The sequence below is a fragment of the Eubalaena glacialis genome, chromosome 9, assembly GCF_028564815.1.
Source record: "Eubalaena glacialis isolate mEubGla1 chromosome 9, mEubGla1.1.hap2.+ XY, whole genome shotgun sequence".
Lineage (NCBI taxonomy): Eukaryota > Metazoa > Chordata > Mammalia > Artiodactyla > Balaenidae > Eubalaena > Eubalaena glacialis.
Genome location: NC_083724.1, coordinates 81,743,592 through 81,808,783, shown reverse-complemented (window position 1 = coordinate 81,808,783; position 65,192 = coordinate 81,743,592). Strand labels below are relative to the sequence as shown.

General features: G+C 41.3%; 3 protein-coding genes across 3 annotated transcripts; 2 read left to right on the top strand and 1 right to left on the bottom strand.

The window, feature by feature from the left end:
* The first annotated feature begins 10,683 nt into the window (after positions 1–10,683).
* LOC133097350 (chymotrypsin-like elastase family member 1) lies at positions 10,684–11,484 on the top strand. The gene has a single exon (XM_061199215.1). It carries the CDS (start codon positions 10,684–10,686, stop codon positions 11,482–11,484), a length of 801 nt encoding a protein of 266 aa, XP_061055198.1.
* Positions 11,485–18,390: 6,906 nt separating this feature from the next.
* SMU1 (SMU1 DNA replication regulator and spliceosomal factor) lies at positions 18,391–39,201 on the top strand. Its single transcript, XM_061200485.1, has 12 exons — positions 18,391–18,525; positions 22,010–22,220; positions 23,572–23,724; positions 24,760–24,870; positions 27,942–28,070; positions 29,553–29,672; positions 31,034–31,150; positions 31,782–31,909; positions 32,482–32,608; positions 34,920–35,087; positions 36,769–36,921; positions 38,223–39,201. The coding sequence occupies exons 1-12, from the start codon at positions 18,500–18,502 to the stop codon at positions 38,319–38,321; spliced, it is 1,542 nt and encodes a 513-aa protein (XP_061056468.1). The 5' UTR covers positions 18,391–18,499; the 3' UTR covers positions 38,322–39,201.
* Positions 39,202–44,346: 5,145 nt separating this feature from the next.
* On the bottom strand, positions 44,347–55,340 carry DNAJA1 (DnaJ heat shock protein family (Hsp40) member A1). The gene is made up of 9 exons (XM_061199159.1): positions 55,194–55,340; positions 53,915–54,087; positions 53,622–53,828; positions 51,395–51,499; positions 50,445–50,672; positions 47,312–47,426; positions 45,881–45,996; positions 45,480–45,580; positions 44,347–44,729 (listed from the first exon to the last, which is right to left on the bottom strand). Exons 2-9 carry the CDS (start codon positions 54,075–54,077, stop codon positions 44,511–44,513), a joined length of 1,254 nt encoding a protein of 417 aa, XP_061055142.1. The 5' UTR covers positions 54,078–54,087; positions 55,194–55,340; the 3' UTR covers positions 44,347–44,510.
* Between the last annotated feature and the right edge of the window lie 9,852 nt (positions 55,341–65,192).

The following is a 65,192-nucleotide window of genomic DNA, read 5'->3' as shown; positions in this document are numbered from 1 at the left end:
GCTGAGGGAGGCCCTGACATCTGGATTTTGCCACAGACCCAAGCCTGCAGCTATTGTAGATTCATTTCCGGGCCAGATGTGAGTGCCAGACAATTGGCGTGTCCTCCTGGACCTCGTCCCTGCCTGGGAGGCATGTGCCACAGGAGGGAGGGTACCAGGTTGTGACCAGTAAGAGTGCCCGCCACTATCTTTGACGCTCTGTCTGGTGGGGTGCCGAGAGCTGGGTGCCGAGCCCTGCACCCCACCTCCTCGCTCAGCTCCACGGGGACCCAGCCAGCTGGAGCTTCCTGCACTGAGAGCCTTGGTCAGGGTGGGCCACCAGCGGTTATCCAGCCGGGGACTTGGGCCATTGGTGGGGCCTTCAGAGTACTCCCTTTCTGTGAAATGTCCTGTTGCTGTGTGTTCAGCGACTTTGCTTTCCCCAGCAGCGAAGGAGACAGGCCAGCTCCCAGGCCCCAGCTCTCTGGTTCCCCACTTCACCAAAGGCACATCTGTAATGAGGGAGGGAACAGGAGGACTTGGCGAACTGCTGCACCACTGTGATCCCTCACATGGCTTCTCCCCTTATGAGCACACCTGGCCCTTTCCCACCTGCGCTGCGTTGCTCATTACAGTAATCCCCATCATGAGAATCATAGGTTCAGGGAGGTCATGTGACTTGCACAAGGTCACATGGAGTTAGTGTCTGATCCAGGAGTCCCGGCCCGGGGCTCTGGCCACAGAACCATGATCCAGCAACTCATCCAGCCTCAGCTGCTCTCCCTGCACAAAACAGCGTGAGAGCTGGAGGCCTGAGGCTGAGTGGTGCCCAGCCTCAGCCAGAAGACACGGCCCTCGCTTCGAGCCTGACCTCAGCAGCATCGCCAAGAGAAGTGCAGTGTAGACAGGGAGCTAGAACCAAGACCTGGTTTCTGTTTTGTGCTGTTTGGGTTTTGTTTTGTTTTCCTTTTACAGTTTCAGAGAACTTGGGAATCTGGCATACTTTGTGGCAGCAGCTCCCTATACCAGGGACGTTAGTGCGGCCTCCATCTGGGAGACACATGGGAGGGGCTAACACTGAAATCATCCACCAGGATGCAGGGGGCCTGGGTCATGGGTACAGGGAGGAAGGGAGACGCCTGAGAGCTGAGGACCCACGTGGACCTGAAGAAGAAGCTGGGCTCCTTTTTGCCTGTGGAAGCGTCGCTCTGTGAGGCAAGAAGCAGCCCCTGATTCACAGACAGTACAGCTCCTCCATCCCAGTGCTCAGCCCTGTCCCTTCCCTGGGCTGACACTTGGTGTCCAGGGGGGCTGGGCACAGTATTGTCCCAAGGCTGCTGGGGACATGGGGAGGGCAGAGAGAAAGGCAGCTCTGCTGAGGCCTGGACTCCTGCTCAGCTCTCCCTTTTCCTTCTAGGCACCTCTTCTCCCTCCGTGCACCCTCTCCCCAAAGGAGGGCAGCCACCACACCATTCCCAATCCTCCCAAACCTTCTTAGCCAATGGCATTTTCGTAAATGAAATCAGGGGCTGTGTCTGATGATTCATGGTTTTTAGACAGGCTGAATCAAGAGTTCTAAAAAGCTCTGCTGGGTTTAACTTCATCAGACTCCAGACCTCAGTGATTTATGTTTCATGCGGTTCGCTCTGGATGGAAGCTGACCCAGCCACAGTGAGACGTGGAATGAGGAGAACTGACCTGATGCTGAGGATGGAAGAAATCTCCACCATGACCAGTTTGTTGGGCAATGTCTCTCAGATGCCAGCCTGGGCCCTGCCTGCCAGCTCAGAACACTCTGTCTCTGACTCAGGTGCTGGGGCTCAACTTCGTCTCTCGCAGGCCCTGGGCTTGGTGCCTGGTGGGCTTGGCTAATGACCTTGGCCCTGCTGGCTCCGTGGGGCCTGTGGGTACTCTCGCCACCTTGGGCCTGCCCTGCCTTGCAGGTTCACTGCCCACACCCTCCAGAAGACCTTTCCAGAGCTTTTCTTCATAGGAAACAAGGCCTGCTAGGTCTTTCCCTGGCCCTCCACCAACCCTGAGGTGAGCACACATCCTAGCACACTGCTGGGGGTGCCTGGCTTTGTGAGGGTGAAGGCAGGAGAGAAACCTGAGGAAGCCCTGGAATGGAAGACCAGTGTTGACTGGCTAGGTGACCAAGACCAGATTATCTCTGATCCCCATCCAGAAACTGGGTGGGGAGGCTGTGAGAGCCTGCTGGGGCTGCCAGCTTGTGGTTACAGGAAAACTCTTTGGGGTGCTTTATTCCGCCTGGCCCCTCTGCCTGTTTGAGGTTGCTGCTGGGGCACTTAAGCTAGGACTCAAGACCAGAAACAAAAGTCCTCTTTGTCAATCCAGGAAACCAGGGAGGGGGAGGGTGGAAGGAAGGGAAGCTCCTGGCAGTCCCGAGGCACCCCCAGGGGCATGGTCCAGAGTCCAAAGGGAACTAGCCTTTGCTGCAAGCCTTCCTGGAGAGCTCTATTGCTTTTCCTTCTTTTTTAACATCTTTATTGGAGTATAATTTCTTTACAATGGTATGTTAGCTTCTGCTTTATAACCAAGTGAATCAGCTATACACATACATATATCCCCATATCCCCTTCCTCTTGCGTCTCCCTCCCACCGTCCCTATCCCACCCCTCTAGGTGGTCACAAAGCTCGGAGCTGATCTCCCTGTCCTATGCTTCCCTGGTGGCGCAGTGGTTAAGAATCCACCTCCCAACACAGGGGACATGGGTTTGAGCCCTGGTCCGGGAAGATCCCACATGCCGCGGAGCAAATAAGCCCACGCGCCACAACTACTGAGCCCGCGTGCCTAGAGCCCGTGCTCCGCAACAAGAGAAGCCACCGCAATGCGCACCGCAATGAAGAGTAGCCCCGGCTCGCTGTAAAAGCGCTCGTGCAGCAACAAAGACCCAACGCAGCCGAAAATTAAAAAAAAGATAGCTAGCTTTTTCTTTTTTTAGCTATTTTTTCTTCCCACTAGCTATCTATTTTACATTTGGTAGTGTATATATGTCAATGCCACTCTCTCACTTCGTCCCAGCTTACCCTTCCCCCTCCCCGTGTCCTCAAGTCCATTCTCTATGTCTATGTCTTTATACCTGTCCTGCCCCTAGGTTCTTCAGAACCTTTTTTTTTTTTTTTAGATTCCATATATATGTGTTAGCATACGGTATTTGTTTTTCTCTTTCTGACTTACTTCACTCTGTATGACAGTCTCTTGCTTTTCCTTCTTCTGTCTGCCTTATCACCTGGACTGAAGCTGCAAGAACACAAAGTTCAGCTCACAAGGTGAAACACAAAACTTGTCCCCAGGGTCTCTGGTGGCCTAACTCCTGCTTTTCCCCAAAAGTTCCACCAGAAAACAACCACCACCATCACCCCACTTGTTGAGATTCTGATTGAAATGATAATGAGTCTATGGACCACTGTAAGGAGACTTGACATCTTTTGAACACTGAGCCTTCAATCTATAAACATGCTATAATCCTCTTTTGGTTTAGGTCTTCTTTTTTTCTTTTTCTTTTTGGCCATGCCACACAGCTTGAGTGATCTTAGTTCCCCGACCAGGGATTGAACCCAGGGCCAAGGCAGTGAAAGCACCATGTCCTAATCACTGGATCACCAGGTAAGTCTGGTTTAAGTCTTCTTTATCCTTAGGGGTCTTACACATTTTTTCCCCTAGGTATTTGATATGTTTATATTGTAATAAATAATAGTCTTTTAAAATTTATTTTTCTGTTGTTGCTGGTATATGGAAACACAATTGATTTTTGTGTATTGACCTTGTATTCTGTAACCTTGCTAATTAATTATAATAATTTTTCTACCTTCTTTTGTTATTTATTTATTTATTTGGCTATGCCAGGTCTTAGTTGCAGCACGAGGGATCTTCGTTGCTGCATGCGGGATCTTTTAGTTGCGACATTCAGGCTCTTAGTTGCGGCATGCAGGATCCAGTTCCCTGACCAGGGATCGAACCCAGGCCCCCTGCACTGGGAGCACAGAGTCTTAACCGCTGGACCACCAGGGAAGTCCCTCTACATTCTCTTGGATTTTGTATGTATACTATCCTATCATCTGCAGATGATGTTTCTTCCTTTCCAATCCTTTTAGCTTTTATTTCTTGCCTTACACTGCTGTCCAGGCCTTTTTATTTATTCTAAATCTAGATATGTAAAGGAAAACCTTTACTATTTCACCATTAAGAATGATATTTGATGTAATTTTATGTAGCTATTCTATGTCATATTAAGAAAATCCCCTCTGTCCTTTATTTGCTAAGAGGTGATTTTTTGTTTGTTTTGTTTAATCATAAATGGATGTTAATTTTATTAAATGCTTTTTTGGCATCTATTAAAATGATCATATGATTTTTTTTCCTTATTCTTTTAATGAGGTGAATTGCTTGGATTGGTTTTCAAATATTAAACCGACCTTGTATTCCTAGAATAGAACAAATTTAGTCATTAACTTTTTTATGTACTGCAAGATTTGGTTAGCTAATCTGTTGTTTAGGATTTTTGCACTTATGTTCATGAATGAAATTGGCAGGTAATATCCTCATCAGGTTTTCATATCTTTGAAGGAGTTATTTTTCCTTTTTATTGCAATCTTAAAAGTCTGTTCAAAGAAAAACATCTTGGTTTTGACCCTTTCTATTGTATTTTATTTCCATTTCATTAATTTATGATCAAATTTTTAAAAAATATTTATCTATTTGGCTGCGCCAGGTCTTAGTTGTGGTACGCAGGACCTTCGTTGCGACACGTGGGATCTTTAGTTGCAGCATGTGGGACCCCTGCTGCACCACCAGGGAAGTCCTGATCAAATTTTTAAGATTTACTTCCGTCTACTTTATTTGGGCTTAGTTTGCTTTTTTCCTAATGCTTTGAGACTAAAGATGAACTCTTGATACATATTTAAATATATTCATTTAAAGCTATAAATTTCCCTCTAAGCACATATTTAACTGCATTCTAGAATTTTATGTGTTATGTTTATTACTATCTAGTTTCCAGTTTGACATTTTTTCTGATTTCAGTTGATTTTTTTCTTTCATCCAAAGATAACATAGAAATATATTTTTTAAGTGTCCTATCATATGTGGGTTTTCAAATTGTTGTTTTTGGTCATTGTTATTGGCTTTCTAGCTCAATTGCATTGTAAGCAGAAAGGATCCTCAGTATGGTTATCAACTCTTTGAAATTTGTTGAGACTTGCTTTGTGGCCCACCATATGTTCAACTTTTGCAAGTGTCCTTATATGCATGAAAAGACAATGTAGTCAGAATTTTGGGGACAGTGTTCTGTGTATGACCACTAGTTCAAATTTGCTAACTGTATTATTCAAATCTTTTATAACCTTAATGAATTCTTAAATAAAATCTTCTAAACCCTTTACTTGTTAAAAACCTTCCATTATGATTGTGCATTTTTCTGGTTATTCTTGTAGTTCTTTTGATTCTGACCTTTTTTTGTTTTGAGGATATGTTATTAGGGGCTTACAAATTTAGAATTGTTAATCCTCCTTGGCTTAAAGCTTTTACTACATCAGCTTTCTTTTGGTTAGAGTCTTCCCATTCTATATTTTTTCATCCTTTTACTTTTAATTTTTCTGTATCCTTATGTTTTACCTGTGTCTCTTGTAAACAACATATAGTACTTTATTTTTTAAGTCCATTCTAACAATCTTTGTATTTTTTAAAAAATAAATTTATTTATTTACTTACGGCTGTTTTGGGTCTTCGTTGCCACCCGTGGGCTTTCTCTAGTTGCAGCGAGCAGGGGCTACTCTTCGTTGCGGTGCACGGGCTTCTCATTGTGGTGGCTTCTCTTGTTGTGGAGCACAGGCTCTAGGTGCGCAGGCTTCCGTAGTTGTGGCACATGGGCTCAGTAGTTGTCGCTCGCAGGCTCTAGAGCGCAGGCTCAGTAGTTGTGGCTCACGGGCTTAGTTGCTCCCCAGCGTGTGGGATATTCCCGGACCAGGGCTCGAACCTGTGTCCCCTGCATTGGCAGGTGGATTCCCAACTACTGCGCCACCATGGAAGCCCCCAATCTTTTTATTTTTTTAATTTTTAAACAATCAGGGCCTTATTTCTTTTTTTAAAAATTTATTTATTTTATTTATTTATTTTTGGCTGTGTTGGGTCTTCGTTGCTGCGTGTGGGCTTTTCTCTAGTTGCAGCGAGCGGGGGCTACTCTTCGTTGCGGTGCATAGGTTTCTCATTGCGGTGGCTTCTCTTGTTGCAGAGCATGGGCTCTAGGCATGTGGGCTTCAGTAGTTGTGTCACGTGGGCTCTCGCGTGCAGGCTCAGTACTTGTGGCACACAGGCTTAGTTGCTCCACGGCATGTGGGATCTTCCCGGACCAGGGATTGAACCCGTGTCCCCTGCATTGGCAGGCAGATTCTTAACCACTGCACCACCAGGGGAGTCCCTTCCAGGACTTCTTGAATCTCTGGCTTGATGTCTTTTTTCCGCTTTGAAAAGTTTTCAGCCATTAACCCTTCAAGATTTGCTTTTATCCTGTTCTCTGTCTCTTCTGTCTTTCTGGATTTTGAATTACTCATGTGTTAGATCTTTTCTTCACACCCTTTATGAATTGTTCCTCTCTTCTGTATTTTCCATACTTTTGTCTCTCTTCACTTATTTCTGGTTATTTTTTAATGACATTTTCTAATTCATGAATTCTTTCTTTAGCTTGTCAAATGGTCTGGTAAACCCTATCCATGATTTGTTATTATTGATTATTATATTTTTAGTGGTTGAATTTCCATTTAGTTTTTTTGTTGTTCCCAGTCCTCTGTTGAAATTCTCAATCTTGTCTTTCAACATGGTAAACATAGTTACTTTAAAGTCTGTGTCTTATAATTCCAATATTTTGAGCCCCCGTGGAGTTGTTTCTATTGTCTGTTGTTTTTGCTGGTTTTCATTTATGCTCTATGCTCTATTTAGAGTAAATGGGCCACTGTATTTGCAAAACACAAGACAAAAATTTGTTTATAGCAGCAATTTGAGGCCCAAGATATCTTTCTTCAGAAAGGATTTAAGTTTGCTTCTGCCAGGCTCTTGGGAGTCATTGGCATTCCAGAATTACTTTATTCCAGTTTCTAGGATTGAGGTGATTTAAAGCTGATCCCTATGAGGGCCCATGTACTTATAATTCATCCTTTCTTCTAAGGTTCAACCTTTTCGTATCTTAACCCAAGGGAGGTTCATCAGGGCTTCTCATTTTGGCCATCCCTAAACTCCAATCCCTGTTCTCCTGTTCAAAAAAACCATCTGCCTCTTGGTCATCTATTGTGGTACTAACAAATATTACCCCACCCTGGGAAAAAGTGGTCCCAAACCTCAATTTATTATCTCTTCTATGCCTTGTAGCAGATTTGTTTTATATTTTCCAATTGTCCTCACTAGGAGGGCTGGGCCTAATTGCAAGAAGTGAAACTCTATTTAAACTTCTGCACCTCAGTTTTCTCAAGATGATGACCTAGATGTGCCCACTGGATTTGGCAACATGAAGTCATTGATGGTCTTGACATGAGAAGGCTTTGTGGAATGAAAGTCAGATTGAAATAGGTTAGGAGTGAATGGGGTGAGGGATAGAAATAGCATTTGGGGGGCAACTCATTCTAGAAATCTGGCTATGAAGGAAAATAGAGAAGTGATATGGGAGATGAAGAGGGATAATGTTGGTCAAAGAAGAATTTTAAGAGTGAGAGATACCAGAGCATGTTTGTATGCTGATGGGAATGCTTATGCTGATGTAGCTATTTGCCACCCTCATGACAGGTATATTTCATACCCATGTGACAGGTAAATCAACAAGTTGGCTTTCCATGTCTGCCTCATGTGTTTTAATCAGCATGAGTCAAAGTCCATGGGTCTTGGCACTCCTGGGGTCCCGCTCTGGCCAGCCTTTCTTATCACATCCACAGTCACTTCTATTTCTTCCTCTATTCACTCCTACATCATCCTTGGCCCTAGACTAAGTCCCCATCCCCTTTAACTGATCTGATGCTCCTAATTAGGGTTCCTACCATTAGAGTCACCAGTTTCCAGACCCTTTTACAGGAAGCCACCAGAGCCCTTCATATTTATTATGTGCCATAATAAATTCTTTGTATTGGGAGCTCTGAAGTGCAAATTTAAACATGTCACCTCTCAGTTAGTAATACTCCTTGGCTCCCCCATTTTCCTCTAGCTGAAGCCTACCTGTCTCTCCAGCCTCCCCCCTCTCACTCTTGCTCCTTTCCCTGGCGGGCTGCTGTGTGGGCTAAGGCTGACCTGTCTGGGAAAGAGATGCTTGGGTTGGGGAAGGTGGGGGCTCTGGGTGTCAGAGCTTGTCTGGCCAGCCTGGGCCAGCTGTCCCAGGGCTACCCTGTGCCCAGGGAGGCTCTGTTTCCCTTGGCTGGGAGCCCCTGGGGCAGCTTTTGAACCAGAACTGCACTTCCAGGTAGGAGCAGACATCCTGGACTGGTGAGCCAGGGCTTGGCCGTGCCAGGCCCTTTGTTTCTAACTTGGGAGAGGCTTCAGGTTTCTGTCTTTTTTTCTAAGAACTGGGGATGTGCCACGTGGGCACCACAGTGGCCAGAATCAATGAGAAAAACAATACTCCAGGGAAAAACCTACTCCCTTAAGTCACCGGATTGTGGGATGTATGTGTGTCAAAGTTTCCGTGTTTGTCACATGAATATATGTCTCTACATATGTGTCCCTGTTTGTGTTGTATGCTGGGAGGGAGATGGGGGGGTGGGGTCTGCATCGTGTCCTGTGTCTGTGCATTTGTGATGGCTGCCAGTGCTGTGTGCCTGTGTATATCTGCATGTATGTCTGTATCCTGTGTCTGGGTGTCTCTGATATATGTTTGCATGAGTTTCTAAGCCTATATGTTTATATGTATTTAGCCCCCAAATCCCAGACTTCTTCCACGCCAGCATTTCTCCTTCCCTCTATTTCAGCCACTCCCTCTTGTGGTCATGTCCTGACTCTTGTCATCAGTGAGAAGGGCTCCACCTCAGAAGTCTCAAAAATCCAGTATTTCAGGCTCTGACCTGCCCCTCTCTCTCCAGTTCTCTCACACTCTGACTCTTGTCACACTTGTCTCCCACCTCAGTGGGGCCTCCACCTTTTCAGGGCTCCCCATCTCCTTCGGCCTTGACCTCCAGGTGTATCATTCGACAGCTCTCTCCTCAGCACCCTCACTGTCCTAACCTCCCACTTTTACCCCACCCGGCTAATCCCCAACAGTGTAGTGGAGCCTCATTGGAAAAAAATTGTACAGGTGGGTGGATGAGTCTACGTACAACTCATTACCTGTAACCGCTGCTGGGGATTCCTCTACCTGATACATGCCTTCCCTCTCCCATTTACAGCGATTGTTCATGCCGCGTGGTGTGGCCAAACCGCCCCCCCCCCGCCAAAACAACAAACAAACAAACAAACAAGGGGACTTCCATGGTGGTCCAGTGGTTAAGACTCCGTGCTTCCCATGCAGGGGGTGAAGGTTTGATCCCTGAACTGAGATCCCACATGCTGCATGGCACGGCCCAAAACACAAACAAAACAACATACAGCTATTGCTTTTTCCAGCTGCACCCTTTTCCCCCACCGCAAGGGCTTCAGCTGGGCTCAACACAAATGCCTTGCCTCCTAGCACCTCACAGAACACACCTCCCCGCCCCACACGAGGCCAGTGGGTGTGAACATGCTCCATTTCCTGCCCCCTCACACCTCCAAACTTGTCTGCAGCTGCACCCATTCTCATCTCCTTTTCCTGGGTCTTGGTGTCCTTCCTCACATTCAAGCCTAGATCCATCCCAAAGAACCCATTTCAGTTCTCTTTTGTCAGTACTCTTTTAATCAGAAGTGACAGAATTCCAACCCAAACCTGCTTAAGGAGACAAAAAGAGACCCTTTACCAGCTCACACAGTAGGATGCGCGAAGTTGTATCCTGTGTAGGAACAGCTAGATGCAGGAGCTCATGTGATATCACCTGGATAATGTCATGGTTCTGTGCCTCAGTTTCCTCATCTGTAAAATGGGATATTAATAGTCCCTACCACAGTTTTTGTGAGGAATAAAAGCCATCAGAAACTCAGATAGCACCCTTGGTGCTCTTATCTCTCTTTTTCTCTATGCAGCTGGTTTCCTTTTCTCTGCAACCTGATTTTCTTTGTTCTCCAGTCAGGTAGGGAAAGTGACCACCCCACAACTCCTCAGCATTATCAGACCAGTTAGAACTAGAATATTTTAATTCCAATTGTTAGTACTTGGAAGAGAGAATCCTATCAGCTTAGTTTGGGTCAGTGTCCACCACTGGGCCATTCAGGTATAGTGGGAAGAGAAATACCTGGTAAAATGTAGCTGTAGGCCTTTCTCGCCTTCTGAGATGGCCCACGCTCTGTCTGTGAGTGTGTTTCTCTCTAAATAAATCCACTTCTTACCTATCACGTTGTCTCTCACTGAATTCTTTCTGCGATGAGACATCAAGAACCTGAGCTTCATTAAAGTCCTGAAACCAGGTAAATTCTTTTACGTGAAAAGAAACCTTTTCATTTGTGTTTCCATATCACCTGTGATTTTTCCTGCCTTCCACTGGCAGCCCTGCCAGTTGACAGGAAGGTCAGCAAAGCTGCTGATAAGAGGAGCATAAAGAGGGCTTGGTTCGTGGCAAGGGGGCAGTGGTCTACTTGCTGGCAACATGCTGCGCCTACTGGTGTTCACCACGCTGGTCCTTTATGGACATAGTGCCCAGGACTTTCCAGAAACCAACGCCCGGGTAGTTGGAGGGACTCAGGCCCGGAGGAATTCTTGGCCCTCTCAGATTTCCCTCCAGTACCAGTCTGGAGGTTCCTGGTTTCACATCTGTGGAGGGACCCTCATCAGACGGAACTGGGTGATGACAGCTGCTCACTGTGTGGACAACCAAATGAGCTTCCATGTGGTGGCTGGAGACCACAGCCTGAGCCAGAACGATGGCACCGAGCAGTACATGAGAGTGCAGAGGATCGTGGTGCATCCCTACTGGAACAGCAATAATGTGGCTGCAGGCTATGACATCGCCCTGCTGCGCCTGGCCCGGAACGTTACCCTCAACAGCTATGTCCAGCTGGGTGTTCTGCCAACGGAGGGAACCATCCTGGCTAACAACAGCCCCTGCTACATCACAGGTTGGGGCAGGACCAGGACCAACGGGCAGCTGGCCCAGACCCTGCAGCAGGCTTACCTGCCCACCGTGGACTACGCCACCTGCTCCAGCTCCTCTTACTGGGGCTCCACCGTGAAGAATACCATGGTGTGCGCTGGAGGAGACGGAGTTCGCTCTGGATGCCAGGGTGATTCTGGGGGCCCCCTTCATTGCTTGGTGAATGGCCAGTATACTGTCCACGGTGTGACCAGCTTTGTATCCAGCCTGGGCTGTAATGTCTCCAGGAAGCCCACAGTCTTCACTCGGGTCTCTGCTTACATCTCTTGGATAAAAAACGTCACTGCCAACAAATGAACATTTTCTTGTGTCCAACGACCTTCCCAAGATGATTCTTAGATCCACAGCAGGACTTGAGGCCATCAAGGAAAAACCATTCTAACAGACTATTGAGCCAGATACAGAAAGGCAAATAAAATTGAATATATATATTAAAAAAAAAAAAATGTAGCTGTAGCAGGCCCACCCTTGAGTGAGGATAGTTAGAAGGGGAAAGGAGAAAGAACTGTGAGTTGGCCAGACATCTCAAAAGGTGTCAATTGCAACTGGAGAGAGGGGAATCCCAGTCTGCTGTAAGAGTAGGAGTAATACGGGGAATGAACCTGGACCCTTTCCCTCAATGTAGATAAAGGCCAAGCATTCCAGGTGTCTAGAGTTAATCCTTATTCTATACCCTAGAGTCCCTGGAGGTTGATGGAAGTTAGTCTGATAAGGAGATCAGAGATGCTACTTAAGAAAAGGACAAGAGTGGGAACTCCCTGCGGGGGAAGTACAGGAAGCTGCAGGGGCTTGTCCTGGCCTGGATCTGTGGATTCCATCTGCATAGATTCCAGATCAAAGACGTGTAAAGGGAAGCCTCCGGAAACTACAAGTGCTAACAAGTCATGGTGTGGGAAGATAGGCTCTCCAGCCCTGGCCTCCCATCTGAGCCCCAGGCTTGTGGGAAGAACACCTTCTGTGTAAATAAAGGCGGTGCTGGCAACACACCCCATTGTGGCTTTGGGTCACAGGGGCAGAATTGGCAAGCGGGGACACAGACAGGAATTCCAGGGGTCCAGACAAAGTGGAGGATTACAGGAGACCAGCCATCCACCCGCTGGTGGCACATAAGCAGGATACAAACCCATCTGGGAAAGCAGCAGCACACAAAAGAGGGGAGGAGTCCCTCCCTTCAAAACGGTTTAACCAGTTTTAGACTTCAGTTTGACTTTTAGTATTAATTCTCTTATGGTGTTAAGAAACATAAATGAGTAGGACTTTTACAATTCTTAATGTATGATGATGATGATAATAATAATAATAATAATAATAAACAACTCTTATCAGTGCTTACTATATGCCAGGCAGTGCTCTAAGTATTTTATATGTATTAACTCATTTAATCCTCATAACTTTTGAAGTAGTACTATTATTATCCTTATTTTACAGATGAGGAGACAAGACAAAAAGAAGTTAAGCAACTTGCCTAAAGTTGCATAGCGGGTAAGTGGCAGAGCTAGGATTTCAACCCAGGCACTCTGTGCTCTTAACCACTCTCAGAACCCCAATGGTGTATACTTCTTAGGCTCTTTTAGAAGTAAGAAGCAGCTTCCCACAAGCTTTTTCAAGGAAAGGAGGGGTTATTCAAAGGAAGAAGTGGGCTGAAAGAAAGAGGTGGAAGCTCGGAAATCTAAAAATAGGCACCACGGTGCAGGCCTTTAGGAGTCTGAATGTTCTCTAGGGCTCAAAGGTCGCTCCAGCATCCTCAGCAGCAAGATGGATTCAAGGCTCCCCACTCCAGAGTCCCCTTGTTAGCACTACTTAGCATAATTTAAATGTCTGCTCCATGCTTGCCTTGGGCACTCACTCTCTTTCCTTCTCTCAGCTCAATATCTTTTTTCTCTCTCAGCTAAATCTACCTCACACTCTATCTTACACATCTCATGGCTTCTTCCACCTTAAAAACTTTCAGCTGCTCCTATTCCTAAGTGCCTGATCTCGCCACATTTTCCAGGTCATAAAACTGACCAGTTCAACTTATCTTTTTGAGCCAGTTCAGGTCATAGGATGCTGGTCAGCCTATGGTTCGTCTGATCTTGGGTGTGGTATGGGAAGGGGATTGGAGTTACATGGTATAAAACATGATTGCCTGTGGTTGCCCTTTTTACGTGGCACTGTGGGCGATGCTGTTTTCTTAGGTGTCTCCATGATAGGCACGTGTAGCTCTGGTCCTGGCTAAGCCTCATGTCGTCAGGATAGAGCTATTCTCTGTGCCCCAAATCAGTCCCATTTCATTGCTCTCCTTGGAAGGCGTCTTTCCTTTCTCCTTCCCTTCAGCCCTATAAGCCTGGTCTTGGCTAGTCCCCTGAGGACAGCATCCGCAGTCATTGATTTGGACATTGGTCAAAGAAAGAAGGGAAGGGACAGGAGTCAGCATAGGTGAATTTTTTTAAAAATTTATTTTATTTATGGCTGTGTTGGGTCTTCGTTTCTGTGTGAGGGCTTTCTCTAGTTGTGGCAAGCGGGGGCCACTCTTCATCCCGGTGCACGGGCCTCTCACTATCGCGGCCTCTCTTGTTGCGGAGCACAGGCTCCAGACGCGCAGGCTCAGTAATTGTGGCTCACGGGCCCAGTTGCTCCGCGGCATGTGGGATCTTCCCAGACCAGGGCTCGAACCCGTGTCCCCTGCATTGGCAGGCAGATTCTCAACCACTGCGCCACCAGGCAAGCCCCAGCATAGGTGAATTTTTACAAGCTTGTGACTTACTCCTTTTGAGATCCGGGTGGGGCCCTTCAGTTCCTCTTTTCCACTTTCTTGTCTGTGTGATGGGACCGTTCAGTGCTTCCTACCTGCCTCACAGACCAGACCATACAGACAGGGTTGGCTGTCCACCCACCAGTCATTACACTGGCTCCAACTACTTTTTCTTGCTGGATGATCTGCGATTGTGTTTGGATGCTCAGGAAAGTGGTACCTTCACAGCCCCAGAGGGCACATGTGCATGTTTAGGCCACATGTGACAATTCCACTCCCCTTGCCAGTGATGGCGTCAACTTGACAATGGACACATGATGCCGCCTTGGCCAATGTATCAGCTGAAGAGGAATAGTTTCTGGGAAAGGCTTTTAAAAAAATATTTGTTTGTTTTGGCTGCGCCTGGGACTTAGTTACGGCACGCGGGATCTTCGTTGCAGCATGCGGATTCTTAGTTGTGGCATGCGGATTCTTAGTTGCAGCATACATGGAGGATCTAGTTCTCCGACCAGGGATCGAACCCGGGCCCCCTGCGTTGGAGGCGCAGAGTCTTACCCATTGGACCACCAGGGAAGTCCCTGGGAAAGGCTTTTGTCCTTGATAAAAATTATCCATGTGGGGAGTTCCCTGGTGGTTCAGTGGTTAGGACTCGGCGCTTTCACTGCAGTGGTCCAGGTTCAATCCCTGGTCGGGGAACTAAAATCCACAAGCCAGGCAGCACAGTCAAAAAAAATAAAAATAAAAATAATTATCCATGTGGAGAAACTCTCCTTTTGACTCTAGGGCCAGAGCCACACTGCAATCACTGAAGAGAACAGCCTAGCTCTTTGGGATTTACAGGAAAGCATATTTTGTTCTAAGTTGGAACAGGTGGCCTTTATTCAAGGAAGTATACAAAAAAGATGAAGGCCCTTCATCAGGGATGATACAGGGATTCCTGCCCTGGGGTCAGAGGTGGGAATTTAAAAAGAGAAGGTTGAGTTAAAAGATCTCTAAGTCATGTTCTGCCATGAACAGGTAGAATTGTGTGATAATTTTTCTCTAGACTTTGCCTTGTTATCATGTTGGATGAAACTGGTCTTGTTTAATAGGAAGGGCCAAACTGTTGCTCCATTTTAGCACTCAAATATTGACCCTGCCTTCTACTTCCTTTGCCCATTGGACCGAGGATGTCTTTCCCATACACCTCTCCTCCTCAATACCAGTTAGACACCTGTTGGCCTGGTTTACAATGGCAGCTTTTCTGTGGTTGGCCTGCCCTCTGCTGGATTAAGGAGATGGATTGCAGAGACGTGGACTTCTGGGAAGGGCCAGCTTTCCGGAAAGGGGATGTGATCAGGAGACCGGATTTCCCTTGGGGTCACTCTATGCCGTTTGTTCACCAGAAATTAGGTCTAGGAGGTGGTGATCCAGCTCTGAGTGTGGGGTGGGAAGCTTCCTGATGAACACAACTGCTTGGTTTAGAGGTTAGAAGTTGTCTGTGTTGTGTGCCCGTGTGAGTTTCTTCATCCATGTACAGACGGAGAGAGGAATATTTTTTTTGTCCAGTGTTAAAAACAAAATTTCTTAGACAAATTGATGTTTAGCAATTGTCAAAGTTTATCAGCTTGCTAATAAGGGATCAGCCAGATAATGAAGCTTATGCTTTGGGTATAGAAAAGATATGGAAACTGATGGGTTATATAGTTGGGATACAGAAGACTTAACATAAGCAGCTAGTTTGGGGGTGGGGGAACTCCCTAGCTAGGTAAAGAGTGCAGTTTGATTACATATAGTAACAAATGTCACAGTCAAGTCCGTTGCTAGAGAGGAAACATGGAGGAGGAGGTTTGGGATGCCAGGGGCATTGGCTGTCAATCAGAGATTAAAAATCCAATACATTTAAGAAGCAAAGAATGAGGATACATCTGTGGCTGCTAACTGTAATCATAAAGTTTCATTTCTCAGGAATGGTGTCTGATGATCTGATTGCCATGGATGCATAAACCACGGACACAGCAGCAAATAGCAAGCTCTGACTTGGTGCCAAGAGAAACAGGTCTCTTGGCATCAGGAATTTTTCTCAAGCAGTAAGCAGTGCAGCTAGAATATAGTTTACACCCTCCCAAACACCAAACAGCTGTCCACACCCCTTTTTTTCTTTAGAGGCAATTTTTTTCTCTGAAATCAGAATTATCAGAGATTGAATTTTTCCACATAAGTAAATTTTTCTGATAACTGACATTTGTGCCTTTAAGTACTATAACTGTTCTTCTTGAAAATTAAAAAAAAAGATTTTATTTTTACATGCTTGTGAAAAAGAATTTTAATGATGCAGAAAAATGAAGACAATATAATATTAATACAAATCCTGTCACCCAGATGATGTTAGGTGAATATCATCCAAAGAACCTTTATGTATTATGTACAATAGCAGACCAGGTAGATAGATAGACAGAACAGGCTCATGAAACTCTTTTTGAAAATCTTGAGACTAGCCATGTTTTGGAGTTTGGAGTTTTTTATATTTTAGTAAGATAATATGGTATATACACGGTATATCTTACAATATCTCCCAGCAAGATCTAGGTGGTACATAATTAAATATATTAACACTTCTGCATATGAATATTCACACTATAAGATGTTTAAAAGACTGCAAATAGCCTCACTTAAATTCAGGACAGATTTTGCTGCTAAACAACTTATAAAATATATTTAATTTTCACAGCTTTTTAAATTTCAGAATTACAGGTAAGGAATCGTGGATGTGTGCTTTCATAAAATAGGATAATATAATACATGTTATTTTTTAGAGAAAAAGTAATCAATTTAATTGTATCCATAATTGACTGAATAAATAGAAGCTGAAGTGAAACCAAAGGAATTGCCATACTTCACATAAACATTTCTTTATCACAAGAGATATTATTTTCTAAAATATCTTTCTAAGGTTAAAAGATGAGAGTAAGAAAAATAATAAGAGATTGGAGTCATTATGTTGGAATAATTTCTGATGGGGATCTTCCCAACATGTTCTCAGTACTATTAGGCTTAAGGCCCTCCAAGTATTCTGTAACTTTCTCTTTGGTATCCTGAAATTCATAAATAACATAATCTACTCATATAGATAATGAAAAAATTAATATAATGCCTAATATGTAGAAAATAAAAAGAAATTAACTTGTTATAAAATATAGTAATATGTATTTCAATATTTAAATCCTTGGGCATTACTACTAAAGACATAAAGAAGCAATGAGACGCTTGCTGTATGTATAATGAACAAGTCTGGATTTAATAGAAGTTATAAGAAGAGAAGCCATTCCATTCAAAATGATAGCAGAGGTGTGATGGACACTAGAATAAAACCTGGTATTAAGTAATTATAGAGGAGACTTATTTGTATAAGCGAAATAGGGAAATAATCTTCATGGAAGTAAGAATAACCTGATAAGTGCTAGGTAGAGAAAATGAAGGCATACACTATTGTTGAAAATGAGCAAAGTCTTGTTTCAAGGAAGATGTTATAATAATTTTCTATGCTGCTCCATGAGATGGGATAGTGAAAGAATATGTCAGAAATCATACACCCATCTAGATATCTCACCACATGTTGGAGCAAACATTTAGACTTTTAAGGCCTTTGAGATCTTGGAGACCATGTCCTTCAAAGAGTCAATGGGAAATTGAGAAAGATTTGAAAAAAGCAGTAGTATTTAAGAGTCTACAGAGAAGTTGTGTGGCAGACCTTTGGAAAAAATATCAGCTAAGACTGAAAGCCAATAGGAACTCTCCAAATAAATCATTTCAATATGTAATTTTCACAACAGAGATTTCTTATCATTGTGCTGCAAATATTTTTAAAAATTTATATAGGATGGCAATAAAATATTTTTTAAAAATAATCTTTATGAAATTCATTGATATCTTTACATTTGTCTCTACTAATTTAATAATGTATGGTTTAAAGTCTATTAAAAGACGTCTCAAATCGCCCTTTACACATTTGCATTTGGTTTCATTGTTTTTCCAGTAATTGTACCACTGCTGTGAAACCATTTTTAACTAAATACTTAGTTGCAAACGTTACAAGTAATTTAGCTCGTTCCAAGAAGTAAGTATGCAAGTCCTGAGTCCCCAACTTTTCATAATTAGATTAATTAAACTGTGTTTTGGTTTCAAAATCTTTCATTTATTTATTTACACTCAAGGAATTTTCCTGCCAATGTTGCCTAGTGGCCCACTGGTTTCCAATGTATTAATCAACCCTACCTTTAAATCTAGTCAACTAATTAAACATTTAAAAAGCAAAATTTAAAAACCAGTCCTTTAAAGACAACTCTTCTTCTAGGGAGGAGAACGGAGAATTCTCTGGAGCAGGCGCCCAGGTTCCGACTTTTGACAGCCCCTCGAAGCTCCGCCTCTCGAAACCCCGCCCCTCACGCACTCCACGCCCCTCTTCCGTACAGACTGCCTCCAGAGCGGGCGTCGGACGTCGAGCGGAAGTGACGTACGGGGGCTGCCAGCGGTGTCGCTGGTGCGTTGCGCTACTGGGCCTGAGAGTGGAGTGGCCCTTGCGCCAGGGAAGATAGCGCTATGTCGATCGAAATCGAGTCCTCGGAGTGAGTCCCGTGGTGGTGGATGTTCGCGAGGTTGCGGGGGCCGGGAGGCGAAGGGTGGGGGCGTAGAAGCTGCTCGGGGAAGGCGTTCGAGAGGCTGGGGAGCGGAGGGGCATTTCCTTTCCCACGAAGAAGCTTCTTGTATCTGGCTACCTCGGAGGCGGGCCCACAAGAAAGTAGCGGACGGGAAGCCCAAAGCCCGGTGGGAGGCGGCGCGGGGTTGGCGGTAAGACATGCCTGGAAGACCTGAGTTCTAGCCCTCGCCGACTCCTGGTGCGCTTTGTGACTGAGCAAATTAGCCATCCAATCTGGACTCCGGTCTTATCTGCACAAGGGGGCCGGACTCGCAGCCTTCTTTCTCTTCCCGCCCCCAGTGAGCAGTGTGGTTTGTTTCCTCCCCTGTGCTTACAGGGCCCTCTGCTTTTTTCTGCCCAGCACTTAATCCAGTATTGTCACCGTTTGGCCACCCTACTAGCCTGTGTAGGCTTCTAGGGGCTCCTTTTCATTACAGTCCCATTTCCTAGCACATCGTCGAGGCTCAGTGATTGTCTTTGGAATGAATGAGTGGATTGTCTTTGGAATGAATGAGCGACTGGCTATTTTATGAAGTTCCACGTGGCGCTGAATTTTGGTTAGTCTGTGAGCTCTGTGTAGCCCAAAGGAGGGACAGAATGTGGAAATTGGGCCAGGAGAATGATAGACTTGGGGGAGAGGGGCGCTAGTGAGTGACTGAAGAAGGTCTTTAGTGAACTTTTCCAGGATTCCATCCTCTACCTTGCTCTTGCCAACACTTAATAATTAAATCAGCAGACGTATCATTTGTGTCCTGAGTGTAAGGGAGAGAGGACTTGTCCTCAAGATCTGCCATAGGAAGAAGGGAGGTTTATTCATTCAACAAATATTGAAGTCTACTGTGTACTTGTTTTAGACCCTGGGAATACAGTAGTGAACGAAGCAAACAAAAATCCGTGCCCTTATAGAAAGTACATTGTTATTGAGGAAGGCAAACAGCAGGCAAAAGCAGTTAAGTAAAATAGGCTTAGCAAATGGTGGTAAGTGTTTTGGAGAAAAAGTAAAGCAAAGAAGGGTGATGGAGAGTGCTGGCGATGAAGACAGCTAAGTCAGGGCAGGAGTTGGAAAGGATTCCATGCTTTGAGCCTGAATCAAAGTGGGAACTGACCATTCTCCCAGCTGCATGTTTTCATTATCAATAATTGCTGCTTTTTACTAAGTATTTTCCATGCTAGTCACACTATAAGCAGTGTAGTCAACCCTTTGACCAACCCCTACAGAGTAGGTTTTTTTTTTTTTTTTAATTAATTAATTAATTTATTTTTGGCTGTGTTGGGTCTTCGTTTCCGTGCGAGGGCTTTCTCTAGTTGTGGCAAGCGGGGGCCACTCTTCATCGCGGTGCGCGCGCCGCGCCTCTCACTATCGCGGCCTCTCTTGTTGCGGAGCACAGGCTCCAGACGCGCAGGCTCAGTAATTGTGGCTCACGGGCCCAGTTGCTCCGCGGCATGTGGGATCTTCCCAGACCAGGGCTCGAACCCGTGTCCCCTGCATTGGCAGGCAGATTCTCAACCACTGCGCCACCAGGGAAGCCCCAGAGTAGGTATTTTTAACAGATGAGGAAACAGGCAAAGAGATGTTAACTGACTTGTCCAAAGTCACAGTTAGTAAGTGACAGAACTCTGATTTAAATCCCAGCCTATCTCCAAAGCTTTTAGCTCTTTATGTATTACACTGTGTTTGAAGGACGTGAATTTGATTTTGGCTATGTCAAATATGAGTTCTTTGCAAGCATGGTGTTTCATTTGGGGAGTGTAAATGGAAGTGTGCTATGGAAGACAGTGTGATACTGGAACAGCAGGTATGTCTTAAAGGGGCCATGAGAGAAAAGACTCCTGTGAGTAGCAGTAATCAGTTCCCTTCTGCAGAAAGGGAACCCTTTTTAAGAAGAGGGTGTTTGCTTTCCTGTCCAGGGTGTATGTTCACGTGCCACGCTGCCAGTTTGAATATTCATTTTTCCACTTATCTCTGTTGCCTGGTCAAATTCTCATCTGTAAAATGGACATAAGAGTAATGCCATCCTCAGAGGGTTGTTTTGAGGAGTAAATGAATCCAAAATGCTTAGAACAGTACCTGATATATAGTGAACACATAGTAAACATTGGTTATTATTTTTTGGTTATTATTTCTCTTCTGGGAAAGAGAATTGACTAAATTCCAGTCTGAAATCCCTTCCAACCAGGACAGTGTGACCCCCGATACTAGTGCTGTCCAGTAGAAATACCTTGTGTGCCACATATTTACTTTCAAGGCAAGAGAAGAACAGTGTAGTACAGCACTGTAAAGTGAACTTTTACTGTCTGTATGAACAACATTCTTCACTAGACTCCTTAACACTAAGCCGAAGATCAAGAAGTTTTAATTATATATATTTAACTCGAAATGACTTGTCACATGCTGAAAACTGTTGCTTGTTCTCTGAGTATTTGGAGATTGTCTGCGTCCTCTTTTCCTTGGGAAACTGAATCCACATGTTTTTATTTCACTTGTCCTGAACATTTGGTAATAAAGGCAGTGGGTAGGTGTTATTTTTGCAAGTGAGGACACATAGCTTTGTTTTGCTTTTACATACAGTATAGCTCTACTTATTTGTGTTCAACAAATCCCTTTTAAGACGGTCTCAATTCATATTTTTTGTTGTCATTTGAAAAATGGACCAAATCATCCAATCATTTAGAGTATTTTGTGTCAGTGACTAGACTTGGTTTAAAGTATTTTACTATAGTGTGCAACAGTGTAATCATATGAATTAATAAGAAACTTGGCATAATAAGAAGATCTCTGACCTTGGAAGTAAGAGAGTCTTCTTGATACTAACTTACTTCCTAGCTGATTGTGAGATATTGGGCAAATTATTTCCCTTCACTGAACCCCAATTCTCCTATTTCTTTTTTTTTATTAAATTAATTAATTAATTAATTAATTTATTTATTTTTGGCTGTGTTGGGTCTTCGTTTCTGTGCGAGGGCTTTCTCTAGTTGCGGCAAGCGGGGGCCACTCTTCATCGCGGTGCGCGGGCCTCTCACTATCATGGCCTCTCTTGTTGCGGAGCACAGGCTCCAGACGTGCAGGCTCAGCAGTTGTGGCTCAGGGGCCCAGTTGCTCCGCGGCATGTGGAATCTTCCCAGACCAGGGCTCGAACCCGTGTCCCCTGCATTGGCAGGCAGATTCTCAACCACTGTAGCACCAGGGAAGCCCCCAGTTTTCCTATTTCTGAGTTGGAAGTAGGACTGGATGATATCTTGTAACTTAGGTTCTGTGATTTTTTTGGAAAGTTTTACTCACATGATAAAGAAATGGAAAGTAAGTAGTGAAAGGAGGATGGTTGTGTAGAAAAATAAACTGGGGTGGGCTTTATTTTGTGGCCTCTTTGGTGAGTGAGGATCCATGAGCTGAATGACTTGCTTTCTTCTTTCAGTGTGATCCGTCTTATCATGCAGTACCTAAAGGAGAACAGTTTACATCGGGCATTAGCCACCTTGCAGGAAGAGACTACTGTGTCTCTGAATACTGTGGACAGCATTGAGAGTTTTGTGGCTGACATTAATAGCGGCCATTGGGACACTGTTTTACAGGCTATACAGTCTCTGAAATTGCCAGACAAAACCCTCATTGACCTCTATGAACAGGTAAGAGTGGGGGTGATGCTGATCCCTGTAGGTTGGTTTATTGTGGGCCCCCTGACTGGAAAACATCCGTGAACATTTCTTCAAGCATTATGGGGCTGTAACAGCCCTAAAATTTACACTGTCAAAGCTTGAGTGCTACTCTGTATTTTTATCTCTCTTCTTGGAAAAGCCAAGATTTTCCCAAATTGAAATTCTTTCTTAAGTGACCATTAAATGATCTATTCTTACACCAACTGTTCTGACACCAAATAGTGTACTGCAATTTAGTTCTGACACTAACCACCCAGAGTTAGTGCAGACCCCACTAGTTAAGGGCTCGGTCCTCTACAAGACTGTCTTTACTTCACACACCAGCCACACTTTGGGGTCTTGGGCCACCTATACTTCTGACCAACTGGCTACAAATTTGAGGGTCCCCACGACCCCCTCAGAATTGATAATTCACTAGAATGACACAGACCTCAGGAAAGTGACATACTGATGATTGCAGTTTTATTATCAAGGGGACAGATCAGTACCAGCTGAATGAAGAGACATATAGGGTGAGGTTTGGGAGGGTACTGAACCAGAGTTTCCAGTGCCTTCCCCCCATGGAGTTAGAGTTTGTCTCTTACCTGGCACATTAAAGTATTCACCAACCAGGAAGCTCCATTGAGATTTTTCATTCAAATTATAGTTGCTTGACCCTCTACAGGGTTGGGCTGGCTCAGAGCATCAACCCTCTAATCATATGGTTGGTCCTTTTGATAACCAGCCCCTATCCTGAGCCATCTCCTTAGCACTAACTCAGGTGTGATGCAGAGGGCTTATGAATAACAAAGATATTCCTATCACTGGGGAAATGCCAAGGTTTTTAGAAGATGTGTGCCAGGAAACCAGGACATAGATCGTAAAATTACTTATTATGCACAGAACAGAGTGGATTTTCTGGAAATAAGAATGTCATGTGGTTTGAAGTAAAAATAGGGAAATGGGTTTGTTTCTTTACAATCCACGTGAGTTTAGTTAATTCCCTAAAGAAAATTTTGGTAATTGGAGAAAGGTTTCTCTGGAGCCTATAGAGATATTTCCATCTTTAGTTTTCTTTAGCATCTACATTCTGAGTAAGAGACCTAAGAGGAGAGGAGATTGGTAGATAAAAATGAAGAATGGAAGTTAAAGGATTGAAGTTATTACTTTATAATTACTGTAGTTGTCTGCCTGAAATTGCTTGTGAAAAGGAGAAGGGGCATTTCCTGATTTGTGATTTGGAAATCATTTTGGTAGGCCATTTCTATGTCAGAAATTGTACTGAAAAAGAAAAATTAATACGCGAATGCATTAAAACAGCCATTTTCTTTCAATTATACAGGTTGTTTTGGAATTAATAGAGCTCCGTGAATTGGGTGCTGCCAGATCTCTTCTGAGACAGACTGATCCCATGATTATGTTAAAACAAACACAGCCAGAACGGTATATTCATCTGGAAAACCTCTTGGCCAGGTCTTATTTCGATCCTCGAGAGGTATGACTGTGGTAATGAAAAGAAACCGTTGTTAACTTTTAGCAATAATGTGATCTTTTTAAAACCATTTTATTGGATACTGTTTGTATTTTTGATTTAATTTTTGAAAATGATACTTTTTGTTTATTTACATTGGTTGAAATTTGCATATGTTAAAGAGAATAATCTAGTTTAGTATTTGAGGACCTTCCCTCCCTCACACACCTCATCATACGGGATTGTGTGTTGATTAGTAAAAAAGTAGACAGTTTATTCTGGTATCATTTCCCCATTAGCCCAAGTATTTAACTGGCCCAGAAGTGCTGCTCTACTGCTGGTATGTTCACTGTGCATTTGTGTCCCTTCGGAAGTGCAGAGTCTTAACCACTGGACCACCAGGGAAGTCCCGGTTCTTTTAGTTCTTAAAAGCTTGTGTTTTTGCTTCTCAGCTGATTATGTTTACTGGTAGAGCATGATGATTGATATTCTTTTATTCTTCCAAAACCATATATATATAGTTTCATTCTTTTTCACCCAGCCTTTTACTAGAAGCTTGTCAAAGTAGGAGGAAGAAGAATTTAATAGGCACTGCATAAGGGGAAGTTGTTAGAGTAAACTCACAGAAACCGTGAGGATAAAGGAAGGAGTTTGGATTGCCAGGACAGGATTTAAGTTAGAGGTGGTGAAGAACTTCTGGGCTGGGAGTCATTTGACTGAACAAAATTATTAAAGAATAAAAGAATCCTTGGCTCTGCAGATTTTTCAAAAATTGGAAAAACAACTCTGGCTTTGACATAGTTTACTTAGGCTCTTTTCAGAAATAATGGTGTGGATTGGCTGACCTCAGTTCTATCTCAGCTCATACTTTTGAAATGCAAGTGGGTAGAATTGAGAAGTTGTTTTTAAAAACTAAATGGTTTGATTAATCCTCTGTTTAACTTTTTATGTTTTCCTTTTTGAATGTTTCTGCTTGATTACTGTTACTTTTTTTAAAATAAGCACATTTATGTCTTTTGCCATTTCTTGGAAATGATGCTACTGCCGCTCCTTTTTCAGGCATACCCCGATGGAAGTAGCAAAGAGAAGAGAAGAGCAGCGATTGCCCAGGCCTTAGCTGGGGAAGTCAGCGTGGTGCCTCCATCTCGTCTCATGGCATTGCTGGGTCAGGTAATTAAAGTCTGTGGAACTGAAATGACTCTGAACTCCTGGTAGTGTTTCCTGTACCATATAAAGTCTATCTATGAGCTAAAGAAATCAGACATCCTAAGAACTGGGAAATACCTGTAGAGCTGCTTGTACCAACAGCTGTGCCATGCCACATTCATCTTTCCTGGGAGTGGCAGTATAGATTAGTGGTTAAGGGCGTACACTCTAGAGACAGAATTAGGGTAACAATAGAATTTATCATCCACTCTTGAGGGCATTGTTGATCATCGTGCCAGAACACTGTCTGAAACAAATTGGAACAAATGTTCACCATAGTTAGAATCTGAGCTCTCTCACTTACTAGCTATGCGGTCTTGGGCATATTACCTAACTTTTTTGATCCCAGTTACTCATCTTGGTGTTGTAGTAAGGATTAAATGAGATAAAAGGTACTTAAAACAATTGTATTTTGCCTGGCACCTTGTAAACACACAGTAACTGGTAGCTGCTGGTGGTGTTTCTTTTTTCTTTTTCTTTTCTTTTTTTTTTTTTAGTAGTAGTAGTATTACTAGCATTGTCGTTATTATTTTTAATGCGACCTAGAGTACAGACTCCTTTCTGACCTCATCTTCCCCATGCTCTTGGTTGCTCTCAACCGTGATAACCACTCGTCTTCATGAAACTCCTCTCTTGGTTTTTCTAACCCTATTCTTCTTGGCTTCCCTTTTCATCTCTCCAGTTGTTCCTTTCTTGGTTGTTAGAGGAAGGAGATAGGGGTGATGTAGAGAGGGGTTTTCGTTTTTGTGTTTTCCTTTTAAAGTTGGGAGTGATTTGAAACTGCTGCAGACTAAGGGTAAAGAGCCTGTAGAGAGTACCCATTGATTGGAGACAGGTCAAGTTCTCCAGTCATTAAAGTAAAATATGAAAAATAAGCAACATATGAATTTTGGAAAGAAATAAAATTAATAGTATTTATAAACATTTATATTTCAACTATAATCATAGTATTAATTTAAAAGTTTGGTAAAGTTGTGAGATATAAAATATACCAAAGTTGATTACATTTCTACATATCATCACTGGCCAGTTCGAATATTCAGTGAAAAAAAGAGCTTCTGTTTATAGCAACAGCATACAATATAAGAATTCTAGCATTAACTTTTGTGGGTAATACATGATTTATTTCCATTTTTAAAAAAGGCAAAAGCCTTTCAGAGCTTTCAAGAGAAATACAAGAAGATTTGAGTAGATGGTGAAGCATTGATTTTCCTGGATAAGACTGACATTGATGCCAGTTCTCCTTAGATTTAAGGCAGTTTATAATAAAGATCACAATAGGATTAGAACTGTTTCACAGAAGAATTCTAGTGTTCACTTGAAAAAATAAACTTGGAAGTATATTCATCAAAGAAATTTTGGAAAGGAAGAATGTTGAGAGCATACTAGCCCTAGAAATAGTGAAGCTTTTAACAGATTTATAGTTTGAATCATTTTGGTACTTGGCATCCAGTGCAACAGCAGTGCAAGAAATTGATCCTGTTATTTATAAGAATTCAATAGATGATAATGGGAATGTCACAGAACCTAGGAACAGGGAAGAATTATTAAGTGTATGGTGTTGGGGCACCTACTTTAGAATGGGGGAGAAATGTCAGATCAGAGCCTTCTCTCATATTTTATAAGCATAATTTCAGATAGAGTGAAAGTTATGTATTTTAAGAATATAGAAAAACTTAGGTGGTGATATAATGTATCAAACCTCCTGTTAGGGAAGGACTTCCTGTGAGTAGGGAGTAAACACCAAGGTAAAGGTCAACAAATATCATTACTTGAGAGTTTAACTTAAGATGAAAAGAAACCTTTAAAGCTATAATAAAAAAAATGGGTAGATTGGGAAAACAATTCTTTTTGGCAGACATAAACAAATACAATGTGTTGATCACATTAAAAGCTCACAAATTGATAAGAAAAATAGTAAGACCACAATAGATGAGTGAGCAAAGAACATGAATAAACAGCTAACAGAAGAAATATATGCAGTTAATAAACATGCAGAAAAGCTCAAACTGTAATCAGAGAATTGACTAAAGTAGGGCGTAACTTTCCACTCATTAGAGTTTTTAAATGACATCCACAATTATTGTTTTCTTGATATAGTAAAGGGAAAAAGGAATCAACATTGATCATGTCCCTGTGTTATATAGACTTTACATATATTATTTTATTTTATCCTTTCATCAGCTCTAGGAATTAGGCTTTTCCCCTGAATTTAGTTGGTGAAATTGGGAGTCAGAATAGCATAGTTGACAAACTAGGACCATTTGTCTTCAAAGTCCATGGTTTTTCCACTCCCCATAATGCAGTCGTGAATGCTATTGAAGTTGTGTCTTTGGGGGAAAACACTTTGGCAGTATATATAAAGAGCCTTAACCATTTGTGTTCTTTTCTTGATTCAGTAAGTCCTCTTCTAGGAATCTATTCCAAGTGGGGAATATCCTCATAATAGAAAAAGCCTTATGTCCAAAGGTGTTCACTGCAGCATTATTTAGATGAGTGCAAAAATTAGAAGCAGTATAAATGTCCATTAATATATTAAATAAACTGTGAAACATCCACTGCATAGGATATATTGTACAGCCATCGAAATGTTAGTCATGTCATAGCATGATCTAATGATAGGTGAAAACAATATAAAATTTTACATATGGTATAATTACAGCTATATAAATTAAACATATATGTCAGGGGAAAAATACTACAAGGTAACATATGAAATGCTAACAGTAGCTGTGTTTGGATGTTGGAACTATGGGAGATTTCTGTTTTTCAAATTTTATTTATAATAAGAGACACCTATAAGAAAATACGTGTAAGAACATGGCCCTCTTGGCTCTCAGAGTCCCCTTCTACCCTGAGATCAGCCTGTGTTCCTAGGACACAGAGTAGCCGAGCTTATGTTGTGTTTGGATGGCCAAAGATGGTTGGGTCTGGATGGCTCACAGTTTCCTGTGAACCTCATCACCCTTTCAGGCTTTGTCTGAGCAATCAGGACCAGATCTTAAAAGCACCCAAGTGGATTTCTTTTCTCATAGGCACTGAAGTGGCAGCAGCACCAGGGATTGCTTCCTCCTGGTATGACCATAGATTTGTTCCGAGGCAAAGCAGCTGTCAAAGATGTGGAAGAAGAAAAGTTTCCTACACAGCTGAGCAGGCATATTAAGGTAGGATCCTTGGACACTCAGCCAGTCAGTAGTCATTTGTTGGGGACTCAATGTATGCTTGCTCAGCCAGGCCCTGTGCCAGGAGCTTGGGCTGGGGAGCAGAACTCATTCTCCAGCTCTGACAACATTCATGGTTGCTGCTGGTGACCCAGGCAGTGGCACACCTCAACTGTATTACCGAGTGGACATACATTAGACATCTGGCCCATCATCTGCCCTTGGACTTCCTCCAAGGAATCCTGCATTTGGAAGACTGCTTAGCTCTTTGGTTAAGCCTGGGACTAAGAACCATGAAATTTCTATATATTTGTCCTGTTCAACATTTGTGTTTTTGCTTGCTACGTGTTAGGCAAAGTACCAGGCATGGATTATAAAGTGGGCTTGAGTGGTGTTTGAGGAAAATAATTTTATCACCTTGATGGCTGGTTCTTGGTGTTTTTTGTTTTTGTTTTTTGACTTTTCTGAGAAAAAGCATAATGAAACAGTTGTTGCAGTCCTCAGAATTACAACCATATTTGCAACTTTAGCATCTCCTTTTTATTAGTTTCTTTCTGGGTTTGTGCTCTGATTGAATTTATAGATTTAAAAATAATTCATATTCCTCAAATCTTTGACTTCGGCTTAGTGTTTTGAATTTGTCTTTTCTGGATTATATGTTTTGATTTGCATGTAAAGGTATTTTGGGGCAGCACTTTTATTTACCCTGGTTAAAACCTTGCGACAAATAGAAATCCATTATAATTATGCTGCTGGACTAAGATTTTCTGTTATAAACACTTCCTTTTTTGGCATTTAAAATGAAACTCATAATAGAGCTTTTCTCTGTTCCCATCTGTCTAATGTTCTGTAGTTTTTATCTGTTAATGGAAGCATCTTTGCTGGTAAATGCTCAGGATACATTTCCCAGGCAAACAATCTGTCAGCTCTAATCAGTTCTCCTAGAGTTAGTCAGCCACACATTATCACTTGATCAAATGAAGGTCATGAAAAGAAGCAGTGATGGAAAATTTGTTTAAAAAATAGTGGAGGAAAATAGCCATTTATTTTGAAAAATGAATTTTTTCCCCCAGATGAAAAAAAAAATAGGAACATATGCCATATTAAGTTGAGTGTGAAAGTCATGCCAACAGTGGCTGGTTCTGGTAAAAATTTATTGCTTGAGTTAACAGGATTATTTGTTCTAAGTCCCTTGCTAAAATAGTTTTTTTGCTTTTCTTTGGAAATACCAGCTTCATTTAAAAAAAAAAACAACAAACACAAGAACAAAAACTAGTTTCAGTGGAGAGCCTAGACGCTAAACTGGTTGGAGAAAATATATCTAGCATCTGTTGGTGTCTGGGTACAGAAACACCCCTCCCAAACTCCATGATACAGGAGCTTTATGGCTTTATGCTAGGGCAGAGCTCTCAAAAGTTTAAAATGGGAATTGTTTTAAGGCCACTACATAAAAGTGCATCTGTTTCATTGTTTCATTTGAAACAGTTTGGTCAGAAATCACATGTGGAGTGTGCTCGATTTTCTCCAGATGGTCAGTATCTGGTTACTGGGTCTGTTGATGGATTCATTGAAGTATGGAACTTTACGACTGGAAAAATCAGGAAGGTAAAGTATTTTAAATACATTAATTTTTCTAGTGGGAGAATTATCTGTTACTGTTTTTAAATTATCTGTTATTTTTGCAATTTAAATTTACTTTTTGAATGGGTAATATGTACATCCGATAAAACATTTTATAAAATAGAACGGTTATTCAGTAAAGAGTCTTGTTCCCCCCTCTTGTCCCTCAGCCAGTCAGTTCCCTTCCTTGGTCCACTCAGGGTTACCAGTTTCTTATGTAACTTTTCTGGAATATTCTATGTGTATATGTAAGCAGTTGCTTATTGTTTCCTATCTAACCTTATTGTAGGACTAATTGTGTTTCATTCTGAATGAAGTGGAATATCTTTTTATATGTGAAAAGCCACCAGTATTTCCTGTTCTGTGAAGTCTTTTCATATCCTTTGCCCATTTCTCTTTTGGATTGCTTCTGATTCAATATTTGTGTATATTGCAAAATGATCACCACAGAAAGTCTAGTTAACATCCTTCATCACACATAGTTAGAAGCTTTTTTTTCTTGTGTTGAGAACTTTTAAGATCTACTCTTTTAGCAACTTTCAAATATACATACAGTATTACTAACTGTAATCACCATGCTGTACATTACATCCCCATGGCGCTTATTTTACAACTGGAAGTTTGTACCTTTGGACTTCCTTCATTATGTTTCTTTTTATGTTTAATTGTTGATCTATCTGGCATTAGTTTAGGGTGATAAAATTGGTGTAGATCCAACTTAACTTTTTCCCAAATAGCTACTTGTTGACTAACCCCTGATTTAAAACGTAATCTTGATCATAGAGTACTAAATTCCACTCCATGCTTAGTGGATTTATGAGTGACTTTCACGTTCTACATTGTATATTTCTTTATAATTTACCTTTTATTTTTAACCATGAAGCAATCTCTTTCTATACTTTAGAAAAAATATATTTCAGTATGAACAGTAATGGATGATAAAAGAAAAGTAACAAATAAATAGATTAATCAATACATGGTTTTAGGAAAGGTAGCTGACAGTATGGACAAAACATTAATTTCTCATGTCATACCCTAAAAACAAATAAATTCAGATTTATTAAAGATGTACAATATGTACTGTAGGGAGATTTTGCTTAGAAAGGATCATAAGCAAAAGATGTAGGCTAATATGTTTGCATTTTTTATAATAGTTCTTTGAATTGTGTAAAAAAGTTATTCCCAGTATTATCAGTTGTTCATCAGGATAGTGTGCATGACACTATTTGCTTTGGAGATTTAGAGTCGGCATAGTCCATTATCCTGCTTTTAGTGAGTTTGCAGAGACCTGGGGTAACTGGTGTTTTTGTGTTATCTTGATAACTGCTTATCGTTGTTTCCTTTAGGATCTTAAGTACCAGGCCCAGGATAACTTTATGATGATGGATGATGCTGTCCTCTGCATGTGCTTCAGCAGAGATACAGAAATGTTAGCAACTGGTGCCCAAGATGGAAAAATCAAGGTATGAATTAGTGGCATGAACTCTTGTATGTAGACATTTTGAGAGTTCTGTAATGAGTTAGTGTCCTACATAGGTTTTTTGCTTAATAACAGCTACTCTTTATGGAGCATCAGCTTTATGCCAGTGACTTTAGTTTTTCTTGTTTAATCCTAATAATAACTCTGCCTAGGGAGGTCCAGTAATTTAAGGTCACACAGTTGGTAAGTGACAGATCTGGGACTTCAGTCCAGATCTGCTTGTGCCCTTTCTGCTTTGCCACTGTGGCTCACCTTATATGGTGTGTTGTGCTTAGGGGATGGGGTGGTCTGCAGGTGATTAGCAGTTGATTAGCTGTGGCTTGTATTTAATTGCTGTTAAAATCCCCTGGGCTAGATAAAATACAGAAATGGTCTCTGCTAAGTGAACTTAGAGTCTGAATTTTTGTTTTAATAATTTAAAAGGAAAGAGGCTTAAGTTTCAAAGGATTCAAGTTATCATTGTACTGTGTGAACCAGACATATCATATTCAGCTATTAGCATGCATTTTTAATACTGCTTTTAGCATATTAGTGAGCACTGCATCTTGCTTGGCTCTGCAGAGTAGAGTGGGACAGTATTTACAGGTTTTTACTATTCTTTTTTTTTAATAAAGGTATGGAAGATTCAGAGTGGTCAGTGTTTAAGGAGATTTGAAAGAGCACACAGTAAAGGTGTCACCTGTCTAAGCTTTTCTAAGGATAGCAGTCAGATCCTTAGTGCCTCTTTTGACCAGACAATTAGGTAAGTAAGAATCCCCAAACTGCCCTCACTTGGGTTTAATATGGTGAAGCCTTAGAGGGAGGTACTAGTGATTCCTTATGTTCTCACCAGGATGCTTTTATATGGAGAGTGAGGGTATGTGAGACCTTATTTCCCCAAAGTACAGCTGACACAGTGCTATTGTGTTGTCCATTTGGGTCTTTACCTAGAAGAGAGATTAGAAAGGGATTATAGCAGTACTTCATATTTCTCAAAGTGTGGTCTGTGGACCCACCTGCATCAGAGTCACCTTAGAGGACATGTGACAAATACAGATTCCTGGGACCCGGCAGAGACCTAGAAGTCTGTTGCTGAACAGAAGCTTGTGGTATTATTGGCATATTTTCTTCCAGTCTCTGTGCAAAGCTTTTGTTGTGGTTTTGTTTGATTGTTTGACATAAGGAAAATAATACTGCATACATAATTGCATAGCCCTCATTCTTAATGTTTTAACATGAGCTTCTATAATTCATCTAAAATGCTTTCAACAGTTGGTCCCAACCATAATATGTAGAATATTAATTGTTCTTTTCATTTGCTTTTATTTGTGATAGAATTCATGGTTTAAAATCTGGAAAAACCCTGAAGGAATTTCGTGGCCATTCCTCCTTCGTTAATGAAGCAACATTTACACAGGATGGGCATTATATTATTAGTGCATCCTCTGATGGCACTGTAAAGGTTAAGTATTTGCTACTGGTTTGTTTTGGGGTGTCTATTCCATTTTTGCCCTTTGAGGAGTTTTCAGTGGTGATAATGGTGATAATTGTGGTGGTTAAACCTCTTTACTGTAAAGTATTTTAGCCATAATTGAGGTGAGTCTGTGACAATAGTAATATTCTGTGGTAATTCCTATTGGCCTAGGGACCTCAAATCTCAGCCCTACAGACGCTATCGTGTGTAGGAAAAGAGGAAAGATGTGGAGTTCTAAACTTAGGTCCACCCCCATTTACAGTGGTGAAATTCCATCTTGCCATAGGTATGGTCCACCGCAACAAGTTCACGAAGAGCTCAGTGGCTAAATAAATAGGTCTCATCCCACCCCGAGCCCCCACATTCGGGCCTTTCTAATAGCATTTCAAGAGGAGCAGGAGGGGCGTAGAGTAGAACCAAGTCCTCTCTCAGATACTTATTTATTGTCTTCAGCTCTCATCTGAAAGTAGTGGCTCTTCGGTACCTTAAGAGATTTAGTTATTTCAACAGAGGGCCTCATTTCCTAGAGAAGATGGGAAATCCAAATAGAAAATCGCTAGAGAGCTTTGAGACACTCCATTTACATTCCAGATCTGCTTTTAAATTGCCTTAAGTGAGTGTTACGTGGCAGAAGACCTAAACATTCTAACACAAATCCCTAACAGTCAGACCACCTTCTGCAGTGGCTTGTTCTGGCTTGGGAATTGGACCAGAAACCTGAAGGTAGGAGATGTACTCTTCCTCAGGATGGATGGGGAAATACAGAGCTCTTAGTACTTTAGTCATGCGGTTTGCCCTCTTTGTGCTATGTATCACTATATGGGCCTCACAACTTGTAAAAATACCATTGGGAGGTGGCTTGTGTAGGTCTCTTTGTTTTGTGGTCTTTTCCTTTAGTTCTGCAGTAAGTGGGGTAAAGCATCTCACTGACCTTTTGGACAGAAAACTCTAGAAGTCTTAGAACTCTTGATCCCTGAAATGTTCATTGCTTTTCTAGGCTGCTGGGCTTTGGAGAGGAGATTGGGGTAGATGATACAGTATTTATTAAGAAAATAAATACTGGGACAACTAGTGGGGCAACTATTTCCTCCTGTTTATAGGTATTCATTCAACATCTGTTTTGTGCTGGGTTCCATTGAAGGCACAGAAGAAACACAACGTAGTCCATGCCTTTGAGGTTTTTATACCTCATGAAGTGAGTGCTGTCCAGACAATGCCAGGCAATAGTTGGTCCATCCCTTCTCTAAGCACATTTCAGATTTCAATAACTGTGATGTCTGATTTAACCACTTCAGTTCATAGTAGGTCAGAAGGGCCAGGTGAAAAGCATTAGGGTGGAGAACTATTAGCAGAAGAAATGTTGGACTGGGAGAGGTCACACAAGTGGCCAAGAGTAGCTTCCACGTCATGGATCCTCATGTGTGTCTGTTAACGTAACTTCTGTGCAGTGGTTCTCAGTACAAGCTGAGAATCATTTGTGGAGCTTTTAAAAAATGCACAGGAACTTCCCTGGTGGTGCAGTGGTTAAGAATCCGCCTGACAATGCAGGAGACATGGGTTCGATCCTTGGTCCGGGAAGATCCCACATGCTCGCTCTAGAGCCCACGAGCCACAACTACTGAGCTCTCACACCACAACTACTGAAGCCCGCACGCACTAGGGTCCGCCTGCCGCAGCTACTGAAGCCTGCGCACCTAGAGCCCATGCTCTGCAACAAGAGAAGCCACCGCAATAAGCCCTCACACTGCGATGAAGAGCAGCCCCTGCTCACCACAACCAGAGAAAGCCCGCACAGCAACGAAGACCCAACGCAGCCAAATAATTAATTAATTAAAAAAAAAGATTTAAAAAAATGCAGAAACCTACATCCCACTCCAGACCTACCAAATCTGAATCTCAGGGTCCTGAGCATATAAATCTAAAAAACCCTCATTTCATTTTGGTGTCCAGAGAAGGGTAGCTTTCTGGTTGTTTATGACAGTAGCAGTGTTGACACATAGCTGATATTAAAGATAGATAGCTTGTTAGCCAAGGAAAATTTTGTAGGAACAGATAATAAATTTTAAAAGGATTTTATTATTTCGCTTTCTGATTTTTATTTTGTTTATACCAGTTAATCAGCAAATGGGCAGTTCTTATGTATATGGCAATGCTAGGTATTTGGACTGTAAGCAGCTTTTTTTTCTGAGTCAATTTTTTTCTTTTTTAGTAATATAATTTTCAACTGCAAAACATTAGAAATTGTTAACCTTCCTCCCCCGCCCCCCAAATGTTTATGCCTTATATTTTTGTGTTGTAGATCTGGAACATGAAGACCACAGAATGTTCAAATACCTTTAAATCCTTGGGCAGCACTGCAGGGACAGACATCACTGTCAACAGTGTGATCCTGCTTCCTAAAAACCCAGAGCACTTTGTGGTTTGCAACAGATCAAACACAGTGGTCATCATGAACATGCAGGGACAGGTGAGTGCTCAGAAAGTGCCTTTGCTCAAGCCCTGTGGGCCGTTCCCAAATCAGCGTGTCTTGGTCCTGGCACTTTCAGTAACCAAATATGGGTTCACCACTTGGAAAACCACATACACTGTATTTGTTTTTCAGACGCTTACTTAAAATTTTAAATTCTGTGTCTACGAAACATCTTTTTGGCATCTCAATAGTTAATCTACTTTCCCCAGGATGTTTGTGTACTATTCTCTTTCTTTTGCATCCTTTGGATAAATGAGACCCTGATCTGTCTTTAAGCCTCCTGCAGAACCTCACTGAAGATTTTGATATAACAATCCCTGTGTGAGTGAGGGAGATAGTGTGTGTGGATTACCAGCTTGGGACATCTGCTAGCTACCATGTGATCTAAGGTGGAACTCCAATAGGAGAAGGGCAACAGTGTCTTTATGATGTGTATTTGTAATCAGAACACCTGCTGGTTCCCAAGGAACCTCACTTTTATAGCACCAGGGACATTAGGAGTATCAAGGTTGAGGTCTCAAGCCCTGGGACTGTGTTGTGATGCTACTGAAATGTTGGGCTGGGCACTTGGGGATCCTGCTGAGCATGGGGAAGACCCAGGGGCTGGTGTATGGAACTCTCTCTCCATTGCTTGAGTCCCTATAAATGATAAATTGGTAGTGATGAACCTATGGTTGAGATGGCTGGTCTGCAGTACCTGTTGGGACACTGCATAATAGCCATAGTTGCCCACTTCCTAGTTTTCTGCTTGGCTTTTTAAAAACTTAAAAAAATTTTTTTTAGATTCACAAAGAAGTTACAAAAACAGGTCAGAGAGTTCTTGTACACCCTTGACCTGCATCCCCCAATGATAACATCTTACATAAACATTGTACAGTTATCAAAACCAGGAAATTGACATCGGTACAACACTGTTAACTCACATACAAACCTTATGTAGATTTTACGCCTTTACATGCGTTCATTTTGAGGTGGGACATGAATAGGTCTGTGAAATTTCATCTCATGTTGATTTATGTAACCATCACGATTAAGATACAGAACTGTTTCATCACTCCCAAAGGAACTCCCTTGTGCTACACTTTTATAGTTAAATCCTTCCCGCACAGCTCTAGCCCCTGGCAGCCACTGATCTGTTTTCCATTATTACAGTTTTTCATTTTGAGAATAGTAATTAAATGGAATCATACAATATGTAGCCTTTTAACCTTTTGAGATTGGTTTCTCTCCATTGATTTATGGTGATCTTAATGGTATGTAAAATAGAGCAAGCAAGGTCTAGGAGACAGAGTTCCATCATGAATGGAGAGGGCATCTCATTCTGTTAGAAAGAGGAAACTGGGGAGCATGGGCCCACAGAGCATTGAGAACCAGTAGTATGTTGATTTAGGAAATTGTGTATGCTAACGAATTTGCTTCTGGGTAAGATGGCTCAGTAGGCTAAAGAGTAGGATTGGTGACTTGGGACAAGTGAATTGTAAATGTCTGTCTGCCACTGACTTAAGATAGCTTATCCTTTGAATATTTCAGGACATGGTGAATGGAACTGGTAACCTAATTATAAATGACAGTAAACCAAAGTACAAAATAACATAAAGATGTCAGTTTAAACTGCTGCAGTAGAACTGTTGCTAATCCAGGTGTTTTATTTTTACCTTGGGCTGTGTTAATGATCTAGATTGTCAGAAGCTTCAGTTCTGGTAAGAGAGAAGGTGGTGACTTTGTTTGCTGTGCCCTCTCTCCCCGTGGTGAATGGATATACTGTGTAGGGGAGGACTTTGTGCTCTACTGTTTCAGCACAGTCACTGGCAAACTGGAGAGAACTTTGACAGTAAGTATTACTGACTTACGGCCATCTACAGAAATTGTTAATGCTTATGTCTTTCTGAACTCTGAAGTAAACCTTTTCCAGACTGCTATCTGTGTGAACCTTGGTATAAAAAAATGTAAAAATGTTATCACTAAGTAAAAAAAAAGGCCCATAAGTAATTGTATGGAATTACCTCCTGTATCAGGAAAAGTCATCCTTTAGTGAGCCTTCAGCTTCAAGTGGATAGGATGGGTGTACATAAAGCAGAGAAGAAGGAAGGGAACATGCCTGTCTAGCCAGCTAGATTGGTTAGACCTTCTCCAGGGCGATTGGAGAGTGGCAGATATAGCTAGTCCTCTCCGTGTCCTTTCAAAGGCAAGTTCCTTGTATATTATCCTATCAAACTGATTATGATGTTTTTAAGCAGCTTTGTGTTGTAAGAGGGCTCAATCAGTAACAAGGAATAATTAATGCTAGCTGCTGTAACAAACAATCTTTAAATCTCGGTGGCCTAACACAATGAAAGTTTATTTCTTATTATGTCACAGTGTGATATAAATTGCATCGTCCTCCTCTTTTAGCTGTGCCATTTGGAATATGTGGCCCCTAAGATCTTAGAAGGAGAAAAGATAGTTGAAGGGGTATACTGGATGTTTTAAAGATCCACATCTGGAAGTGGTTTGTTTATATTACTTTGTTCGTCATTCTTTTTTGATTAGAATTAGTCACATGCCGCCCACAGCCCAAATGCAGAGGGGTGGTTGGGCAGGGAAAATGTAGTCGTCTGCAGTCCAGGAAAAAGAAATGGTCTGGTGAATGTATAAAAAATTATACACATACCTGTTAGAGAATAATCTCATCTCAAACTGTTCTTGAGTGAACTGTTGGTACATCTGCCTTGTGAAGCCTCCAGTATAGATCCAAGATGTGAACAAAACAAGATGAGGTGGAAGGTGTCCTCTAGTTGAGGAAAATACTAAGTTCACTGAGTTGAAGGAATTGTTTGGTCTCAGCCACCGTCTTGGCTTAATATTTATAAAATGGTGATGATGACTAGGACCGGCTGTAGTGCAGGAGTGGCCCAAAGTGTTATTTATACATTATGAAGAAAAGTACAGAAAATGTCATCAGTCCTGTGATAGCCTCGTTTGAGTTTTTGGTTTGTGTGTTTGGTTAGCACTCTTTGAGGCTGCCTTGGGCTTGATTCCTTTGGTGAGAAGTAGGAGCTTCACTCTTCTTCCCTCCCACTCAGCTCTGGAAGCGTCTTCAGAGTGATTTGTTAGAGACCTGTATACCCTAATCCTGTGCTTTACCTATTCCAGGTTCATGAGAAGGATGTGATTGGTATCGCACATCACCCTCATCAGAACCTGATTGCTACTTACAGTGAAGATGGACTCCTAAAACTCTGGAAACCCTAATTCAACTTTTCTTTTTAAACTAGCTTGAGAGCATGTACTTAAAATGAAGACATATTCATGTGTTGCTTTTTTTTTTTAGGCCAGCTTTTCTAAGTAAATTGTCTGAATTAGGCACAAGAATAATTTTGTGAAAATTCATGTTTAAGTAGCAGTTACTCTTTTTTATATATTTTCAAGGTATTCGCTTATCTAACTGGGGCAGTCACTTAATGTTTTCAATAGTCTTTTACCTGGAGAGTGAAATACCGATATTTCTAGGGAAAAACTGTACTCCTTTGATTATTTGAAATGCTGATTAAAACGGGCCTCCTGCAGTAAAACTTGTAAATAAGGAACTATCCCAAATTCAGTAGCTGTTTACTGTTCCATCTTTTTTTTTTTTAAAAGATGTTAATAAACTTTACACCTTTCTGGAGGCTTTGTTTTTAAATGTAAATAAGTGCTCATCTAGTTAACATATTTACTTGGAATCAAATGAAGAGGGTGGGACACTACATTATTATTCCTGAATCTTAAGTACAGCCAGAAGTCAATTCCTGGGTAGGACAGACTGAATGTAAAGTCAGGTGTCACATAGGATCTCATTTCACTGCCCTCCCCCAGGCATTCATTTTTCTTAGCTGTGCCTTTTCCAGGGAATATCGTCTTCATTTTATGGATAGAACTAGTTGCAGGATACATTATATGAGAATTCAGTTTTGGCATATTTGGAAATGCATGTGGGTGTCTCTTTTCTGTTTCAACCAAAGATGTATATGGAATGCCTGTGTTGATGTGTGAAGGTACTATGCTAGGTACCATTTCAAGAGAGTGAGCTTGTTTGCTTGTGCGGGCCTTTTATGCCCCCTTTTAATTTTCCCAATTAGTAGGTACAAACAAGTGGGGAAAGTTTTGTATAGTCTTATAAACCTTTGTCACTTGAACTATATAGCCTGATCCTGTATTTGGGATCAGCTAGCTGTGCCTAGCACATAAAAATGCTTAATATCGGCTGAATAATTCTTAGCAGCACTATGAAATCCATCTTTCCCAGTTATATTCCCAAAACTGTCTTTCTGACACAAAACCTGCAGCTTTTTCACAGAATGTCATTTGCTGCCAATTTGAGAGTTGAATAGCTGTGAGTCTGTATTAATGTAGTCTGCCATTCCTCCCAGTGAAGAGGCTTTCACTTAAGAAAGTTTAAGGTGGAAAGAGCTTATACTAAAATTCCTTAGAAAAATCTTCAAGAAACTGGAGTTTTGATTTAGCCCATGACCTCGTGAACTGGCAGTTGTGAGATGCACACTTTGTGCCAAGGCTCATGGAGAGCAAGAATCTTTTCAGCACATGTACACTTATTCTAGGAATTTTTAGCAAACACCTTCTGCTCCTGCACCTAGTGCTCAGGATGGTTAAAAACACTAGTTTCTGTCACAGGATAGGGGAGAAAAACAAGTTAACAGGATTAATTAAAATAGATAATAGAAAATCTGGAGTGAGTTTTTTTGATGATCCGGACCTAATGGGTTAGGAAAGGCTTTCTGGAGTTGACCATAAAAGAACCAACAGGACCTGAAGGTAAAGGGCTTTGGTGATCTTGGGAGCACTGCAGTGTGCCATAGCTGCAAGGCATGTGCTAGACATATGGTAGGGTCTGGGGAGACCAGGCAAAGAGAGGACTGGACTGAGAGCCATTAAGTATATTTTCTTTTTTAATGAAGTAATGCATTGGTGTTAACAAGTAAACAAAAAATGGGGGAAAAAATGAATTTTCTGTTTTTCCCAGGTCACCTGTGTTTGTGTATCTGTCCACAACTTCATTTTGCACAAACCTAAAAAGTGTTTTTTTTAAAAATTTTTATTTTTATTTTTAAAATTTATTTATTTATTTATTTATGGCTGTGCTGGGTCTTCGTTTCTGTGCGAGGGATTTCTCTAGTTGCGGCAAGCGGGGGCCACTCTTCATCGCGGTGCGCGGGCCTCTCACCGTCGCGGCCTCCCCTGCTGCGGAGCACAGGCTCCAGACGCGCAGGCTCAGTAATTGTGGCCCACGGGCCCAGCCGCTCCGCGGCATGTGGGACCCTCCCGGACCAGGGCTCGAACCCGTGTCCCCCGCACTGGCAGGTAGACTCTCAACCACTGCGCCACCAGGGAGGCCCAAAAGTGTTGTTTTGTTTAAAAGTGGAAATGAGCTTCCCTTACTCTGCGCCTAGTTTTTTTTCTTTTAGCCTCCATGGCCATCTCCAGTACAAAAGGCAGGGGGAGCCCCGGGGTAAGAGGCGGAGGTGGGAGAAGGGCTGTCTGGCTCCTGGACACCATGGCAACTGCCCAACACTTCCACTCCGGGAGGAGAGGTGGTGAAGGGTGTGCTGCCCAAACTCTGGGGTGGGGTGTGCCGGGTTGGGTGTGGCTGTGCAGCAGTGGAACACGGCAGGCATCCTGGGCCCTTGCCCCCCGCCCCACCTTGGTTCTTAAGACAGCTGCTCTGTTGCTGCAGCCCACCTATTTAACTGATACTCCTCTAGCACTTAAAACTCAAAATACATGGCATTAAAGTTAACTCCGTGAGTTGTCCCTTTCCCCACTGAGCTGCTGAATGACTCTGGAAAACATCGAATGACCTGGTTATTCCACACCAAAAAAAAAATTTTTTTTTTTTTAAGTCTCAGGTACAACTCTGTGTTCTCCACTAGTTATTTTTTAGCTTGTATTACTACCATTAATAGCATTTATTGAGCCCTTCCTATGTAAGCAGCGTTATTTAATTCTCAGAACTGATTTATGAGCTCCAGCCTATTCTGAGTCCTATCACATGAAACAGATTTCAAGATTCCATACCTTGCTCCTGGAGCGTAACTGACTGAGGTGGGATTCTAAAACTCAATTTCTTTACTCTTTGAGTCAGTTTTTCCACCTTCTGTTAAGACTTATCAAAACCCCACAAAGGCAGACATGAGTAGAAAGAGCACTGAATTACAAGAATCTGGATTCCAGTCTTTGCTGTCATTTCTTTTACTTGGGCCAAGTCACCTGGTAACTTGTTTGAATGGCAAGTCTCTCAGGTCCTACCCTAGGCCTACAGAATCCAAGTCCAGTGGGGCTCAGCAAGCATGCTCAGATTTGAGAACCAGTAAGTAGACTAGAGGTCATTTTCATCAACTGTAAGGTAGGTGTTTCAATTCTTGTTCTGTTGGTCTCAGAAGGTTGCTGCAATAACCAAATTAAGTGATAAAGGTACAAGACTTCAGAAACCCTTGAAAGAGCATCTTTACTGCTATAACTTGCTAGCATTTTTCATTCACTGTGCTTTTAGAGCCTATGCTTCATTTTCCCACAGTACTTCAAAAGAGGAAATTACCACAGTGTATGTCTAAGATGGGAAGCAGCCTTGGTCTGAAACAAACTTGCAGTAGTTAAGGGCTGCCATTGTTTGACCCTCCACAGCAATTCTAACAATGGCGTTACTGTTCTGGTGATTAATATAACTATGTCCCCATGGTGCTGGTGTAGAGCCTTGGCTATATGTAACCATCCTTTTGCTTAGGCTACACCCAGTTCAGCTACACCAAAATACCCAGAGAGTGAGACTCAAATCATGTTTTAAAGCTTCCCAGGTAACTCCAATTGTAGCCAAGGTTGAGAAGCAGTACTATATGGAGAAAAATGTGACGCTAATTTCACAAGGGAAGATCTGCCACCATGTTCCACTAGGACCCTCATGGGACATAATCAGCTTCTATTTTTATTCCCTGCAAGTATGAATAGACAGGGGAGGCATCACAAAGAAAGCGTTAGTGCTGGGGTGATGGAACTACACACTTCCACGGATGCACTTGTATTTCTGTGATGACCTTTGCCAGAGTTCTAACAATTTTTTTTTTTTTAATACAGAATACAAACTTGTGATTTTCTGCCTCTGCAGGTTGTAACTATTTTCTTCTTCTATCTTAAGGATTTTTTTTTTTACTGTGGTGAAACAAAAGTAAAGCTTACTCTCAACCATTTAAGTATACAATTCAGTAGCATTAATTATATTAACTATTGTGCAACCATCACTTTTCAAAACTTTCATCACCCCAAACAGAAACAATTAAGCACCCACTAACTTACCGTTCCTCTTCCTCCCAGCCGTTGGTAATCTGTGCCTCTATGAATTTGCCTATATATTTCATATAAATGAAGTCCTTTTCTGTCATACATACATGTAACACATTTTGTTTATCCATCTGTTAAGACACATGGCTTGTTTCCTCTTCTGCTATTGTGAATAATGATACGATAAACATTGGCACACAATGTTTCTGAGTCAAGGAATGGAACTACTGGGTCATATGGTGAATTCCATGTTTGGCTTTTTGAGGAGCTGCTTACAGAAACTGCACCGTTTTACATTTTCACCAACAAGGTACAGGGTCCTAGTTTCTCCATATTCTCACTTGCTTCCATTTTGGATTAGATTTTGGACTACTAGGTGTGAAGTTTTGTATCTCACTGTGATTTTCATTTTATTTCCCTCATGACTAATAATACTGAAAACCTCACATAAGGATTTTTGTAATTTTTAAAATGTCTGAAAGTATTCTTAAATGTGTTACAATGTAAGTTTTTTGTAGAATTTAGACTCAATATAAATCCAGTGAAAACTAAAATTTGTTGAACCATTACGTTTAGTATTTTGGTTTGTTTTCCTTTCCTGGACACCTGCTTCACTATCCAAATATGAGGGTAGCTGTCTGGCCACAAATGAAAAAAGAACCCAAGAATGATGTGGAGAGGCTATCAATTAAAACTGTCACTATGACAAGAAACCTGAAGGTTTGGGTAATGATGCACTCTTTACACCAAGTTTCAGTCTCTTCTTTTTAACTCAAGTGTTCTGAGGGGAACTTAAGCTGTGGGTTACTTCCCAGGTTAGAAATGTTTTAAGCCTCCTGATTACAATGATACAGAATCTGAGCAGAATAAACAGTAAGCTCTCACATTCTCATTTCAGCGTTTGCAAAGATTTTAAAGCCCCCTTCTTTTGCTCATTACTCACCCCTCCACTTTCAATCCCCACCCCTGTTTAATATTAAACATTTAACTATGGTTAAATAGTATTTTTTGGTATTACTCACTTTAGTTAAATGAAAAATTATGTATCTTAATTAGTGAAAAGCCAATACTTCAACCTGGGAAAAAAAAGTCTGTGGTGACACATTGGACATGCTTTGAATCAGTATATTAAGGAGACATTCATACATTTCAAGAATTGCTTAAATTCTGATATCCAGATTTAAGCTTGTGAACATATGACTTTAAACATACAATTAAAGCTATTCATAATTTGCTATTCTACCAACATTAAATTACAGTTACTTTGGAGCATAAGTTAAATGGTTTAAAGTAAGCCTGTAACATACCTGCAAAACACCTTCCTAACTCATACATGCAAATTACTTCTCCGTGTAAAGGTCTCATCACTCTAACCTCTAAGTTACCTTGCTCCAGAAGTGACTACTCTAAGGCTTACTGTGGTCCAAAGAGAAGAAAAAAAAAAAAGTAACCAGGACCAATAGCTACTAGATATATTAAAAAAAGATGGCACAGCAGAAGGGAATGCAATTCTACAAGTGCAAGCCCTCAAGCAGCAGCATGTTATATGATAAACCCCTTCTTTAGAAAGGTATCATTTCTATCACTGATACCACAGGCTAAATTATATAGCATGCCATCTTCAAGTAACAGTTGAGGCAATAGAGTAAATGCAGAGACATCACAATGAATCCCACTTAATACCACTATACAGACCAACACTTCTCTACAAATTCTTTGTCTGACTGCCAGTTAAATACAGTTTTAACTCATAGCTTAACAATTAAGGGTCATACACTGAAGCCAATACATATACCTGGCATTTCAGTCTAAGCTATTCCATGTACATAGCTGAAATCAATCACAAAGTATGGCCTAACAAATGCTAGGGGAAATTTTTTAAAGTCGTTTTTACAAGTATTAAACTTATCTTGCACACTGAAGTCATCATACATACAGGGCAAAGTCAGAGCTTTTATATTTGAGTTTATTCTTCATTTAACTTTTAAAACACTACTATAGTTGAATATTAAAACAAACAATAGCAAGTAGTGAGCATATTATGATTATAGTCCTTCACTCAATCACTACTGCAAATAAAATGCCAGCAGTGAGTGTTATTCACTGGCCCCATTAGGAGGTCTGACACTGAACACCACCCCGAGGATGATGTTCATCATCCTCATATGCTTCTCCATTGTAATGGCGCCGTCTTTCCTGATTTGGATCAAAGTCCACTAGTTCTACCTGGTCCATTTCATCAGTCTCTTCTACTTCCTTCCTCTCAGGTAGGAGTTTTTCCAGCAAAGAGAGTTTATCCGGGGAGAGAAAGCCATTCTCAGGAAAGTTTACCTATAGTAAGAAATTTCTACTGTAAGTTTAAATCACACTTCATCCTTAGCTCCTTAGACAAATTTCCATTGACCCATTTTCCCCAGGAAAAAAACATGAAACCACACAATCTTCTGGTAAATCTGCCAATCCCAGGTTAGATCACATGTTCTAAAAAAGCATATATCATCTACTATTCTGAACTAGAGTTCAAGGTAAGGTCTTAAAAAAAAAAGATCCTAATAAAACTACACTGTAATGATCACTTCTATTCAGCAAATACATTTTAATAGGAGAACCCATCCTAAAACACATTCTCATTCCTTCTAATGGATAATTTAAACAAAGCTATTGTTACTTAAAGATAGTCCCACCCAAAGATGTTTTCAATAAATGTTAAATTTGTGGGTCTGAGGCCACTCAAATTTAAGATTGAGGAAAATGGTTGGGTTACTTTAAGAACCAGAGCATTGCAGTATTTTGCCAAAAATCCACACCAGCTAACATGCTTCTGTTGAACTTTAAGATTCCAGTCATAGCCTTTCATTAGTAAAATACCCACTTGCCACCCCCCCATCTTTAAATAGCCAATAATGATGCAAACAAACCAATACCAACTTGTTAACAAAAAATGTTCAACCCAACAAGAGTAACATTATATCTAGATAAGGGAGAATATAAACTTGGTTTCTAGCCATTCAGAAACTAATTGCTACTGAATTTTAATAAACTAATCATTCTCAAATATTCCTACAGTACTGTATAGCTTACCTTAAATTCAATGATTAGGCGACCCTTTTCATATGGTCTACGATAAATTGGCATGCCTTCATTTAGCACACACTTGATATCTCCATGCTTGACAATCTGACCTAAAAACGTTGAAGCCAAATTCCTTAAATACAGTCACTTTTACAAGGCAGGGAAAATAAAGAACAGAGCAATGTCCTAGCTCATCGATAGGGGTAAATTTATGTGAAATGATGCTGATACCTTTCATTTATAGGTTTTCTAGGGGCTTACAAAAGAGCCAGGAATGCATGATTTCAGCTCAGCTCAAGGACAGACATGTACCGAGCAACTTAAATGCCACTTTCCTCCGTGCCTATACTAGCTACGAGCAGACAACGAAAACACTAGAATAGAAACAGACACTCATCTAGTTACTGTACCTGGATGAGAAGTGATGACTATGGTTCGGTTGTCAAGAGTAGATATTGGCTTTTGGAAGCCACACAATGCCTCAACCAGCTGTATGTCCATACACATGAAAAGGTCTTCTCCTCGTCTGTACAATGTAAGTACGGCATATACTTAGATCTTCAAACCAATGATTACAACTACCAAAGTAGGCAATTCTGTTCTCTTAAAAACAAATGGTATCTTTCAAAAGATGCCCTTTCTTCCCCATTCTTTTTTGTTTCTTTTCGATAGGTACGAAGTGGATTTAGAGAGAAACATACTCCACAGAGTGTGGGCCATCTCAGAAGGTGAGGAAGGCCTCTTCCCCATTCTTAAGAGCTGAGAACTGGGAACAGCAAACATATGGAAACTGCCAGCACAGTTTCCTGGACAAGGCTTCAGAATCCCTCCACACACTGTAGGCAGTGGAACAAACCTCAGGCTGGGTCCTGGATAAGTTAGGGTCTATGAAATTAAATAAAGGGGATATGGCCAATTTCAAGGGGTAGTAATTTATTGATGTACATGAATTAAGTAATACAGTGCCTGGCACAGTATGAACACTATTTTTTATATTTAATAACAACCCACTTCTTCCTCCTCATGCTTACTTTCTTTTCCAATTCATATTAATGAAATATTTTCATCAGGCACAATACTCTCCAGAAATACTCTTGTTGAGGATTTACCTCAAATGACAGCATCAAAATTCTGAGCTCGATAGCATTTCCCATTATTCTTGAGACACTATTAATCTAAAACCTGTTGCTTCAGATGTCATTCCCGACAGACTTACTGGAACCCTACTCCAGTCTTATGTTTTATAATTAGCCATTGATACATTATTTAACACTGTTAAATTTATAGTGACGCACAAGAAAGTTATCATAAACACAAAATTATTTCCTAACAATAGACGTGAATTAATACATTACAGCTTCTTACACAGATGATTCTAGCCATTTATTTAAAATTAAAAGCAACCCAACTTAGCATGAACTCAGGATTGAAGAAACTGGTGAAAGCTTCAGGGTACTTATTTCAAAACTAACTGCTTATAAAAAAAATTGGGGGCAAAGTTTTGTCTAGGGATGTTTCTCCTACTCTACCTATTTATACTTATACAACACATCTCCTAACTGAAGTATATCCTTCAAAATCCAAATTAGGCAACAATTTACCAAAATTTAGACAAAAAAAATAAATGATTTTTGTCTTTAGCTTCTTCTAAGATTGAAACATTAATGATTAACAATCATTTATAAAAGACATACATAGTCTAACTTTTCTGCTATACTTTTCTAGGTTATTTCTAGGAAATGTATTCTAAAAGTAATGATAAAGCTCATTTATATCTGAGGAAAAAAAACCAAACCCAAATATGCAAGATGTCGGTTTGAGTATTTGATAAAAGTTTTTACCGAGTAAAAACAGCATGGTCCTTCTGATCTAAAACGATGATAATATCTCCTGGCTCCAGTCCTGGTTCTTGGTCTCCTTCACCATGGAATGTTATCTTCTGGCCATCTTTCATGCCTAAATACAAAAGGCTAATTTTACACTCTTAACATCTAAGCAAGGTCAGAATCTCTACTGAAACACAAATGCACGTTTGTGCATGAAAAAAATGTTCAAGTCTTTGCAGATGCTAAAGTTTTACAGAATTTACCAAAAACGCCCACATGCTTATTGGATCAGTCCAATTTCTTACTGAAGAAAGCTATCATAGTGGCGAACACAAATTCTAGAGGCAAACAAGTCAGGCTTCAAATCTCAGATCTGCTATTTACTACTAGGCCAGATTACCCTGGGGAAGCAAACTGCATAACCTTCCTAAGCATCAACTTTCCCACAGAGACCTATGTCCTCCATCAGGGCTCTTGTGAGGACTAAAGAAAAAGGTCTACGCTGGCACCAAATCAGTGACTGACAAACATTATAACCATAAATGTTTTTAACTATTTCATCACTTTAAAAAAACTTAGGGCTTCCCTGGTGGCGCAGTGGTTGAGAGTCTGCCTGCCAATGCAGGGGACACGGGTTCGAGCCCTCGTCTGGGAAGATCCCACATGCCGCGGAGCAACTAGGCCCGTGAGCCACAACTACTGAGCCTGCGCGTCTGGAGCCTGTGCTCCGCAGCAAGAGAGGCCGCGATAGTGAGAGGCCCGCGCACCGCGATGAAGAGTGGCCCCCACTTGCCGCAACTAGAGAAAGCCCTCACACAGAAACGAAGACCCAACACAGCCAAAAAAATAAATAAATAAATTAAAAAAAAAAAAGTCCCCACAACCAGATTTAAAAAAAAAAACAAAAAAAAAGTCAAATCATTTCTATTAAGTCTAACAGAAGAATAAATCAGACTTTCTTCCTTCTATTGTATTAGCAGTAATATAAAATCTAAAAATTTAAAAAATATGTAATATTTATATTGAATGATTTTTAGTCCTCTTTTTTTTTTTTAAAAAAAAGAGGGTAATTAATTATGGTTGGGTACTTTCAGACCACGTGGTTATTAGTGTCAAAACTACGGAAGTTTTTCCAATAGGCAAACACTTAAAAAAAAAAAATTAATTAATTAATTTTATTTTTGGCTGCATTGGGTCTTTGTTGCTGCGCGGGCTTTTTCTCTAGTTGTGGCAAGCAGGGTCCACTCTTCGTTGCGGTGCGCAGGCTTCTCTTGTTGCAGAGCACGGGCTCTAGGCGCGCAGGCTTCAGTAGTTGCAGCATGCAGGCTCAGTAGTTGTGGCTCGTGGGCTCTAGAGTGCAGGCTCAGTAGTTGTGGTGCACGGGCCTAGTTACTCTGCGGCATGTGAGATCTTCCCGGACCAGGGCTTGAACCCATGTCCCCTGCATTGGCAGGCCGATTCTTAACCACTGCGCCACCAGGGAAGTCCATCCAACAGGCAAACGCTTCTTAAAGGCCAACACATTTACTGAGATTTCTTCCCTCTGGCCCATACACCTTAGTTCAGTAAGGGCTTACTTAGCCAACTAACACCTCTTTAAACAGAACTCATGTGTTTGCAGATAATTTCACTACAGCAGTAGTGCCAGATTTCCTGAACCAATGATCACTGAGGTCACCCAACAAGAGCAACTTTGTTTCACTTTCTATTATGGAAAGTATTAAACTTACATAAAGTAGCCAACAGTACAAGAAGTCCCTATATATCCATCAATATAGATCCAGTAATTACCAGCTCATGACTACTATTTCATGTATTATACACCTCCATCCACATTCCCTACATATATTTCAGTTAAAATCCAGACATACCAATTAACCCAAATACTTCAATATATACCTCTAAAAAGAGAAAGACGTAAACCAAAATATCAGTATTACACACCGACAAAAGTAAACATTTTTTAAAAATTTATTTATTTTATTTATTTTTGGCTACACTGGGTCTTCGTTGCTGTGCGCAGGTTTTCTCTAGTTGTGGCGCACGGGCCTCTCATTGCCGTGGCTTCTCTTGTTGCGGAGCACGGGCTCAAGACAATTGGGCTTCAGTAGTTGTGGCCTGAAGGCTGTAGAGCGCAGTCTCAGTAGTTGTGGCGCACGGGCTTAGCTGCTCCACGGCATGTGGGATCTTCCGGGACCAGGGCTCAAACCTGTGCCCCCTGCATTGGCAGGCTGATTCTTAACCACTGTGCCACCAGGGAAGCCCAACAATCTGTCTTTAGTCATTCACAAGGCAAAGTAACTGTCTCACTACACTAGTGAAGCAGTTAAACTCAGCTAAGTTTTGCTGGTTGTTCCATTAATGTTAAGAGTATGGGCAGGGACTTCCCTGGAGGTCCAGTGGTTAAAACCCAATGCTTCCACTGCATGGGGCATGGGTTCAATCCCTGGCTGGGGAACTAAGATCCCATAGGCTGCAGTGTGGCCAAAAAAACGGGCAAGTGCAGCATTCATAAATGGCTTCACTTACTACTAATGCCCTCCTGAGTATATACTGTTGGTAGCAAGGGAGGAATCTTACCAGAGAGAAATTCAAACCCTACTAAACAGGGACCAATTAAGGGGAAAAAATGGAGGGAGGGGAGTACCATGATTCACATGGGTGAATACTATTTCAGGAGCTTAAGTTAATGTAGATGTATATTTTCTAATAATAGTTTCATTTTAAAATAGCAAACTCTGAAGGAGCCAACCATGCTGACTATTTCAGAGTAAGCAGCACCATTTATTCTGGGGCTATACACATTTCTAAAATTTCTACAATGAGTTTGTACTGCTGTAATACATTTTAAAGCATTTTTAAATAAACTGACAAAATTAAGGAATTGGCAAAATAAAGTAAATCCTAATAATACTTAAAGAAAATTTTAAGTTATAACCCAAGAGGCAGAAACTGACGTATGTTTACATAATCTGTAAAAACCATTAGAAAGTAACATTCATAGTCTAAGTTCTTACAAATAAGTTAATAAATCAAAATATACCTATTCCTTACTCCAACAGTAGTTTTAAACAACTATAAAATGTAACGTTAATATAATTTGCAATAGCACTCAAGAATTGAAAATAGAAAGTGGCTCAGAACTCACCTTTGTCAATATGAACTTCTAGAATTTTCTTCTCTCGAACTATCTTCCTTCCATTGCAGCTTTTACATCTATCTTTAGGACTGATCCGCTCCCCATGGCCCTGGCACTCCATGCAGACAGACTGAATTTGCTGAACCATTCCAGGTCCTATCTGATGAATTCTTATTTGCATTCCAGTACCTCGGCAATTGGGACAGCACTCTACTGCTCCTTTCTTACCACCTCGGCCTAAATAGTTCAAAAAGAAATTATGTTTGAATTTAGTACTGGACATGGTGACAAATGTTTTAATGAGACAGTTCCTAAACACTCCACTTCATTAATATTTTCAAGGTCTGATGGAATGCCGCTATAAGAATCTACAATTCAGCCTTTTTATTTGATAAAATATCGCCACAATCAGCTTCAGTTGTCTATAAACATCTTGATTGCTATTTTCACAAGGAACCATTTCAGAATTCTGGATTTTAAACATGTGCTCCCAAAGCACAATTCTTAAAAGACTACTTTAACTGTGAGACGAGAACATTTTAGAGTTTATTTTCTTTAGAAAATACCATATTTCCAACAAATAACTTGTATTTATTAGAAAAACACCTTAGAGGTTCACAGCCAATAATTTGACAGCTGATACACCAAAAGAGGATACTGTCAAATCATATTACAGATTATGAAGCCATTGGAATGCCTCTGAAGTTCTAGAGGATAGGAAAGACTCATCTCTGAATAGTGCTGAGAAAAACAGACACCAAATTAGATCTGTCCCACCTGCATTCAAAATACACACATAAAAATGCTGATAATTTACTAATATTTCTCTAGAAGGTGGATTCAGGTGGTTTTCGTACTTGCACTCTTCAGAATTAGGTAGTGCAATAAATATGTCAGTTTTATATATCCAGAACAGCTTCAGTTCCATTTTCAATTATATTATGAATGTTAAGACATACCTTCACATTTGTCACAAATCACATTCTTTTGCAGAGCTAGTTTTCTTGTTGCACCATTATATAAATCTTCTAAGGTTACTGTGAGTTGATGCACAACATTTTTACCTACAACAAAACACTGCACATTAAAAATCTAAGATGCTGAATCTTGTGTTCTGCACTATAAAAACGGTAAAGGATAATGAAAGATGAGCCCTACAAGGGTACACTCTAACTGTGGTGTAACTTCAAATAAGAAACATCCGGTGAGATTAAGTAATTTGTATAAGGACATAGTTACGGCCATCCTACATTTTACGGCAATCAAAAACGTTAACTGCAAAAATCACTTGAGAAAACTCATGTTATTTAAATAGACACATTTCACAGTAAATTAACCCAAACTGCTTTTCTGTCCTAATATATTCTTTGAGTCGTTCACTTATTATATTGAGTAACAACATGACCAATTACATCGTCCAAAAATTCTTCAGCACACTAAGTTCCAAAAACTAATCAAGTTTGCCCAGGGAAGCTGACATATTTTTTCAGCACTAACTGTTCAAAGGCTAGATTTCTCGGGCTTCCCTGGTGGCACAGTGGTTAAGAATCCGTCCACCAATGCAGGGGACACAGGTTCGAGCCCTGGTCCGGGAAGATCCCACATGCCGCGGAGCGACTAAGCCCGTGCACCACAACTACTGAGCCCACACGCCACAACGAGAAGCCGCCACAATGATGAGTAGCCCCCGCTCACTGCAACTAGAGAAAGCCCACGTGCACAGCAACAAAGACCCAACGCAGCCCCCCCAAAAAAAGGCTAGATTTCTCATCCTTTACCATAGTGCTGTGCAATAGAACTTTCTGCAGTGATGGATGTTTTGTATCTTGTGCTAGCCAACACAACAGCCAGCAGTCACACGTGGCTATCAAGCACATAATTATGGCTACTGCAGACTAAGTAACTAAATTTTTATTTTTCTTTGCAGTAATCTAAATTTGATGTGGCCAGTGGCTACAAAAGAGTGCCATATCTCATCTAGGAATGGGAAGTGTAAGGTGGAGATCATCTAAGAACAGAGGCTACAGAAATGTAGTCACCTGCCGATAGGTAGTAAGTTCCTAGCCAGTGATTCTTCCGCAAGGACTTTATCTACCATGAAATACTGCCTTACGCGTAAGTGAAAAAAGCTCTTGAACTTCCTATCTGCAGAACATGTCTAATGAACATTTTTAGTTACCAATCAAGAGTGCAGTGCCATCAACTATAACTTGTTCCTAGATCCACTTTTCTGTTCTGTATCACAAATACTGTTCCATGTAATTAGTTCCGGCACGCTGAAAAGCCCTTCTTACTTTAGCATTACAGAGTATAAAGCTTCTTAAATTTAAGCAAATATTTTCCAATATCACACTAAAAAAATGACCTTGCATTGATCTAAGCCACACAGTAGAGTTTGCCAATCAACTGACCTTGACTGAAAATTGTTTTAAGGTAAATTTCTTAAAAATAAATACACCCCTCTCCTTTTAAGAGAATCTGAATAAACAATTTCCAGTCCTTCTGAATCCTAAAAAGCTCAGAGAAAATTTAATGGTTTGCCCATTCCTTCTAGAATGGGCTCTACCCATTAGTCCTTGTTTGTATGAACTACACTGGGAACAAAGTAAGATTAACTCTGACGAGAACACTGTACTTCTATGAGCAGTATCTCCACACCCCAGAAACCACATTTCTATTAAATGTTAAGGGCACATATTTTGATATAATAAAACTGAAGCAAGATTAAACAGATAGCATGCTATTTGGAGGCAACGAACCTGTGTTCCAATCAAGACTCTGATGCATAGCTATATATGACCTTGACAAAAATTTAGCATTCTGAACCGTAATTCACTTTCGACTGAGTAAGGCCACTGTACCTCCCATTGAGGCTGAGGGGTGGGGGTGTGCGGATTGAGAATAAAATAAAATCTGTGAAAAGGGTTTTGAAAATTATGCTCCTATACTTCATTCCTTTAATGCTTGATAACAGCACAGAAATCCTATGTACCCCAAGAGCTTTACAAGCACTCACTTGTTAGCACTCGATTGGCTTAGCTATTTTTAGTCTCATCAAATCTCATTTTTAAAAACTCTTACAACATTATGCTAACAAGTAAACAAGCATTTAATAGGTGAATTCTCAAGAATTTACTTTGACCAACGGCTAATTTTAATTTGCCACAGGTGAACTGTCATTCTTACCTCTCCTTTCTCTCTGCATCCTGCCTCCTCCTCCAAAAAACATATCAAAGATGTCCATGGGGGAGCCAAAACCGCCACCTGCTCCACCTTCTTTAATTGCCTGCTCTCCTCCTTTGTCATATAATTCCCTTTTCTTTGCATCAGAGAGCACTTCGTAAGCTTGAGAAATCTGTTTAAACTGTTTCAGAAAAGGGGGGATAAATTTCACTCAAAAAACTCAACTATTACAAAGCACAGCCACTACATTAGACATACTCAATTTCATGTCGTAATACCGTACACCTTGCAAGAACTATTCAGCTTTGTTATGAGTGTACTACTTGCCTTCTCTCCTTCATTTGGATTCTTATCAGGGTGGTACTTCAAGGCCAGTTTCCTGTAAGCCTTTTTCAATTCTTCTTGGGTGGCATTGGGTTTGACCCCCAAAACATCATAATAAGTGGTTTCTTTCACCATTTCCTACAGCCTAAAATAAGAAAGTTCAATTTTAGCCGACTTTCAACTGGTAGTTTTAATGAATAAAATTTACGCATAGAAATCTGTTCTGAGAAACCTGATTGTAAAAACACCGCCTTCCCTAAATTTCACAGAGAAGGTAACAATTCCTTTGGTAATTTAGCCATAAATTCTAAGACTAAATATAAGTTAATAATTATCGGGATAATTCAAAAGCCTCCTATAGCAGCTGGTTCCCACTCTCCCACCTGAAAGCTCCCATACTAACGCGACTATTGTCTGGATTTTTCCTGTTTCCCTTCCCAACCAGCGACAGAGGGCAGTAAAGGAGAGGAGCACTAAGAGGTTCAATCCACTATCATTATTCTTGATAAATCATACACTTCCTAGAAAAGACATCTGGGCACAAGGCGGGGAGGCAGTGTTTTATGAAACTAAGAACACCAGCCCCAGAAAGCAAGCTCCCCTCCCCCTCAATCCTGAGGCTGTTTCTCAATCACAGGACGTATAGCTCCTCTGCTTCGACCGCCGAACCTCTCTCGCCCCCACAAGCCAGCGTAGTTTACACGTTGTTAGGTTTTCCCCTGCACTCAATGCCGACCGTTAGGGGTTCCTTCCTTTCCCCTCCCACCCAGGATGAAAGGGGTGGGAAAAGCCCAGCACTCAACAAAGCGAAGGAGGAGAGACCGGAGAAGCGAACGCCGCAGCCTCCGCCCGGCTCCTCCCGCAGCCCCTCGCCCCCTAGCTCCTTCTGCGCGTGCGCACAGGGTCGCCCACCACCCCCACCACCCCCACCACCCCCACCACCCCCACCACCCCCACCCCAGCGAGCGCGGGCGGAGGGAAAGACGGAGGCGGCAGGTCCTTGGAGACCCCTGGATAGATAGGGCGTGGAGAAAGCTCCAGAAAGGGTCTCGGGCCCACTCGCTGCGCGCCGCCGAGGGTTGCCGGGGTACCCCCACCAGCCCTCCAGAAGGAGAATCGTGGGTACAGGAATCGACAACCCTCCCGCCCACGCGGAGCCAACCGCCTCCCGACCGCGGCTCCATCCGGCTTCCCGGCGCAGCCAAGGGCACAGGCCTTGGGACGAGGTGAAGCCCGAAGGCTGAAACTCACCGGTGAGGGGGCCGATGCCGGTGTGGGGGAGCGGGAAGGAGCGCGTTGCCGTGCGCAGCTCGGGCAGCCGCCGCTCCTCAGCCTTTCCACCGAGCGTTCTGGAAAGTTCCGCCTGGAGCGCCGCAGCCGTCGTCTTTTGTAGCCGGGCGCAGGCGCGTCACCCGCCGGAAGTCCCGCCCTTCCCGCCGCTGTCACCGCCCCGCGGTTGCCTGGGCAACGGCGCGGGGGCGCTCGGGCTGGGAGGGGCTGTGCGCAAGCCTGGGTCTCCCGCGTTTGTGGAACTTTCTGGAGCCCTTTCCTCCACCCAGCGAGTGCGGGAGTGCGGAAGGCTCGAGCGGGAGCGGGGATGACCTAAGAGCGCTGCAGTTTGGGGTCAGCAAGGGATTCCCAAATCTGTGGGGCCGCCGCCGCTTGCGAGAGCGCGGAAGATCCGGGAACTGGGCCCCGGGCAGGGGCTGTGCGCTGAACAGGAACCTCTCAGAACAAAGCCTTTTGCCGCACCTCTTCCCCGCCGGCGCCTCGTTCACCTCTTTCGGCGTCTCTAACCGGCTTAGTTTTTTAGTCTTGAGATTCTGGGAAGCCGCCGAGCACGAAATGCTGAGCAAGACGGGCCGGGGCCTCAGAGCAATCACCCACGCAGTCCAAGGCCTCGTAATTCACCAAAGTGCGAAGTTGGAAGAGCTCTTAGTGCAAGTCCAGACCCGTATACACACGTTATTTGCTTTGGGCCTTGCCATACGTCGGGCTCAGGCAGCGCTCAATGGCGAAGCGTTTGCATTACCTTGGTGCAAACCGTGGGCCTTGGAGTCTCTCTGGCCAGGCGTTCACGGGGTTTGGCTAGCGGGGGACACAGTAACACCAAGAGTGGCTAACTGGCAAATAGTTTTAATTATTTGACCTAACGTTTAAGTCCTACTAGTCTGTCAATCTGGATCTAGAGTCTGCAGAGTGAGTCCTTCAGGCTTTCAAATGTTGAGTTCGGGACATAATGGAAGATGGGGTCTGTCTGCCTTGTTCAATAACAAAACAAACACAGGAGGACCTAGCACCAAGGAAGATGGAGATGCAAAGCTGAAAAAGCCCGGTTCACTCAGACTTTAGTAGGGAGACAGACAAGTCAAAGAACTGTAGGGGAACCCTGTTAATCTGATGGAACAGGGAAAGCTTCTCAGGGAAAGTGGCAGTTGAGCTGAGTTGTGAAGAAAGAAGAGTATTCCCAGCAAGGACAAAGTGCAAGGGAAGGCTAAGATTAAGGTGTGAAAGAATATGATGTTTTTAGGAAATTGCAGGTACTTGAATATAGCCAGAGCTGAGAGCTGGAGTGACGGAAGGTGAGGCTTCAGAGCTAGTTGGCAAACACCTGTTGGTGTATGTTACTGAACTAAGAATTTTGAACTTTACCCTGGAGGCATCCCCATACTTATCAGTTCAGCCTTATCTCTTTAAATTGTAGCTTTGTGCATTTTCCCAAATGCACTTTTTCACCTGTTTGCGCTTGTGGTACAGCTGAGAAACACCTAACGTTTCTTTTTTTTTTTTAATTTTATTTATGTATTTTTGCTGCGTCGGGTCTTCGTTGCTGCACGCAGGCTTTCTCTAGTTGTGGCGAGCAGGGGCTGCTCACTGCGGTGGTTTCTCTTGTTGCGGAGACCGGGCTCTAGGCGTGCAGGCTTCAGTAGTTGTGGCTTTGGGCTTCAGTAGTTGTGGCTCGTGGGCTCTAGAGCGCGGGCTCAGTAGTTGTGGTGCATGGGCTTAGTTGATCCGTGGCATGTGGGGTCTTCCCGGACTCGGGGCTCGAAACTGTCTCCCCTGAGTTGGCAGCTGAATTCTTAACCACTGCGCCACTAGGGAAGTCCACACCTAACGTTTCTAATCTTAGATGTTACCTTCTCAATTATCACCTCAGGTATAAAGGGTTTTGTTTTGTTTCCTTAATCTTCAGTCACTAAAACTCCAGTGCTGCCAGGCAGCGAGCTAGGGCTTGATAATATAAAAATCACGTTAAGTCTTTTTCCCTGCCCTCAAGGATAAATGTTGACAAAAGAAGAGTATTGGGGTGCCAAGTAGGGGGAACCTTGCACCATCCAGATGAGTATCCCAGGCGGAGAGACCAACAGTTGTGAAAACATGAACAATTAATAGAGAATAGTAAACAAATAGCTAATAAATATCGTCCATGTGTTATGTAGGCTTTGAAGTCCTCAAGTCTCTACTTTAGTGTAACGTGAACTGTGCGTTTGTGAGTCTAACATTGGTTAAGCATACGAAGTAAGCATCAGTATGGTGTATATCAAATCACTTCAACGGAGAGTTTCCAGATAAATATTACCATGGCTAGTGTTTCTCAAGTATTACCATGTTTAGTGTTTCTTTTTGCCTGAGGAACCCAACTGAAATTCCCACACGTTTTAGAAAGATGAAAGTGTGATACAAACATGATACCATCTTGAGACTGAAACATTAAGACTATGAAATATGATATTGAAAATACTTTTAAAATCTGCAAGCTCTTTAAGCTTAATTCCTTTTTTCCAGTTATATATATATATTTCAGATTATTTTCAAGTATAGATTATTACAAGTTAATTCTTTATTAAGAATAAAATAAAGGGCATAAAATTTGGTTAAAAAAGAAAACTATGTACTCATTTGCTTGTATGTGCGTAGAATATTTCAGAAAGATACCCCAAAACTAGTAATATGGTTGCCTGTGGAGAGAGCTAGCTGCTGGGGGGAGGCAGATGGGAGGAAGAAATTTCACAATATACCTGTTTGTAATTTTGGAGTATTTAATCCATTTGAATGCAGTACTTATTTAAAAAATTAAACTTAAAAATGTATAAAATTCCCTCCTCCCAATTCAAGCTTTGAACTAGTAACTCATCACTCCAGAAGCAAGTTAGGTGATTTTTAGTTGCCTTAAAAAACATCATTACGTATGTTCTGTTTGACGGTTTTTCCTTCATAGAAGCTTATGTCAGTGGTGCTGAAAATATGTGCTGCTAAATATCCTGGTTTTTCAGTAATAGAAGTTAACACTTTTAAGAAGCATTATTTACATAAAATACAAAAAGATTAGCAGTAATTTAGAATGTGATCTTTTTTGGTGCAGAAATAAGATCATATTATACATGCTGTTTGCAATTTGCCCTTTTGGCTTAATTTATTGTCATCTTACCATGTTAGGATAAATAGTCTAGCTTGTTATTTTTAACGAATTTATAGCGTATAGCATGCAGGCACTATATTTAACCATTCCCCTATTGAGCATTTTGGTAGTTTCCACTGTTTCATGAACACTGCTGCTGAGATATTCTCAAATAACAGCTTGGGGCACTCATGAAAGTATTTCTGTAAGACAGACATCTGGAACTGAAATTGCTGTGTCAATGTGAATGCAAATTTAAAATTGAATAAATAACTTTCCATATCAGTTTGTACCCCTGTCAGCAGTGTATGAGAGGACCTTGCCAATGTGAGTTCTGTCTTTTTTTTTTTTTTTTTTGTCTTACCTTAAAGGTTAAAAAGTGATATCTGTTGTTTTAATTTGACCTTCTTGAATTGTGTGGTTAGCATCTTTTAAATGTTTACTGACTCTTCTTCTGTCACCCTGTCTATTCCTCTCATTTGACCATTTTTCTGTGGTGTCCCTCCACTGTTTTAATGATATATAATAGCACCTTTATCTATGATAGATAGTAGGTGTTAATGTGTCGTGTGTTGCAGTTATTTTCTCTAGTGTTTTGTAGCTTTTGACTATATATGTGTATATATTTGGACCATATAAAGTTTTAAATTTTTATGTAGATAAGTTTCAACTTTTTCTTTTGGTTTCTTATTTCTTTTCTTCTCCTCTCTTCTTTTCCCCTCCTACTTCTCCTTCATTTGCTATGTTTAAAAGACTTCACCAATCCAACATTATAAATATATTCTCCCAGGTGTTCTTCTAGCACTTTCATCATTTCATTTTTCATATTTAAATCTTTGTTCCACCTAGAAGTTCTTTTGGTGAAAGGACTGAGGGTTATTTGTAATTAACTGAGTTTTATCTTTCTCCAGATGGTGAGCTAGTTTGTCTAAATATTTTAATACTCTTTCTCCTAACTCATGTGAGATGCCACTTTTATTGTGTACTAAATTTACTTAAATTTAATGTCTGGTAGGCCTCTTTCTCCTCATTGCTCCTTCTTTTTACAATTTTCCTGGCATTTTCTAGTATTTTTCTTCTTCCAGATGAGCTTAAGAATGTTTCTGGCAGATTACCCAAAATCCCAACGTGATTTTGATTGTCATTACAGTGCTTTTATATATCAGTTTGGGAAGAACTAGCATGTTTATAATGTTGAATCTTCCTCTCTGTAAACAAGTTATATTGTGCATATAACTGTATATTCATTTTCTTTATTGTGTTTTATGCTTTTTTTTAAATTGAAGTACAGTTGATTTACAATGCTGTGCCAATTGCTGCTGTACAGCAAAGTGCCTCAGTTATACACATACAGACATTCATTTTATAATTTTCTTTTCTATTACGGTTTATCGCAGGAGATTGGATATAGTTCCCTGTGCTATACAGTAGGACCTTGTTGTTTATCCGTTCTACACGTAATATTTTGCATTTACCAACCCAAATTCGCCGTCCATCACCCTCCCTCCCCCCTCTTGGCAACCACAAGTCTGATCTCTATGTCTGTGAGTCTGTTTCTGTTTTGTAGATAAGTTTGTGTCATATTTTAGATGCCACATATAAGTGATATCATATGCTATTTGTCTTTCTCTTTCTGATTTACTTCACTTAGTATGATAATCTCTAGTTGTGCCCATGTTGCTGCAAATGGCATTATTTTGTTCTTTTTTAAGGCTGATTAGTATTCCATTGTATATTATGTACCACGTCTTCTTTATCCATTCATGTGTTGATGGACATTTAGGTTGTTTCCATGTTTTGGCTATTGTGAATAGTGCTGCTATGAACATAGGGGTGCATGTATCTTTTTTAATTATAGTTTTGTCTGGGTATATGCCCAGGAGTGGGATTGCTGGATCATATGGTAATTCTATTTTGAGTTTTCTAAGGAACCTCCATAATGTTTTCCATAGTGACTGCGCCAACTTACATTCCCACCAACAGTGTAAGAGTGTTCCCTTTTCTCCTCACCCTCTCCAGCATTTGTTATTTGTAGACTTTTTAATGATGGCCGTTCTGACTGATGTTGAGCATCTTTTCATGTGCCTACGAGCCATATTTATGTCTTCTTTGGAGAAATGTCTATTAAGGTCTTCTGCCCATTTTTCAATTGGGTTGTTTGTTTTTTGGCTGTTGAGTTGTATGAGCTGTTTGTATATTTTGGAGATTAAGCGCTTGTCTGTCTCATCATTTACAAATAGTTTCTCCCATTCTGTAGGTCGTCTTTTTTTTTTTATGGTTTCCTTTGCTGTGCAAAAGCTAGTAAGTTTGATTAGGTCCCATTTGTTTATTTTTGTTTTTATTTCTATTGCCTTGGGAGACTGACCTAAGAAAACATTTGTAAGATTTATGTCAGAGGATGTTTTACCTATGCTCTCTTCTAGGAGTTTTATGGTGTCATGTCTTATGTTTAAGTCTTTAAGCCATTTTGAGTTTATTTTTTGTGCATGGTGTGAGGGTGCGTTCTAACTTCATTGATTTGCATGCAGCTGTCCAACTTTCCCAGCACCACTTGCTGAAGAGACTTTTTCCCACTTTATATTCTTGCCTCCTTTGTTGAAGATTAATTGACTGTAGGTGTGTGGATTTATTTCTGGGCTTCCTGCTCTGTTCCATTGATCCATATGTGTGTTTTTGTACCAATACCACACTGTTTTGATTACTGTATGCTTTTTGTTTTAAACCAGGTCCTGATCATTTCTTCTTAAAGATGTTATTAGACATTGTCTTCTTGTTTCTATCACGAATGGTCTCTTTTCTTACCATTATATTTTATTTCAGTGGTGTGCTTTGTAACTCTTACCAGGTCACAAGTATCCATGGAGATAGCTGGAGATGACTGGAGGCATGGTAGGAGCCAGTTTCTTAAGGGCTTGAGAATTATGCTAGAAGCTTGAATTTTATCTTGAAAGCTCTTGAGAGATCCTGGAAGATTTTAGGGATGGGGTGATATAACCTCTAACAGCTGACTTTTTTTGGGGGAGTGCCTGTCAGGCACTCTCTATAAATGTTGTCATATTTTAACCATATCAACCTTGTTTTACAGATGATTTGATCATATTTACATTTTAGAACAACCATTTGGGTGCTAATGTGGAGGATGGATTCATAGGAAGCTTTTATGATGAGAGATTAGAATTGGTAAGGCCAGGACTTCCCTGGCGGTCCAGTGGTTAGGACTCCATGCTTCCATTGCAGGGGGCGCAGGTTTGATCCCTGGTCGGGGAACTAGGATCCCGCAAGCCGCACAGTGTGGCCAAAAACACAAAAACAAAAACAGAAACAAAAAAACCCCAAAACAAAACAAAAAAATTGGTAAGGCCTACATAGTAGAAATGGAGAGGGAGGGAAATATAAATATAGAGGTAGAATCTGCAGGCCGCGTTGACTGGATGCAGAGTTGATGGAGAAGGAGTCATGGCTGACTTCCATCTTTCTGGCCTGAGCAAGAGGTTGGAGATGCCCTTCCTGAGATGGGTAGACCTGAAAGAGGAGGAAGAGGAAGCTGTGGTGGGGGCAGAGTTGGAGGGGAGGAAAGATGAGTTGAGTTTTGGGTGTGTAGAATTACTGCTATACTTTTTTTCTTTAAAAAGGAAAGAAAAATTTTATTAGAAAGTACAAAATGGAAAGTAAATTCTAGCTAAAATGCTAGTTTAAATGCTTGTATGAATTAATTTAAATTTCTTGCAACATTTAGTTTTTAATTGACTGGGGGGCCTAGTGGGGCTGGAATTTTTTTTTTTTTTTTGAGTGTCACCAATTTGTTCTGGTTCTCCTCTTATCTCTGTGACTACACATTGTCTCAGTCTTCTTTATGAACTATTCTCCCTTTCAACCCCCAACCCTCAGTTATTTTTTATTCTATTTTATTTTTTAAAATTTATTTATTTATTTATTTTTGGCTGCGTTGGGTCTTTGTTGCTGCGCGCGGGCTTTCTCTAGTTGCGGTGAGCAGGGGCTACTCTTCGCTGCGGTGTGCGGGCTTCCCATTGTGGTGGCTTCTTTTCTTGCGGAGCACGGGCTCTAGGCGCCCCCGGGCTTCAGTAGTTGTGGCTTGTGGGTTCAGTAGTTGTGGCTCATGGGCTCTGGAGCACAGGGTAAGTAGTTGTGGTGCACAGGCTTAGTTGCTCCGCGGCATGTGGGATTTTCCTGGACCAGGGCTCGAACCTGTGTCCCCTGCATTGGCAGGTGGATTCTTAACCACTGCGCCACCAGGGAAGCCCTGTTATTTTTTAAATAAACTTTTAATTTTAGAATAGTTTTACATTTACGGAAATGTCAAGGATAGTACAGAGAGTTCCTGTATACCTGGCACCCCGTTTTCCCTGTTGTCAGCTTCTTAATTAAAATGGTACAGCTGTCACAACTAGTGAACTAGAATTGTTACATTATTATTAACAAAAGCCCATTCTTTTTTTAAATTGAGTATAGTTGACATATAATATTATATTAGTTTCAGGTGTACAACAGAATGATTTGAGATTTGTATACACTGAAAAATGATCACCACAGTAAGTATAGTTACCATTCATCACCATACAAAGTTACAATTTTTTTTTCCTTTTTAAAGTCCATTCTTTATTCTGATTTCCTTAGTTTTTACTTAATGTCCCTTTTCTGTTCCAGGACCCCATCCAGAATACCACATTACTTTTAGTCATCATGTCTCTTTAGGCTTTTCTTGACTGTGACAGCTTCTCAGATTTTCCTTATTTTGGATAATCTTGACAGTTTTAAGGAGTACTGGCTAGGTGTTTTGTAGACTGTCCTTCAATATGGGTTTGTCTCATGTTTTTTTCATGGATAGGCTGGGTTTATGGGTTTGGGGGAGAAAGACCGCAGAGGTAAAGTGCTAGTTTCATCATATATCCAAGGTACATACTGTGAACATGACTCATCACCGTTGATGTTGACCTTGATCACCTGGCTGAGGTAGCATTTGCCAGATTTCTCCATATTGTGAAGTTACTCTCCCCCCACCCCCGCCACCTTTTTCCATCCTGTACGCTTCAGAAGGAAGTCGTATTCATCTTGATATCGTCAGCATGAAGGCATGGTCTGGCACAGAGTAGTGTTTGTTGAACTTAATTGGTTCCCTTTTATTTTGTGAGTCTCATTCAAGTCCTGACAGATAATTTTCTCTGTTTTATCAATATGAAATAAAAATTAGTGAATTTGAGTAACTTCCCGAAAGTCACACAGTAAGTGGTCAAATTGGAATTTGAACCCAGTCTTTCTGAATGCAAAGCCTGTGGTCTTTACCATTCTGGCTTCACAGAGGCTTGTATTTACTTTGGCCATCTTCCCTAAGTACTTGTAATACAAAAGTGTCTATAGATAATGTGGTTAGATCCTTGGTTATATGGAAATTTCATTCTTCTATAATTCATCTTTTCAATTTAAAGTTGTACTTTAGACTTCTTAGCCTCGAAAAGGGGAGACGTCTGTGCCCTGTATTGCTTGATCCAATTCCAATGGAATGTCTTCTTTTTAATTCCCTACAGAATTGTGGAGGGTGGGTTGCAGCAGGGCCATACTGGGAAAATGGATACCAGTTAGGATGCTATTACAGTAGTATAGGACTGGCTATATAATTTGTAAGACTCAGTGCAAAATGAAAACATAGGGTCCCTTGTCAAAAATTATTGAGATGGGAATTCCCTGGCAGTCCAGTGGTTAGGTCTTGGTGCTCTCACTGCCAGGGCCCGGGTTCAGTCCCTGGTTGGGGAACTAAGATCCTGGAAGCCGTGCGGCACAGCCAAAAAAAAGATTATTGAGAATTTCGAGACAGTGACAGCAGAGCATTAAACCTAGCATAGGGCTCTTCTAAGCATGAGACCCTGTGTGACTGCACATCACACAGCCATGAATCTGGCCTTGCAGTAGAAGCAGGAGGCAAAGAGGGCCAATATTAAAGCTGTGGGAGTAGGACTGGAGAAGAGTGGTAACGCAAGATATTAAAGAGGTAAACCTACAGGGATTGATTGATGATTAGATGTGATAGGTGAGTGGGCGGATAATATATGAAATGTAAAGTTTCTGATGGTTTAATACTATTCACTGACACAGGAAATCAGTGGACCAGGTTAGCTTTGAGGGGAAAATAATGAGTTCAGTTTTAAACATATTAACAACCGAGTGTGGATATTCAGGCAACACTTGGATATACAAGTATTTATAGAAAGAGAGCAGGAGGATACAATCAGAACTGAAAGTACTTACCTATCTCTGATGTTGAGGACCAGGGTGGAGGGTGGCCATTGGGTGGGGACTTTAACCTTTTAAAGAAAGTATCCATGTATTTCTTGTATAATTGAGAAATAATATTTTTATTCATGAAAATCAAGTCACAAAGTATTATTGTGTTTGTAAGAGAAATGGATTGAGTCTGAAAGCAAAAGTTTGCAAAAGTTTATACTAGTAAAAAGAGAGGCATTTATGAAAGAAATAGATTTGCAGCTGCATATTTTCTGTTGCCAGTAATACCATACACATGATTCAAAATAGGCTGTTAGTTTACTATTCTTTAATTTTTTTGTTGAGCACTTACAATCTATTGGTTGCTCTACAGGGTGTATAATTTTAAAAACTTAGGTAAAATTTTACTCTTAAGTTGTATCTCTGTGTGATCTTGGGAAAATTACCAAGCTTCTCTGAGTATAGTTTCTTTATTGGTAAAGTAGAGACGAAACTAACTTTACTGGGAATGTGAGAATTAAATAGGATTATAAGTGAAAGTTCTTTGTAAACTCTAAATTTTGTAAATTCATACCCTTTAGCTCTGCACCCTTCTTAGTGAGCCTCCCATCTCC

What these genes read in the sequence shown, in the direction of transcription:
- LOC133097350 (XM_061199215.1), top strand. Translation starts at nt 10,684, where the DNA reads ATGCTGCGCCTACTGGTGTTCACCACGCTGGTCCTTTATGGACATAGT.
- SMU1 (XM_061200485.1), top strand. Translation starts at nt 18,500, where the DNA reads ATGTCGATCGAAATCGAGTCCTCGGA. An exon ending in TCATGGCATTGCTGGGTCAG is followed by an intron (nt 24,871 to 27,941) that starts GTAATTAAAGTC and finishes CTTTTCTCATAG; the next exon opens with GCACTGAAGTGGCAGCAGCA. An exon ending in CGACTGGAAAAATCAGGAAG is followed by an intron (nt 29,673 to 31,033) that starts GTAAAGTATTTT and finishes TGTTTCCTTTAG; the next exon opens with GATCTTAAGTACCAGGCCCA.
- DNAJA1 (XM_061199159.1), bottom strand. Translation starts at nt 54,077, where the DNA reads ATGGTGAAAGAAACCACTTATTATGATGTTTTGGGGGTCAAACCCAAT. An exon ending in ACTCATAACAAAGCTGAATA is followed by an intron (nt 53,829 to 53,914) that starts GTTCTTGCAAGG and finishes GAGTTTTTTGAG; the next exon opens with TGAAATTTATCCCCCCTTTT. An exon ending in GCCTAATCATTGAATTTAAG is followed by an intron (nt 44,730 to 45,479) that starts GTAAGCTATACA and finishes TTCTTACTATAG; the next exon opens with GTAAACTTTCCTGAGAATGG.